General features: G+C 36.5%; 1 protein-coding gene across 1 annotated transcript; it reads left to right on the top strand.

Moving 5' to 3' along the window:
- The first annotated feature begins 37,854 nt into the window (after positions 1 to 37,854).
- LOC130876343 (actin, alpha skeletal muscle) lies at positions 37,855 to 67,975 on the top strand. The gene is made up of 2 exons (XM_057772867.1): positions 37,855 to 38,135; positions 67,441 to 67,975. Exons 1-2 carry the CDS (start codon positions 37,855 to 37,857, stop codon positions 67,898 to 67,900), a joined length of 741 nt encoding a protein of 246 aa, XP_057628850.1. The 3' UTR covers positions 67,901 to 67,975.
- Positions 67,976 to 72,089: the final 4,114 nt, after the last annotated feature.

The following is a 72,089-nucleotide window of genomic DNA, read 5'->3' as shown; positions in this document are numbered from 1 at the left end:
CCCAGTTGACATTTATGAACAAATAAATTGTTCATAGAGTGAATATAGTTTTTAAACACTTACAGGGAGTCTCCAACTCACATCTGCCAAGCATGAATGACAAGAACATTTTTTAGCATTGAAGAAAATCTATAGTTTCTTGCAATAAAACAAAAAAAGCAAACAAACTGGCATGTGGGATAATTTTAAAAGCAGCACTAAGTACAGCTTTGGCTTGAGTGTTTAATGAAAGAAGAGGAGCATATTGTAATTTTGTAAGATTAAAGAAGTGTTAAAATATACAAGTTGAGCCAAAGCTACCCCACTGAAAGTATTTTTCTTAACTTGACAGCACCCAGGGTAATCATTTTTATGCCAAATATCAAGGCAGACAACTCATTTCCCTCTGAATTTCATGAAGAAATGATCAACTGACTTTCTCCACAAGGGGCATCTGGCACAAAGGCAGAAAATCTTCCCAAATAGATATGCATGCCTGCAATCATATCATATGGGAAGCTTCTGTAGGAGGATCGTGAGCTCAAAGCTTGCCTGCAAAGTAGCATGATTTCTTGGTAGAGTGAAACCCTGTTCCCTATAACCTGAAACAATTAAATAAAGCCCCAATATTAGATCCAGTAACACCAGTTAAGATGCTTAACTTAGGTTCTGACTTCTACACACTGCTGTGTCTACTCTTTATATTGTCTATCACATCTAATAAATGCTGATAAGCCCCCAAACTATTAGGCTTGTATGGATTTGTTTGTTGTAAATTCTGAATCTTCTGCCATGCTCAAAATGTCAGGGGGCAGGTAGGCAAGGTTTACAAGCACACAGAGAATGAGAGAATTGTTTTGTTGAGGATTCTGGAATGTGGAGACAACTATGAATCATAGAGAACACAAGGACATGAGCACCTGAAATGGCACTCCAGTGGCAAGAGTTAGGGCTATGTATTGCACATCAGGGATTGAAGAGAGAAGAAGGAATGCAGCTTCAACAGAAATTAACATTCCAGAAGGAAACTACAGTTCCCCTTACATGACACATCATGTGCTCAACACGTACTGTTTCTCCAATAACAGTTGGTTGCACGACATACATTGTGGGGAAGGCAGGTGGTTTTCTGCCTAGGGTGCAGCAAGCCCAGGAGGTCATGCTTGGAATAACTAGTCTTAAACTCTAGTCCTGGGAATGCTATAACTTTTATATCCATGCCTTATTACTTGAAACTTTATATATGTACTCTTTACCCACAAAACAAACAAACAAACAAAAAAAAAACAAACAAGAAACAAAACACCTGCCAGAAAAGCAAAGGCTAGTAGCGTAAATGATTGAGGTAAGGTGTCTGTAAATGCACCTTCCCAGGGGACCAGTTGGCTACTGAAGTTCAGATCAGCAAATATCTTTTTTTTCACATGTTTTTTTTTTGAAAAAATTTCTGCCTCCTCCCCACCTCCCATTTCTCTCTCCCTCCCCCCATTCCTCTCCCCCTCCCCCCCACTTCTTTCCCCCTCTTTCTCCAGTCCAAAGAGCAGTAAGGGTTCCCTGCCCTGTGGGAAGTCCAAGGTCTTCCCCGCTCCATCCAGATCTAGGAAGGTGAGCATCCAAACAGGCTAGGCTCCCACAAAGCCAGTTCATGCAGTAGGATCAAAATGGATGGAAATAGAAAACACTATCCTGAGTGAGGTATCCCAGACCCAAAAAGAGGAACATGGGATGTACTCACTCATAATCGGTTTCTACATAAAATAAAAGACATTAAGCATATAATGTGTGATCCTATAGAAGCTAAATAAGAAAGTGAACCCAAAGAAAATCATATAGTCATCCGCATGGAGAGGGGGAAGTAGACAAGATTCCAGGGCAAAAACTGGGAACTTGCGGGTGAGGTGGCATGGGGCAAAGGGGAAATGGGACGAGAAATATGAGAAGGGGAGGATGGGAGGAGCTTGGGGGATTGGGATGGTAGGGATATAGGAAGGATGGATACGGGAGCAGCGAAGTATATATCCTATCTAAGGGAGCCATCTTAGGGTTGGCAAGAGACTTGACTCTTGAGGGGTTCGCAGGTGTCCAGGAATATGTCCCCAGCTGGTACCTTGGGCAACTAAGGAGAGGGAACCTGAAATGACCCTATCCTATACTGATGAATATCTTGCATATCACCTTAGAACCTTCATCTGGCGATGGATCGAGGTAGAGACAGAGTCTCAATTTGGAGCAACGGTCTGAGCTCTTAAGGTCCAAATGAGGAGCAGAAGGAGGGAGAACATGAGCAAGGAAACCAGGACCACGAGGGATGCACCCACCCACTGTGACAGTGGAACTGATTTATTGGGAGCCCACCAAGGCCAGCTGGTCTGGGACTGAATAAGCATGGGTTGATTCCGGACTCTCTGAGCATGGCGGTCAATGAAGACTGATGAGAAGCCAAGGACAATGGCACTAGGTTTCGATCCTAATACATGAACTGGCTTTGTGGGAGCTTAGCCTGTTTGGACGCTCACCTTTCTGGACGTAGATAGTAGGACCTTGGTCTTCCCGCAGGGCAGGGAATTTGGACTGCTCTTCAGTATCGAGAGGGAGGGGGATTGGAGTGGGGGGAGGAGAAGAGGAGTGGGGATAGGGGGAGGGAAGTGGGGGGAGGGCAATATTTGGGAGGAGGGGAGGGAAATGGGAAACGGGGAGCAGGTGTAATTTTAATTAAAAAAGAATAAAAATAAATAAAAAAAAAAGATTATTGAAAAAAAAAAAAAAACTCAGTGCCATTGTCCTTGGCTTCTCATCAGCCCTCATTGTCCACCATGTTCAGAGAGTCTGGTTTGATCACATGCTTTTTCAGTCCCAGTCCAGCTGGCCTTGGTGAGCTCCCAATAGATCAGCCCCATTGTCACAGTGGGTGGGTGCACCCCTCGCGGTCCTGACTTCCTTGCTCATGTTCTCCCTCTTTCTGCTCCTCATTTGGACCTTGGAAGCTCAGTCCGGTGCTCCAATGTGGGTCTCTGTCTCTATCTCCATCCATCGCCAGATGAAGGTTCTATGGTGATAGGCATATAATTACAATGACATTTTTGTTAAAATTATCTTGGTTAGATTATTTCTGGAGAAAATGAGAAACCAGGATATTAGGAATTAGGGAAGGGAATTTCTTACTTATATCAAACTATATTTTGCCTCATATAGTTCATTGCTTTCAAATATAGGTTGGTAATCTAAATTTGCTCAATGAAAACCATTCTTTAGTTAATGATATTTTAAAAGTGTGTTTATTAGCTCATTGGTTTTCCTTAGTTGTCTCTGTCAACACGGTGAGGATAACTGAAAGGATAAGACATATCTTCCTTTGTCTCCATTTTTAACAGGTAATTTTACCATATAATGTTTTTTTCCAATTTTGCATATTTGGATTGTTTTGACATGAGAGCTTTGTGGTATTATGCCCGCTCTCATTCTGCCTAAGGAAGTTGAAAACATTGATGTTAAAAATGTTCTTTAAAAGATGACTTTATGGGAAAGGGAACAGTAGAATATAGGTGATATCATAGTTAAAGGCAATATGCTGGGAATGTTAAGCAAAAGAAGAGGGCATTAAAACACCATTTTGAAACCTACTATCTTGTAATTAATTAAAAAAAATATAATTTAGAGAAAGTGTAGTTTGAAGAGAGACACTTTGCATGGCTAGAAAAGGCTACTTCCAGAGTTCTTTGGACAGACATTAAACCAGCACCACCACCACCACTTCTACTACCATCCAGTACCAGGGTCCACATATGTTCTCCTGAAGTTGTTTGTCAGGCTGGTCTTAGAGCGCCCTCCACCAACAGAGGGTATTTCCATTCTTTTGGTTCTCACCAGAACTATATGATATGACCCCATTGCTGAAGTCACCATACACCTTGATTGCATGATACAAGGAAATTGAGGAGGACATGAGATAGATTCTTTTTCCTTTTTGGCTATACCCATAGGGCCTTTGCATGCTGTTGTGGGAGAGAACATGTCAGTGGTCTTATCCAGTTGTGAAGGCCACAAACTCTGAGGCTAACCTGCCAGGCAAGATGTACCCTTATGGGAATAGTAACCCTGTGGTTCTGAGGGTACCACCACTCTGATTGGATTTGGAACCACTCAGAAGAGGGGATTCAAGTGTTTTTGTAAACCCGATCAAACCCACAGCAGGGAATGTCATAAGCCTATGGTGAAACTGTATGCAGTTGTTTAGCTAAACTGATTCAGTGTAACACTGCCTTCTAAACTAAATATTCTTGTTCATACACACAGACAAATGCTCCCTTAAATGTTAATCAGAGAAATCTTTTTCCAGTGATTAATGATGAATCCAGGGATTAATGACTCTACAATGTTCTAAGAATAAGTGAATTTTGAGTGCTTAGCCCTAAAAAAGACATTTATATAGCCACTCTTAAGTTCTTGGAACATAAAGGAAGAAGTGGTAGAAAAAATATAGGAGACAGAAGAAGACAGGGAGAAGGGCTATTCAGAGCAGTGTCAGAGATCTGCACATTTTTTGCACAGACTGCACTTATCAAGAGTTAAACATGCATGAAGGTGGGACTCAGGGGGCCCTACCAATGACTACTTAATTATTGTAAGGAGGCCACTTGTTGGTTCCTGGCCACTTTGCCCTGAAATAATCACACAGAAACTGTATTAATTAAATCACTACTTGGTTCATTATCTCTAGCATCTTATTGGCTAGCTCTTACATATTAATTTAAACCATTTCTCTTAATCTGCATATAACTACATGGCTGTGACTTACCGGCTAAAGTTCTGGCATCTGTCTCTGGTGGAGCTACATGGCTTCTCTCTGACTCTGCCTCCCCCCCCCACATTCTGTTTAGTGTTCCCCGTCTATCTAAATTCTGCCCTGCTGTGGTAGCTCTTTCTGCTCCTTCAGCCAGTAGCCTTTAAGATACCAGCCCACTTGGACGTGGTCCCTTTGGCTTGAAAAAGCAGTAGTAGCCGTGCACTCCCTCTCTTGCTTCCGACTCCACTTCTGGCTACCAGACTCTTTTCCTGGTTGTGCAGAGGGCTGTTGTCTAGGACAGTGATCTGTAAGTTTTTCCTTTAAGTAAATAACCCTTTTATTAATCATAATTCCAAACTGGTGTGGGATAGTTTTGTGACTTACTCCTTTACTGCCTTATCAAAAGGCTGAGGCAGTTTCTTTATTCTTCAATGGTATTCACAGCATTCAGAGGGGAATCCCACATCACTAAATTATTTGCTACTACTATGGATAGAAAGAAAATATAGAAAAGTGTTTCTAAAATTCAAAATATTTGACATATATAAAGAAGAGTGGAAGGTAAATTATTGAAGGATCATAGAAATATAATCATGGTAACTAACGTCAGTTCCTGTTTAGAATTCTATTACATTTTCTGTCTCATAATGATAGAAAGAATAATATATTAAAAGTAATGATAAAGATCTATGGGTACCTGAACAAAAATTGTGTGACCTGAAAAATAAACAAGACAATCAATGTTTTTGACCATTGTAGATAGGCCTGTTGATGCTACACTGAGAAAATCTCTCTCTCTCTCTCTCTCTCTCTCTCTCTCTCTCTCTCTCTCTCTCTCTCTCTTATTTCTGTCCTTATATATGTCTACCTGTCTGCCTGTCTCTCCATCTATGTATCATCTATTTGTATCTATCTATGCATCATCTATCTCTACTTGTAATCTATCTAATGATCTATCTATCTATCATCTATCGATCCATCTGTTTATCAATCATTTATGACTATCTATCTATCTATCTATCTATCTATCTATCTATCTATCTATCTATCTATCTATTGATTGTACTTGGAATTCCTAATTTTACAAGGGACAAAAAGATGTTTTATCTTTTCTAAATTTATTCAAGTTGTTCCTCAATATTTTTGTTGAAGTATACAGTATATTCTGATTACTTTCCAATTACCTTCCTCTCTTGTCTCATCAATTTTCTCTCTTCCCTATATATCACTTTTTATATCAATAAGAATTTGTTTGGTATTTAGACCAAATGAATTAAACTTGGGCTATCTATTTGACTATGGGTTTTGAAGTCACTAACAAAAAATGCTGGGCTTATAAATCTGATGGCATTGTCTCCCCATTTCCCAGAATGTATAAGTGTTGACTAGTTCTGGGCGGGGGGAAATAGGGTACCCAGGGCTCCTCTCTCATCCATGGTTGGCTCTTGACAGGCCTATTCTTGTGCAAGCAAGTCTAGTTACATTAACTTCATGATTGGAATGGCTATTTATAGCCAGAAAATGTTATTTCACCTTCAGTTATTCTCAGCACCTAGAGCTGTCATATGTCTCTGTATTCACTGCCTTTCCCTTCAAAGAAACTTCTCTGATTAAGGCTGAAAGTTGCACTTGTCGATGAGTATTTTAATATTACCCAAGCTAGCTTGATACTATAAAAAATTAGTTAAATATCAATAGGGTCCTGACATGGGCTTTAACTAGAGTTTGGGGGCCTAGAAATGGATTCCTTGTTATAGAAAAGGTGTCAAATCCTACCAGAGAGTGATAAGTTACGACTGTAACAATTTTGCCTCTATTATATATACAATTATATATACATCTCAAATAGAAGGTTGATATCGTAGCTAGTATAATTTGTAATGAATTTAGACCATTAGTCCCCTTTCTCACACAGTACCTTATGTGATTGTGAAGTGTAGTTGAGAGAATGAAACCTTCATCTCAGTTCTAGATTGAGTTCTATTTATCTTGTAGTCAAGTTGCATTGTGTCTTCAGCATTATGGTTTATCATATAGTTCATGGGTAACAGAAAAGAATATAATATACATTGTGCAGTTTTGGGAAGGGGATGGGCTTCCACGGACAATAAATAACTCCGAAAGTGCTATCTATACTGGCTCTGGAAATTTTTGCTTAATAACATGACTTCTAGTAGCTGTCTTGCCCACCCTTGCTGGGTATTGTTCTTTAAATGATTTTATTTAGGTAATTTTAAAATTTCTATTTTTAAAATTGAAATTCAAATATTAAGTTTTTTATGAGAGTTTTGAAAATCTTTGACTTTTAAAATCTCTTTCCATTTCATTCTTCTTCCTTATCTTCCTTATCTCCCCAACACAGTTCTCATCTTAAAATTTTCTATCCCTGTATCTTTACTATAGTTATATTTCTACGTTCTACCCCCAGCATCCTTTAATGAATCATTCAGTACCCTTTTTTGAGCCTCCTTGTTTTTGCAAGTACTCCAGGTTAAACACATCACACTAGAAACCTAATGTTAGGATCCACACATAAAGGATAACACGTGGTATTTGGTTTTGTGGGTTTGGATTACCTCGCTTTACATTTATTTATTTATTTAGTTAGTTTCATCCACTTACCTTTAAATTTCATTTTCTTACTGCTGTATAAAATTCCATCACATATGGGTACTAGATTCTAATCACTTACTGATGATTAGCTGATAGACATCCAAGCTGATTGATTCTGCTTTCTAACTATTGTAAATAGAGAGGAATAAATGTAGATGTGCAAGTGTCTCTAAAGCAGGTTATACAAAAAATTTCTCAATTGCAAAGGAAAATATTTATTTTTTTTCAAGGAGTTTTGCATATCACAAAAGACATGGGACTGAGAAACAGTATAGAACTATCTGCAGGGGGATAAAAACCCAAATATTTTGGTGAATAAGTTTGAACATTTGGTGGTAAGGATAGGAAAGTCATTAAGAGTAAGCACAAAGGATGCTTAGCACACAGTATTCTCCCCTATACACCTCTGTTTTTTTTCTCTGGTACTTCTCATTTTTCATTTTTACTTTGTTTGGCTTTTATTTGTCTTTCTGGCTAAACTGGAAGCTGCAACCGGACAGATTTGAGGTTCACAAGTACAAAAACAAATCAAGGACAGCAGCAATCTTCTGCAGAGAGGTCTCAAGAAAGAGCAATAGAGAGGACAAAGATTATAATAGTAAAATATGAGTGCAGAGATGAGAAAAACCATATACACTGAGGCAAACAGAAGCCACAGGGCTTCTTGCTAAGGGAATTGAAGATATCAGAACACTTGAGAGATGACATTATGATGTAGTTTAGTAGAGTTGTCTATATCGTCCATAATATGCTTTATACTGGAACTGTAGATCTAGGAATGATTAACATTTTTATAATAAACGCTGTTTATCATAGATACCATCTTCAAGTGGACACTTTTAGGGAAGGAGAATTCTAAGTACAGAAACCTGGAATGATTGAGGACAAGTAGGTAAATGAAAATTGGAGAAAGAAAAGGTAGAAGATTCACCAAGGAAAATGCAGATAGCTAAAAGGAAAGGATTACCAAAAAGAGTGAAATGGTCAACAAGTATGAAATGCTGCAAAAAGCTGCTCCTCCAGAAAATGTGCCCTTAAGGTTTATCAGTTCAGAGTAAGCAGTGAGCATTCTACAGTGGCAGGGACCCAAGATGAGTACAGGAAGCTAAGGGGTACCTGGTACCTGGGAGATAAGAATACAAGTGTGAATGCTCCTCTGAATTCATCTGAATGTAGAACATTTCCAGTTTTCTTATTTTCTGGTCACTGACAAATAAATTGTCAAAATATCAGTTCTCTCTGATGTACTTTGATTTTAATGAGAGTTTGATAAAGGACGAAATCTTGATTTAAAAAACTAAACATGTCATCACAGGACAATGACTGGAGAGAGACATCAACACACACTAGTTCAGACGCAGCAAAATCACACCAAGCAGAGTCCTCTGCCCTTTCTCGTTCATTTGCACAGCAATGCGTGGCTCTTCTATGCCCCATGACCTCTGCAGACCTACAAAGCAGCCTAATGCCCACACAACTTTGATTTAGCAGGAAGTCAACAGGTGCCAAGCAAAAGCTTTTGCAAAGCTTTTGCTTTTTTGGCTTTTAAGCCATGTCTCTGTAGCATGACCAAGTTGGTACTGGATTGCTTGATTTATTTTTCATTTTTTTTTCCTTGGATGTATTAATAGAACAATCAATCAGATCTTGGCAGGGATCAGAATTGTCCATTAAAGGAGACCAATACAATGAATCATGCATAGATTTGCTTTCTCCCTCTTTCTGATAAACAAATAGACCTGACCTTGGTCGTGCAAATGGTTCTTGCAAATGCATGGGTTTTCATAATACGTGAAATGTCTACATTTGAAAAAACATCCAGAGGTGGGTCATCCTGCTCTATAATCCTTCCGAAAAATGATACAAGATTTATTAAATATGTAGTGTAAATGTACTCATGCAGGTGGCTCTATGTACCAGGTGCTCCACAAATTTATTTAAGTTGACAATTATTTAGGCAGATGTTGGAATAAGAGATGACCAGGAATGTTAGGCTTGTTGAAGGTTTGCAAGAGCATGCCTCTTTTGAACATACCTTTTTAAGAACTTAGCACTGCTTTAGATTACAATTGGAGCAGAAGTTTCACATATTAAAATGGTCAAGGTAATATAATCGTGAACAAGAAAAGTAGATTATTTTTTGCCCCATTAGACTTACTTAATTTATTTGAGAACCTAGAAAATTGAGTTTTTGTTTGGGGTACAAATTTACCTGAGAATGTCCCAAATAAATCACCACAAAACAAAGACATCCTAAAGAGGTATCAAATACTCTTTCCAAGGCAGCCCAGTTTCCCAAGTATATTTGAATGAGAGTTTTATGAAAATCTATGCACAGCCTTCTGTGATCATTAGTGACGAAGACATTATGTGCTGCCTTATGCTTGTGACCATGCAATTATTCCTTACTCAAGTTTAAAACCTCTGATCAGAAAGCGAGGATGGGGGATTCTGCTCTCCTATTCACTTTAGTACAACTTTCTATTTGGGAGGCAGTTTTACTGTGCATTGGTGACTTGCTGAGCCCACTCTAGCTTGGGCTGCAATATATACTTAACAAGTGAGTCTCATGAGACAGAACATTCTCACAGCTAGTTGAAGGAAGAAACTTTATACTCACACATAGCCAGTAAAAGACTGAAGTTGCCAAGGACTCATGGCGAGGCAGTGCCCCAAGGCTGAGGCAAGTTGCCGAGTATGAATGGAACCTCATGTGTGCATGCTCCATTTGCACTGCTGCTCAGGGATTCCAGACAGCTGTCTACCTTGGGCTTTGTACCTAGGAGGAGGCCATGGGAGGTATCATGCCAGACTTAAGCGTTCCAGGACATTATGCTTTAGGACTGGCAGACGCAGAGCCTGCGGTGACCTCGCAGGCTCTGTTTATGTCAGAATGTTTCATTCTCAGCATGTTCTACAGTTATTCTTGAGGACTGCAGGAAAGAAATAGAGGATGTCAATGCAGAGCTCCATCTCTTACCACAAAGCAATAGAATTCTGGAGTCAGGTATGAGTGATCATGGCCTGGGGATACAGATGTGGGTTATCCCTAGTCCATGTTCTACTGTGGTGGCTGCTTACTGATGTTTTTCAGTAACAAAACAAAGACAGTCATAAATCAAGGTATTTAAAAATACATTGGTGAAAACATCAAGAAAGCAGGTTACAGGATAGGGTGGAAAACCATTCTTAGGCTTCAGGCTTTATTGGATGATATTCTTGCCTCCTACCATATGGACTCAGGTAAGGAACTCAGTTTGCTAGGCTTTGAAGATGGTGCACTTATACATTGAGCCAGCTCGCAGGCCCTTTATAGAAATTTTAATCAATGAATCAGTCTTGTAGAATGTTTAGTAATGAGATGGTTCCCGTCCTGACCCTGAAAACCTTTATTTTCCAGAAGTAGATCTACTCATGGTCACCCAGAGATTCTGTCCTATGTATAATGTACATATATATATGGTCTGGTCTTATGTATAGTATATATCCTACAATACTGTCCACTTGGTGTTACCTTTGAAAGGGATGGCATTTGGTCAGTGGGGAGTTGGTATCAGGAAGAAAAAATTCAGATAACTACAAAACATGCTTAGGAATGTTTAATCATTTCATTTCTTCTCCAGAGATAAGTTTCATAACCATATTTAATAAACACAAGTGTCATTGTGACTGGGGAGTGAGATGGGCCCTAGACACTACTCTATGCCTTGTATAGGACACATATGCTCACTAAGCTTTCCAGGAGTAGTGTAGCTGAAAAAAACATGCATACATGTTCTGCCATCTCTCTTATGGCTAGATATTTTGTTGAAAGTTATTAGGTCTTACCTTAATCTGTGGGGTGGGGATTAGACACACCTAAAAAGCACATAATATAGAAAGCATTTGATGTGAGGTTAAATGCTCATAGCATAATTCATCATTATATAATGTTTTGTACAATTACATATTAGAGATCCAGACAAGTGATTTATAAATTAAGGTACACTGATAAATGTAAGATTTTCTTTGAGTATGGAATAATTTTAACCATCATTCTATATGCACACATTCTTTGTTGCTCTCCTCCTTTTCTCTCCTTTTTGCCGCTTACTTCACATGCAAATCTACTAATGAATTTCTATTATAAATGTCAGAAAGGACTCTGAGGAGTTTGGTACTTGTGACCTCAGAGTGTTAAGAGCATTAAACTCTTAAGGCATGATCTATCTTAATATCAGAATCAGTAAATGGCCTGGTCTCTGGGCCCTTTTTTGTTTGTTTGCTCTCTTGATGCAGGTGAACTAATAACACACTCTTCAACATTACCCTGAGGTAAACGGCTTTCCATGCAGAAGATGCTTTACAAATGTTAATTAATGTTAATAATAGCCATATGGCTAAACTACATTATGTTTGGACTCAGCTTTGCAAAGGTTCCTAATATTTATTCTGAAAGCAAGGCCATATAATTTTTGAGTCTACTCTGAGACACATCACATTGCCAATCTCAGTAAGAGTGTGCAAAGGCCAACCTGGAGAGAATGTAGACACTTAGATACACTATTTGTTTCTTTGTGCCATACTTTCTTCGCTTGGTTGTTGTGTTTTCTTAGTGCTCTTGGTTGTTGCTACTAGGTTTTAAATAAACTTTTGTGTGCAAATTCCTTAGGACAGTGGTGATCACGTAGTAAGTGCTCACAAACCGTTTGCTAGTGTCTTGTCATTCGGTGAGTTTGGAACTACCCTGTGGATTTGTTCCACCTTGTGGAATTTTTCATAAATGTAAGGATCTGCAGCAACAACAGAGGAATCTTTCAATTAAGGATTTCTATTTAATAGCTGAAGATTACAATCTACCTATTGTTTAAAGCATATAATTGTAGCTTTGTCTTCTGGCAATAGCATTTTGTCTTCATTTGATTAAATCTAGAGTTCACATTTTCAATTGTTGGTTTGGCTGATTTCATCTTGAGATTTCATGCCAAAACAATTGCTCCTTTCAGAATTTATGATTAACTGTGGCTTGCATCAATTTATTTTGAAATGTAGTAATTATTATGGGGAAGAACAATGTGAAGTCTGATTCAAAATGGAATCAGAAAAGGAAGGTTTTGTTTGTAGCTGGTTTTGTGATTATCCATGACCACTTCTTTTTACAGGTCCATTGGTCCCAACCATTTCAAAAAGTATGTGTAGGAGATCAGGTCTTTACTCCATAGAAAAGTTATGATGTTTAGTATTGAATAGGGCTTAATCAGCAGCTAGTCAGGCAGACCTGACTCATGAGGAGAACTTTCTGGCTTTGCTAACATGGCAGTTAATAGAAGTAAATTCAGAAAGCAGCTCTACTCAGATGGAAGAAAGGTTGCTTCCTGTCATATATACTAAGAGAGAGGCATATAAAAAACCTCTAATAAGAAATTGCGAAAGAAATTAATAGTGACGGAACAAGGACTCTTTCTTCAATTTCCCATTTGTATATAATATTAGTCATATCCCAAACTCTAATACTGATATAAGTAAATGCCTGAAAAATAGAGCTGCCTTTTTCTGTGGCTTCTAAAGGAGAATCAGTGAGGGACTATTCCACCTTACATGGAGGTTAAATGTCCTTTTCATAATGTAGCTTTTGGTTCAGTGTCTTTGGGACTGTGACCCAGGGTGATATAGCTTAGTTGATTAGGTACTCAGTGTCCAGCTTTTCTCAAAGCTGGAATCCAGAGTCTGACCTTCTATTTTTGTTCTGTTCCTTGATGTAAAAGCACACATACACTCCTGCTTATGAAATTTTCTTTTTATCATTAATTGAGCAAATACATGGAAAAACTTTGGATATGTTCTAGAACATAATAAACATTCAATAAATATTAATTATTATAGACTTTAGAATTTGGGACAAACAAAATAACAATGTGGTCTTGCTCTAAAATGTCAGTGCTTTCCTACTGAATCAAATTGAATGTTGAATAAAGAATGTACATAAAATAATTGTTTTTGTATTACAGTTCTATTTCTATCCAGTAATCTGCTTTTGGCCCCATATATAGCATTAAGTGAGGCATAATGTGGGATCCAGAACGGCCTGTGGACAAAGGGCACTAATGGCAAGAGACAGGACTCCTCTAACGGTGAGATGTTTCTAGCAAGCTTGGTCCAAAAGTTTGTGATGAAGAAGGATAACTAGTAAAATCATAGCTGGAAGTCATGGGAGAAGCAACATCAGAACAGACTATATGTTATTGTCTGACGGTTTGCTTCTGTGTCAAGTTGACACAAAAAACCAGCCAGTATACCTATGAAGTCATTGTCTACAGAAGGGGTAGTAATAAAACGAGGGAGTCTCAATTGGAGGGAGAAAAGGTGATTATTAATTGTCCATCCTATAAATCAGCTCTAGAAGATGATTCAGTACAGCTAAACACTCATCACTCTCATTGACTAGGTTTTCTTGACAAGGAGACAAGGTTATCACCCATCAGAAGTCTTCTGTCTTAAATCCTCATAGCTAGATAAATAACTCTTCATATTCATATTTATCTAGTTAGAGAGATTTTCAGAGCATTTTTATATCTGTATAGTCATTCCAACAAGATCATAGATTAAGGAGTTGTAATTTTAAAATGTCAGAGAAGCAATATAACTAGATATTGATTGGATTTGTACATAAAAAAGAAGAAATGGAAGTGGGATTATATTTGAATGATAGTTATGTCAGCTTTGGCAGTAGCATGGTGGTCGGTATGCCTGGGAAATCATGCAACATTTATACAGCAGCATGAATTTACAAGGCAGGTGACAGCTAACAGAAAGCTCTCTTTATAACTGTTTTTATTGCTTTTGTATGAAGGAGAGACTTTCATTTTTTCTCCATCATATTCATTAATTCCCTCTATTACACTTATTTATTTATCATACTTCCATATCCATTCCCCTTTCTGTTCATACACCTGTAGTAGTACAGAGAAATTTTATTTTCAAACCCATTTTATTGGATAGAAACCTTCCTCACCCTAATGATTTTATTCACAAATATATTTAGCTCATAGTATACAAAATCTTATGTAGGTATTTTAACAGGTTATTTTTTAAAGTTTATGTATTTTTCCTTCACAATTTACACTATAAAAATTATAATATGCTTGTATGAAATACCTAATGTGGTATAAATAAACGAAAAGCGTTTGTCAATCTTGTTGATTTTCTCCAAGAACCAACTTTTTGTTTCATTGATTCTTCGGACTGTTTTCTGTGTTTCTATTTTGTTGATTTCTGCCCTCAGTTTGATTATTTCCAGTCTTCTACTCCTCCTGGGTGCGTCTGCTTCTTTTTTTTTTCTAGAGCTTTCAGGTGTGCTGTTAAGTTCCCAATGTATGCTTTCTCCGTTTTCTTTAAGTGGGCACTTAGCGCTATGAACTTTCCTCTTAGCACTGCTTTCATCGTGTCCCATAGGTTTGAATATGTTGTCTCTTTGTTTTCATTAAATTCAAGGAAGACTTTAATTTCTTTCTTAATTTCTTCCTTGACCCAGGTGTGGTTCAGTAGTTGAGAGGAACATGGGATGTACTCACTCATATTTGGTTTCTAGCCATAAATAAAGGACATTGAGACTATAATTCGTGATTCTAGAGAAGCTAAATAAGAAGGTGAACCCAAAGAAAAACATATAAGCATCCTCCTGAATATTAACCTTCATCAGGCGATGAAAGAAGACAGAGACAGAGACCAACATTGGAGCACTGGACTGAAGTCTCATGATCCAAAGGAGGAGCAGAAGGAGAGAGAGCACGAGCAAGGAACTCAGGACCGCGAGGGGTGCACCCACACACTGAGGCAATGGGGATGTTCCATCGGGAACTCACCAAGGCCAGCTGGCCGGGGTCTGAAAAAGCATGGGACAAAACCGGTCTCGCTGAACATAACGGACAATGAGGACTACTGAGAACTGAAGAACAATGGCAATGGGTTCTTGATCCTATTGCACGTAATGGCTTTGTGGGAGCCCAGGTAGTTTGGATGCTTACATTAATAGACCTGGATGGAGGTGGGTGGTCCTTGGACCTCCCACAGGGCAGGGAAACCTGCTTGCTCTTTGGGCTGAGGAGGGAGGAAGACTTGATTGGGGGAGGGGGGGAATGGGAGGTGGTGGCGGGGAAGAGGCAGAAATCTTCAATAATTAATAAAAAAAACCATAAAAAAATAAACGAAAAGAATTCTGTAGTGAATGACACTTGAAGGATATTTTAGTTAAAATTACTCATGGAGAGCTTGAACCACACATGGTGCATTCAAGAAAATTGGGTTTCAATACTTCCCGTGTAACTGTTGAACATTGTGATAAAGGTTTGACTCATATCTGAAAAATAGATGAAGTTAGGAAGTAAGGAAAGAAAGAAAAGATGAAGAAAAGATCGAGGATGAGAAAACAGAAGGAAGGAAGGAGGGGAAAAAAGAAGGAAGGAAGATGACATCATTAAATTTTTTGTATAGTAAAATGGTAGTAATTATTGAGCATCCATATCTACTACAGTAGGCATGAGGTGTGCAAAGAATATTGCTTCACTTATGTTTGCTTCTTTCTCTTCTTTTTTAAAAGTCAAGTTGTCATCTTTGTATCTCTGTCATAGCTCTGCCCAGCGCCTTGTTGTCCCTTCACTCTTCATTGTGGGACCTGAAGTTCTTACACAGGCTTATAGCATGCCTAATGTTGTGTGAGCTTCAGTTTCTGCCTCTTCTTTCCCTCAGGTATATTCCATTTTACAGCCACTGCTCTTGCACCTGCTATACTGCTTAACATGGATCTAGTGTAGAATTTTTTCATGTACCATTTTCTCTTCTGGAAAGACTTTTGATTTTGAGAAGATTTTTTCCTCTTTCTTTGTCAGCATTGACCTGAATTATCTTGATGGGAGTTGTCTGGTATATCATACACCCCTGTGATCTCTGTCTGCTCTCCTTCTTCTGCACAGGGCTTCCATCATACTCGGTGAATATGCTAACATACTCTATCTTTATTATGCTTCCTGTTTGGTATATATCACCCAGTGCTGACAGTGCAGGAACAAGTGTAAACGGACATTTCCTGTCCCAACTGCCTGATCCTAAATAACCAACTCAAAAGAGAGATATAAATTACAAATGCTTGACTGATAGCTCAGGCTTATTACTAACTCTTACATTTTAATTACCCATATTTATATTTATGCTTTGCTATGTGACTCATGGCTTGTTCCTGGATGTCATTTCTCTCCTTACTCCTCCTTCCTTCTTCCCTTCATTGTCAGTTTGGCTTTCCCACCTAACTTCCTACCCAGGTACAAGCCTGTTGACTTTTGATTAACCAATAAGAGGAATACATATTCATAGTGTAGAAAAGAATTGTTCCACAGCAAACAAGAGTTTTGACAGTTTATTCCTTTTCCCATCTACAGTGTCTAGAAATATACAATGCTTAGAAAATTTTCAATATCTATTTCTGAGTTGAGTTACTGGGTATGCCAATGTACCTGTCTAAATTTTTGGTTTATTCTAAAGATACAGATAGCCTTGTCAATGAGGCTTAAGCATTAGTTTTTACAGAGGCTTCACAAAAGAGTTTTGATTGTATAACGTATTTTGCCTTTAATTTCTGTATTTTCTGAAAAGTAGACATTTATCATTTTTAAGTTATTATGTTAATTTTCTCAAACTGGAAACATCTCAGTTATCAAGCAACATCAAATTTTCCTCATTTGTATATTATATTCAGAAGTTTACCCAATATTCTTACTGTTTTTCCAAGCAATTTCTTATATTTCTCCACTCTTTTAGACTCTGCTTTCTGAGTCACTCTCCCATTTCATTATAATTAATACTATTCACTGAAATCTAAACCACATCAGGTCACTCCACCTTTTGTATTGATTTACTCTTTATCTCTAGACTGAAGTACCCAGTACTTATCTAAGAACTCAATACTTTCTGAAATTGGTCTCCCCTCTATGCCTGAAGCATCTCTTTTTAGTTTGAAAAAATGTATATGCTGTGTAAACTCTAGCCACACAGGCATAATTTCTTTTGCTTAAATAAATGAATATTTTATTTCTATTTTGTCTTTGTAATTTCTGTCTTTTATCCAAAAAAGCGATTCTTATTTTTTTTCTAAAAATATTGCTTTAGGAATATACAGGTTGTGCTTTGCTACCATACTTCCCCTAACCTTGGGCTTCAACATGGGGAAATAATGATACTCAAACTCTATATATCGTAAACAGTCATCACGACCATTAAAGGATACAGGCATGGTCAATCACTTTAAAAATACTATAGTGTAGTTTATATTTTAAACTTTTCTGATATTTGAAATGATGGCCCAACACTGTGTGACAGTGGCATCTATTGTATTTGTCACTGCATTGTGCTAGTTAAGGAAAAATAAAAGTCCAGGGTTTCTGTAAAATGGAATTTCTAGATTTGTAAATCTCATCCGTTAAATTTTGACTCTTGAGTGACACATTGGGAGGAACACAGAAAGACTTCCTTTGCATACCAAGATGTGATCACTATCTTCAGAAAAAGCTGGCTGGAACATATTGGCTTGAGTTTTGAGCTGAATTAGCACATTAGTGATGCTAAAATCACTGTTATTATTTGAATGATGACTGACAGACACACTATTAAAAATTTGGAAATTTTCAATAATAATTTCATGATAATAATAAAATAGTTACAATTTATTAACAAAATAAATGTGGGAAGTGATTCTGTCATTTCATGGAAAGCTAGGGAGGCTTTTTACGATCAACATTTTAAATGAAGGAATTACTGAAACCATGTATCTGGAACAGTGAATTTGACAATACCTCAGTATCTAAATGTATTGGAGAATGGTGGTGATATGAATGATTATGATTTTTTTATTTAAGTAAATATATTTAATGTTTTATATTTTTAATGTTTTAATATTTTGTGTGTATTTAAGTACATAACTTATCAAATCCTAGAAGGTCTGGGGAATTCAATAAATCAGTGTAAAAGCTCCCCATTTTTGATCAGTTTCTGTTGATACAAAATTGAGTTATTGAGTGATCCTTTCAAAGTGGAACCAGTGTGCATTAAAAGTGCAAGTGCAGGAGCCATGACCTGGAGGAGGCGGTGAGATCATGGGTCCTCAGAAATGTCACCCACCCCTTTATAGGAGAGGACTAAGTGTTGGCAGAAGGGAGCCGCTTGTTGGTTCCTGGCTGCTCAGCCCCCAATAATCACACGGAAATTATATTCTTTAAATCACTGCTTCACCGATTAGCTCTAGCTTCTTATTGGCTAATTCTTACATCTTAATTTAACCCATCTCCATTAATCTTTGTATTGCCATGTGGCAATGTTGTACCAGGTAAAGATCTGATGTCTGTATGTGGTGGGGCTACATGGTTTCTCTCTGACTCCGCCTTCCTTCTCCCAGTATTCACTTTAGTTTTCCTACCTAGTTCTATTTTTTTGCCCTATCACAAGCCTAAGACAGTTTTTTTTTTTTTTTTTTAATTAACCAATGGCATTCACAGCATACATAGGGGAATACCACCACATCAACTAAGGTATCTTCCTTGGCATTTATTCTATGTAAGAAATGGAGCAGGTGCTCCTCACATACCAAATATACTGGCTGAGGCTTCTTTTTGTCTTGAACTTTCGAACCTCCCTAAATATGAGAAAGAAGTTACATTGTTTCTATATTTGTATAAACTAAGATATTTGCATAGTCTAAGATAGATTAGCAATTAAAATGCTGACAGTAAATTCAATTGTTTGCTTCTTACAATAAATATTTTATATCAAATATTTTATTTTAATTAAAATAGTAACTTAAAGTTTCATGCACTTCTCTTTTAATTGGGAATGTAATAAATACTATCAGGTTGAGTGCTTTTCCTGAGGTCCTTAACAGTGGTTTAGAGATGTAAGTCATTGCAGGATCAATGTGTTTGAGAACTGCTGAACCTAAGTAAACCTTTATCTATTCTGTATGCTCAACTCAGTTGGGTATGCTGTTCTAGGTGTTCATTCTATAACCTAAAATAATGGAGTCTCTGCTATTTTGCATTTACCTTATTTGCAAAGTGAATTCTTTCCATAGCAGCATAGAAACAGATGCAAATTACAAAGCCACATGTAAAATTCTGTTCACCAGTTCAAAAACATCAAGGAAGCACAGGTAAAGACAGTGTGAAAACGTGTCATAAAATGTTTGAGTAGGTTCCAGTTGGGAAGAAGAATATGGACAGGCAGATTGGTTGGTATGGGAGGATTGTTAATTGAGTTTTAGTCTCCCCGAAGAAAGTCCTAGAGTTGTCAAAATAACTTCTCTAGTTACAAGTAAGTGTTTCCAACCTTAATGAAGTGTTCACACTGGCAGATAACTTGAGAAGCATGCTTGGAGAGCCAAATGAGGTTAGAATGTGATGTACTGAAAAAGAGAGGTGTAATTTGAAACTGGTGTTGGAAGAGAGAGGGTGCGAAAGATGAGAGGATAAATATAGGAGAGTTTGGAGAGGAAAAGAAATAAATTGGTTTTATCCACTGCCTGGAAACGGGTAATAAGGCATTAGATATATCTGTGTAGTTACATATTCACCACTGAATTTTGAGTTTTTAATAAGTAAGGGTTCTGGTTTAGGGGCAAGGCATGAAGTTTACAGTGGTAGAAATATTTGCACTGTTGCTAATAGTTAGGATGATTAAATGACTGTGGCTGAGATAAAAATTAGCAAACGCTGCTAAGACTTTCTAAATTAACTACTTATTAGCAACATGCATTTGTAATTGATGAAAGAAGGGACAGGAAAGATGAGAGAATAAATATTGTTGGGAGTAGAAAGAAAAAGAGATAAACTGATTTTATCTATTGCATGGAAATTGGGAATAAGGCATTAGACATGTTTACCTTCCTGTAGAGATTTTCTCAATTCCTCTTCCTAACTAGTCCTGTTTGTACAAAGTTTGTTTTCGGATAATGTGTATCTATCTGCATGGCATTGCTAATGAATACTATTTTTTTTTAATCTTAGATGCATCTTCAGGCCATCATCCATTTTAGGTTACAAAATATATTTTTCCAATAATATATATTCACAATCTCTTACAAATGAATACTATTTTCTTTCTTAGATACACTTTCTGGTTGTCAATAATCCTAACACCGAGGCAGGAGGACTGAGGCTAGCTGGGTTTGCATATCTTACATGTGTCAAAAAAGAAATTGTGTATTTGGGTGAGATATGTTTCCAAAGCATTAGATAATTTCCTAGGTATCCCTAGCAGGTTATAATGCTTGGCACGTAATCAATGCTCAAACATTGCTAAATTTATGATTACACAGTATAATAAAAATTTCAATTTAAAAAGAATTATCCATTCATTCACCTAGTTTAGAAATGTAAACATGAGTGTCCCTGTCTATGTTTTTAAGAACCTGTTAACTAACTTGCTTTTTCCTTTTAGATTCAATAAATTTAAAAGGGGGTGGCATGATCTTTAGCATTCTATATATCATATATCAGTTTTTGCTCTCTTTTTTACATATCCCCATGTCATCAGTCTCTATCAAAGTCACAGTGTATGTCAGCCTGAGTAACATTGTTAGAAAAAAAAAGATGGTAGAAAACAATGTGATACAGTTTGAATTTGCATTTAATACACTGGAAGATAAAAAGAGTCAGTTCTTCCACAGCACCAGGCATTCGCCAGATTCTTTAAATTGCTCCTCACATATTGATCATGAAAACAACATGAAAGAGATATTATTTCTTTTGCTTTATGAAATAATGGAAACCCCAAAGCTTGATTTTTCAAGTCTTTCATGCATCACATGGGTGCTGGAGACTGACTGTGGCAGCAAGTCTGGGTTTCCCAACCTTTGTTTAAAGAGCTAAGCATTTTCTACAGGACATTCTAAAGTTTCAAGTCCGTTTAAATATGCCATTAAATTATACAGTATCAATTTTACATATAAAAGAGGTACTTTATTTTTCCTTTGAAAAAGGACACTGGCTTCTGTCAAATAAAAATTTTAGAAAAAAAATTCACATTTATTTAGAAAATCTAAAGTATATAGGTTCTAAGTGATAAAATCTTGTGTCTGACAATGAAATATTAGACAATAATGATATGAAAGAAGGAAACAATGATGAAGCAGTTTTCTATGTAGATTTAGAAATTGAAGTTCCTAAACAAATGCAGAATTATTTGTTGTGGTGATACCACCCTATGTAAATGTCATGCATGTAAATGTAAAAGGCTCTTATTAAAAGGCAAGCTGCACTTTTTACACTAAGAATGCCAAAAATATACACAAGAACTGCTCAAATCATAAACACACATATATTCACATATATATCATAAATTCTCATCATCATCATCTCCATTATCTGTTGCTATTTTTGAAATATATAGAGTTCATGGCCCTGATTTCAGTGGTGCAACACACACAAATGTATATTTAAAAATTTCAGAAAAGCTCAAATACAATAAAAATTCCCATTGTGTCATAAGTGACATTACAAGGTTATCTCAGGTGCTGCAAGAAAACATTTGCCAAGCACTAACCTGGTATTAGTTTTGTTTTGTAATTAGTTTGTACAAGAAAGGAACTCTACATGAGATAATACATAGAGACTTGAAGTACTATAAATTTAGATTCCCATGAATTTTGGATAATCTGATTTAACATTGTGAGCAATTAAATTTTCCCATATAGAGAGTTGGCACTTTTTTTTTCTTAAAAAGATAAAGTTGCCTCTTTCCCTCATTGTTTTTCTGAAGTAGACTCCTAGTTTTAAGCTGGAAGATTTTTATTCCACTAAAGATTTGAGAATTGAAATGAAAGCTTGAAGTAAAAAATGACTGTTTTTATGTACATAACTATACAATCAACTTTAGTGACATGGTTGTTTATTTTCTAATAGAATGGAAATGTGCTCTTTTAAAGCCAAATAATTTTGTTAGCATTTTTAAAAAAAACAAATTAAAAGTGAAAAAAGAAACAAAACACAGTTGTTCTAATCTTTAATTAGTGTGCAGAAGAATAGTTTGAAATTAATTATAACAGGCATTCTTATATTTTTACCTTTTAGATTTTGGAGAAAATGCTGTATAGAACTTGAATAAACTTTGAAATATATGAAGACTTTCATAAAAGCACAGAAGCCTAGAAGAAGCAGGGCCAGCTGAATTGCTTAGAAGAAATTAAGACAAACTGAGATGACTGGAAGAGGCTCACACAAACTAAGCCAAAAAGAAAGACACTGTTGACAGAGGATTTTGTCCTACCTGGTTCCACAGCCATTCACTTTCAAAGAAACACATAAATTGTTTGGCCTGTTAGTTCAGGCTTTCTCATTAACTACCTTTTACATCTTATGTCTGTGTTAGTTACGTGGCTTGGTACCTTTATCAGTGAGGCATTCTCATCTTGCTTCTTCTGTGTTTGGGTGATGACTGCAAACTGAACCTATTGTCTTCCCAGAATTCTTCTATTCTGGTTGCCCCACCTATATACTTCCTGCTTGATGCTGACCAATCAGCATTTTATTAAACCTATACAAGTGACAAGTCTTTACAGGGTCCAAGGCCATTGTTCCATAGCACTTCCTCTTCTTTTTCAAAACAAAAACTCTGAATCTAATTTCCTTTGTTTAACTTTTTTCCTAACCACTATCCATAACAACTTGTAACTACACTCTAAACAGAGAAAAATATCCATAATCCATTTCTTTGGGAATGTGGGCATAGTTTTCCAGAATGTTTCCTGATGACTGGGGGGGGGGGGGACTGATAAGCTTATGGGGACCTAAAGAAAATTTAGGATTATGGCTAATTCATGACTGGAAAATTCTGTGAGGCTTGATCATCTCAACCAACAGTCTTGAGGCTGTTCTAGATGTAGATCTCAGAGGAAATTCGAATAGAGGTCCTCTGAAATGTTGGATCATCTGGGCCATCTGCTCCTATATTTTCAGGGATCTTCTTTGATCAAGCCTCAGTTTTCTTAACCCAGAATGAATCCATAACTTCTCATTTCCTGTGGAAACAAAAGCAAAACCTCCTCTCCAAAGTAACATATTTTTGACTTAAATTTTGAAGTCAAGGCATTTTTAAAATATATATGTTGGATTAATTCAGTAGCATTTATAATCAAATGTTTTTAAGCAGCTGTTGCTTCTTCCTCAGCTGTCAAATATTTCAAACACAACACAATAACAAACAATATCCAGATTCTCTGTGTAGTTCATCATTATATGGCTTCATTTTAAAGTCTATTTCTTTTATTTTTATTTTTAATTTTTGGTTTTTTAAGACAAGGTTTCTCTGTGTATCTTTGACTGTCCTGGAACTCACTCTGTAGATTAGGCTGTCCTTGAATGCACAGAGATATGCCTGCCACTGCCTCCCAAGTTCTGGAATTAAAGGTGTGTGCCACCACACCCAATTTCTCTCTCTCTCTCTCTCTCTCTCTCTCTCTCTCTCTCTCTCTCTCTCTCTTTCGGACTTTATCCTTTTTTATTTTCTCTCCCAAGCTTACATATATTTTTAAACAAACTGTAAATCATTTAGAGGTTTGTTTTACATCTGAATCTTTCTTTACTATATATCTGTCTTTTTCTGATTCTATGAGTCTTTAATTTGCAAAGCAATATGGCTAGGATTAATGCCATGGCTTTGGCAGCTGGATCTACCCCCATTCCTTAGATTTCTGACTGTCTAACTTCATGACAGTCATGAAATGGGAGCCATGCTTATTGCCACAACTCTATGGAGTGTCAAGGTCCCTGCTACCACCAAGAAGCATGCTGTCGGCTATTCATAAAGACATTTTAAGTGTTTGCTGGTGGGGCCTATTAAAAGTGCTGAAAGATTTTTGCAGTTAAATCTGAGTCAGGAAGCCTCTCTTGACACATGCTTGCCTCTAGCAAACAAAGCCCACCTGAGAAAATGTTGCTTACAAGAAGTCATGCTTAACTCTGTTCTTTTGTGCCTAGTATTACTTACCAAACTCTCTCAGGTTTTATGTGGTAGTAATTGTCCATGTTGTCACCATTTGTTGTAAGAGGTTTCTGTCCTGCCAGATCCCACAGTTATTCAGTCCCAAGGAAACACACAGAGGCCTACATTATTTATAAACTGGTTGACCCATTAGCTCAGGCTTTATTATTAATTAACTCTTATATTTTACATTAACCCATAATTCTTGTCTGTGTTAGCCACATAGCTTAGTGCCTTTCTCAGTGAGGCAGTCCACTCTGTTGAGTTTTTTGAAGGTTGTGTGGCATTCTCCGTGTTTCCAGGCTTTTTAACTGTCACCTATTCTAGGGTGGACTTTAGTGATACAGCTTTGAGTTTTGTTCTTGTAAGAAACTGCTCACCCATTTTATTATAAGTAACCCTTATAAAAATCATTAATTGACCCAGTTGTACTTTGGTGGTATTTCTCCCTTGCTCTGTTGTTGATTTCTTTCTTTCTTTTTTTTTTAAATATTTATTTATTATTTATTATGTATACAATAGTCTATCTGTGTGTATACCGAAGGCCAGAAGAGGGCACCAGACCTCATTACAGATGGTTGCGAGCCACCATGTGGTTGCTGGGAATTGAACTCAGGACCTTTGGAAGAGCAGGCAATGTATGCTCTTAACCACTGAGCCATCTCTCCAGCCCCTGTTGTTGATTTCTTATCTGTGGTAAATAGGTGTTTGCTCATGTTTCCCCAAGGAAAATTTTTCATACAACTCCTAAGCCCAGGTAAAAGGTTCAGTGGATAAAAGAACTTGCTTTTAAACTTAAGAATTTGAATTCAAATCCTATGTATTTACATATAGAAGACAAGTATAAGAGTTATTATGAGACTATTAATGAAAAAACTAAGATTGTACACAGAATACAAACATGTGACTTCATTAATAATTTTTAGCAATGGTTTTTAAATTTTTTAATATTCTAGTTAAATTTTTCACCTCAATTTAAATTCCCTATGAATTTGCCAACCATCACTAATTTAGACTTATGATTGTTGTTGTTTGTCTATTTTCTTCAGAGTCCCTCACAGTCAAAGTCATCGTTGGGCAGTGATTATTTCAAGGTTCAAGTATAGAATTAAACTTCAACCCCATTCACATGCTAGAAAGTAAGACTGTTTCTTTTGAAGTGATTGCCCGAGTGTTTCAATTCTTTACAGGTTATTTAATTGAACTCCAATCTTAGGCCACTTCCCTTACTTGTCTTATTCAAATTTTATATGGAAGTAATTGGTCTGCACAATATTTGAAATTGAAGGGGAATCCTTTGCTTTTCCCAAAGTCCTCTTGAATCTAGATAAATATAGAGACTTTAGAGAAAGATGGTTTACAAACTATATGATATGCCATCTATTTTACTCCAGGCAGATTGTTTGCTAAAATAAAGAAATACTTGAAATACAAAAGAAAAAAAAATTAGTTATTAGCATAGTTTGCAGAGATCAACACACAGTAGCTTGCTTTATCAGAGCAAGAAAGTAAATAGAATATATGTCCATCTCTATCTATCTATCTATCTATCTATCTATCTATCTATCTATCTATCTATCTATCTATCTATCTATGTCTATCTCTATCTATCTATCTATCTATCTATCTATCTATCTATCTATCTATCTATCGAGAGAAAAAAGAAGGGAGGAAAGAAGAGAGAAGAGACAGTGAGTGAGAGAGAAAGAAATGGGGGTAAGGGAGGTGTCATTGTCTTCCAAAACCTAATTTCATAATTGGCATGTTTGTTAGTTTTTATCCACAAGAAACAAGACAGGACAAGGGGAATCATACCTTTGTATGAATCATGAAGCAGGTATCATTGACAATCATACGAAATACTGCTTAACCTGAGTTGACAATCTATTCCAAAACTCAAGCTGAAATGAAATTGCACTGGGTGGCAATTCTGAGCCTTAAGAAGTGTTAAATCAGGAAGATTCAAAATTTTGATGGATCAATGTCCTTTCTGGGTGTGGTTTCATTACCTTGACCATGAGTTGTTATGACATCAAGCTTCCTGTTTCTGTCTCACTTCCTTATCTGTGATTTTTTTTTGCATTATGCTACATGATACCTGTACATGTATCATGATACAGCAGGAAGACACACAGCAGATGCTGACATCTTTTCCTCGGATGTCCCAGACCCTAGATCTATGAGAGCTCAGATTATTTTCTTTGTAAATTACTCAGTTTGTGGTATTTGTCATTGCAACAGAAACTGAATACAGATCATGAGCTCTATGAATTTATTAGACAATGGGAAAATGTAAGTTAATTCATCATATAGTTAGAATTTTATAGTAAGTCATTTAAGAATACCAGAATATTGTGAAGGATTGTCTTTTCTGAGGATATTTTTCTTATCTGTAAACATTGCCAAAGTATATTTTAAAATATTTTATTTGCATATTGTGTCTTAAAAGTCATAATTAGTAAGCCTATTTAAGCCCAACTCTCATCTCACCATCATCACCTTGCTGTTCCTGCTTTATATTATAAAAATTTGAAAATGTGCTCAGTCCACACTGAAAAGCCTATAAAATATGAAGAAATTACAATTTAGACTATACATTTATATTTACTAAGATAAACAGTACAGACTACACCTAACCTAAATATAATTATTCAGAAGAAAGAAAAAGCCAACAGTGTAGAAGCTGTTGGAAATCTATAACTGAGCTGACGCTGAGACTGAACCCAAGTTTTTCATGTACCTTCATGTATCCAAGTCTTCTAATTTGTCAGGAATTTTCTAGGATTTATTTTCTGGCAAAAGAAACAAACATTACATAGTGCAGATTATCTCTATGCCGACTAGCATAAAGTGCATCGATAAATAAGATTGGCTATCAAATGTTTCTCTTTAGAATTTTCTTTTTGTAGGGAGATTAGTCAAGATAAAGTATATTTCTTTGTGTGTGTGTTTGATCCTATAAAGTTGCTTTGATTTTCCTTTTATTTTTTAACGTCTAGTTTTCCAGTAAACTTCCTCACAGATTCAGCTTGTGCTTAACACAGACAGCATCTGGTTAACGTGAATGCAGTACCTTGGCTGACATAGCCAAATGTCATGTAGGCAAAGAAGCATGCAAAGTTTGTTTCAGGTTAGAGAAACACTATAGACAAAGAGCAGTGGCCTGAAATGTGATTGATATTTAAAAATGATCTTGTCCTTCTCTGTGTAATTAATTATAAGGACAGATGTGTATGTCTGATCTAGTGAGCATGTCTGTGACAAGAACCATGACGCAAACAGATAATGCTAATCAGACAACACCTGTCTCTGATAAAGATGAATGTGAATCTATTCCACTGCAATTTTGGGGAAAAAAAGCCTTTTATTACTCCATGGAAGTAATGACTGAGAGAACATTGTACTGTCAGAGCTTGCAATGATAAGAGAAGAATTTTCACCTGCAGTCCCGTCTGTCATTTCTGAAACACAACTATTATTGGGAAATGGGACCTACAATAGAGGATCAGCAAGAGCCACCTGTTTTCCATGACTTGCAATATGAGATAAAGGAGAAGCATATTTGAGTGAAAGTTTAATCCATATCTCAGACTGCTTCTCTCATTGTCCTGCTTACCTAGCACAGAAGGGATTGGTCTGTACAATATCTTAAACTGAAGGGGGATCCCCTGACTTCTAAGTCTTCCTGAGTCCCGATCAATAAAAAACTTTGGAGGTAGAAGATTTCCAAACCATGTGAAATGCCACGTATTTCACTCCAGGAAGCAATAATAAAGTGGCAATAATAAATACTTGAAACGCCGGGCGACGGTGGCGCACGCCTTTAATCCCAGCACTCGGGAGGCAGAGGCAGGCGGATCTCTGTGAGTTCGAGACCAGCCTGGTCTACAGAGCTAGTTCCAGGACAGGCTCCAAAGCCACAGAGAAACCCTGTCTCGAAAAAAAAAAAAAAAAAAAAAAAAAAAAAAAAAAAAAAAAAAAAAAAAAAAAAAAAATAAATAAATAAATACTTGAAACACACAAAAAATATTTTCAATTGTTAATGTAGCCTTTAACAATGGCATTTATTTTTTGTTATAACCTGAAGGTAGAAGACGTTAGAAAGGGCCAAGATGCCAATAGTGCTTTAATGATTACATTTTATGAAAAACAAGGTAATGGTATTTTAATAAACATTTATGCCCATTTTTAATTATTTTTAGCTATATTTTCCAGGATTTGCTAACATAAACTGAGACTGTCTGTAGTAAGGTTGTTTTATAGGAATTACTGAAGGACAGGCGTCTGAAACACGGAGAATCTGTATCCAAAGCGAAGGCTGAACTCTTAATGTTTTTCTTATCATTCCATTTCCGCGAGACTCAGCGTAGTAGCAGCATAGAGTTAACAGTGCATTTCCCCCTGACTTCATCATTTACCACGCAACTTAAATAGCATTCCGAGAAGAGTACAGAATGAATGCATTCAGACATTGCAGCTGTTTTGGTCTGTTTTCCAAACACATAATGTGCTAATTTGGAAAAAAACCAACAACAGCTGCAAATACATGTCAACAGATAGGTCTTAAAGGGAAGGCCTTAATAGGTTTTGTTAATCAGTGGTGAACCAGGTGTGAATAAATAATTAGCACTCTTGATAACAGAGCCCTGTTGCCACTCCTGCTACAGCTAAAATTCCGATAGCCTTTCCTTTAAGTTCAAGATTTCCCTGCAGTCTTTGAAAATAAAAGCACTTAATCACCACCAATTCAAGGCAGTAAAACTGAGATTTAAAACAAAACATTGAGTGCCAATATTAGGAAAGAAACCTCATGTATTTTAGAATGCAATTTATTCACCCACATATGTAAAGATCTCACAACCTATTTTACTGGCAAGCTAAATTTAAAAGCAAAGACAACTGCCTGTCGTTCTGGAAGTGATTAAGTCAAATTAACTTTATTAAGAACATTCTAGTGTGTTCGTTAACACTGTGATAGTCACATCTTTTGAAGATGGAAAATGCTATCATTAAATTGATAGCTAAAATTTGTGGTTATTTTCTTTAACTCTTTTTTTTTTTGGATTTTTGAGACAGGGTTTCTCTGTAGTTTTTGGTTCCTGTCCTGGAACTAGCTCTTGTAGACCAGGCTGGCCTCGAACTCACAGAGATCCACCTGCCTCTGCCTCCCGAGTGCTGGGATTAAAGGCGTGCGCCACCACCACCCGGCTTTTCTTTAACTCTTATAGTGTATAAGTCAACAAATCTTAGTATATTCAAAATGCTTGTCATGCAAGGGGGCAGGAAATAAGCACGTGACAGATTGTTATTGATTATAAAATACAGTTTACAATGTGCTATTTTGTAATATTTATGAATAATAATAGAATGCAAGACAGAAGAGGTGTCCCTCTATAGCAGAGCGGGTTTTAAAATACATGCTTGTTTCTCAGGTAGTGTTCCCTGAATAGGAATCATGAGGATTGTCTGGGAGCTTGTTCAAAAGTCACATTGTCAGGCCTTACCTTAACTCTAATAATCCAGAGTTTGAGGAGAGGTGCATAGAGATCAGGGCAACTTAGGCCCCACTAGGTGATTTGAATGCCTGCCCAAATTTGAGAACTATTTGTCCATGCTAGCCACATCTTTGTATAACAGAACTGTGATAATTGCCAAGAACATGATTTGGTGACTAAGTCTCACATCCAGAGACCAAAGCTGTTTGGTATCCCACACAGTCTTCTGGGAAAACTGACAGATGTTAGTGTTACAACAGAGTTAGTCTTGCTAAGAGGCACCCGATAGCATAGAAGTAAGTTACTGCCAATTCTTCCTCTCTTAAGGAAAAAGGGAACACTTTATGAAATGCTTAAGTTGTAGACATCTAGTCCATTTCTCTTAAAGACTAGTGGTATTCTACTTAATCTTTCTTTAGAAGAGGACCATAATTATGGATAGGTGCCTATGGAACAGAAAGTCAGCAGAGAAGGAGAAGGGCCCTCAAAAGAGACCAAAGCAGGTTGACCTGGTGAAGGAAAGCCTCCGATTTTTTAAAACGGAAATGAACTAAATGTTCATACAATAAAGACTTAATTTCAGTGTGTTGATGTCTGAAGATGAGGCAGATCCATGCTAACACACTCAGAATTAAATTTATGTTTCCCTTTCTATAGGGCAAGAAAAGGTTTAGGTAATGGTTTGGAACTAAAGTACTTCTCAAGACCAACTTCTGGAAGCTGGGTTGCCAGTTTGTGACTGTATCAGGGAAATGATGCAACTTTCAAAAAGTGGGGCCTTGTGAAAGAAAGGTAAGCCATTGAGGATGCAGCCTTGGAATGTAGATTATGATCAGCACATTTTCCCTTTCAGTGTTGCTTACATATGTTTATGATGGTATGCTACCTTGCAGAGGCCCCCAGATTGTATGCGAGGTCAGCCTGTCCATGTGCTGCTTTTATTGGTTAATGAATAAAGAAACTGCCTTGGCCTTTTGATAGGGCAGAACTTAGACAGGGGAAACTGGACTGAATGCTGGGAGAAGGAAAGCTGAGAGAGAGAAGCCATGGAGTTGCCTGAGATAGAGGTGTTGAAACTTTGCTAGTAGGCCACGACCTCAAGATGATGCACAGAATACTAGAAATTAAGATGTAAGAGTTAGCCAATAAGAAGTTAAAGCTAACGGGTCAAGCAGTGATTGAAATAGTACAGTGTCTGTGTGATTATTTCAAGTCTACTAGCCAGATGGCCAGAACCAACAAGCATGCCTCTCCTTCAACACCCAGAAAACAGAACCTCACTAATTATCAATGGGAACCTCTAAAGCTATGAGGCAAAAAAAAAAAAATGCCTTTTTTCTTTCTATGGTGTTTTTGCTCATGTATTTTTATCACAGCAACAGATAAAGTTTGTATCCATCATAGCATAAAAAGAAGAATTTAAAAAACTGCTTTTATAACCTCCTATCTGCTATTTTCTTTATTTACTTCTTTTCCTTTTCAATAGGACAATATGATTAATTCATCCTAGGGCAAAAGCTCATATAAATCAAGGGCAAGGGTGTTAGTATCTTTGAATGCTTTGAACTGCTGGCTAAGCTTCTAGTACCTCTGTTAGATACAAGGTGAAAGATGTTTCAGAGTACCAACCTACAGTTGTGAGAAGCAGAACACTGTGAAGTTATATACATGTGGTCATATTCTAGTCTAACAAAATGCAGTTCTCACAATGAAGTTTCTGAATGGTGAACGGCAAAGGACTCTTTCTGGTTATTTTTACAGTGCTCACAATTGCTCAATCCTTTATCAAGGGGCAAAGTGTCCCATTTCTTCCTTCATTACCTTTACACGTAGATTCAATGTATGTACTGGAAATTGAAAGCAAGCAATTTGCTTGCAAAAAATTGGGACATGATTTGTTATATTAGTTAAAAGTCATATAAAGAAACTTCTAATACACATGCGCTGCAGGTGATAACATGTTCTTTATTCTCTCTATATACCTCACAGTATCTTATACATTATTTCTGAAAATTTCTGATTTACAGGACTCATATGCCAGCATAGCCTCAGCTGCATGCATATTGACAAGCACTAGCTTGTACAATTAGTCCAGAGTTTTATAATTTCCACAGTGATCTTCACATCATTTTAACCATATAGGAAAGGTGTAATCAAATTGGCAATAGTGGAAATGGGTATTTTCATGACTGATGTCTAAAATTTAGGGCAACAATGTATGAGGTATGGCCGGAGTTGTCTGTTGGTCCTTACAAGACCTGAGCTTGGCATTGACTGAGAAAATGTTTAAAGACTGATACAATAAAAGTGAAAAAAAAAAGACATCTGGATATCTGCAGAGTAGGGACTTATGGTTCCGTTGGGAATCAGGTAGAAGCTACAGAAGTAATTTATGAAGACTAAAAAGATGTCCTTCATTACACTGAAGACTGACGGTGATTAGTGAGTAGAGAGTGTCATCCGGAGCATCACTCTCTTGTCCTCATTCTTTCCCACTGCTGTGAACTTAATCTCAAGACTACACACCTGTAAACAGAGGACAATGGTAGTAATCAACTCTTACAACATTCTAGATTAAGGCAATGGGAAAAGAAATCACTAAATTGTGCATTTAGAATAATATTGCCTTATCAATAGAACATTTTTAAATAATTTATTTAACTTTATTTTATGTGCATTGGTGTGAAGGTGTCAGATCTTGTGGAACTGCATTTTCAGACAGTTGTGAGCTGCCATGTGGGTGCTGGAATTGAGCCCAGGTCCTCTGGAAGAGTAATCAGTGCCCTTAACCGCTGAGCCATCTCTCCAGCCCCTCAATAGAACATTTAAAAGTACTTTATTGAATTACATATTGCACAAGTAGAGAAAAACCAAATATTATACTTGGAATTTTATTTTTTTAATCTCCGAAGAGTTTTGTATTTTCCTTTGACTATCGGTAGATTTTTGGGTTTTCTCATATATAGGAAGGAACTGCCACCTTCTTGCAATGTTCAGGTGTGCTTGATTTTAAATGCTCAGCAAGGATTGTAAGAGGAGGTACAAGTTTTTGTATACATTTTTTTTTGTCCAGGGAAGAGATACATTTTCTCCATTTTGTAAATGGACTATGAATGCTTTATTGGTTCCATCAACTTGAGTCAGATTTCTAATTTCTATTTATGTCTAGCAGCCTATATATTTTCCTGTATTTTTATACACTTCAAACATCTAGATTCTCAAAAAAGTTCACATGTACATAGCATTGAGTGAGAACCATCTATCACATAAATGATACTTAGCGAATACGCAAAACACATTAACACTTAAGCAAAAATGAGTTTTTCCCCCATCATGTTACCTACTTCTGATATAAGAGCAGCAAGAAAGAGACACTGAACAAAAATACCTATTGGGAAACATGATTGAATGTGCAGTAAAGCTGAATTCCCGTGATAGGGAAATGTCTTATTATGAGGTGTGATTGCATGCAACACCTGGTGGTTGCAGTACACAATTAAATCACTCCCTTTGAACTCGGTTTCACTTATGAGGTACCTGTTTCTTTCTTTCTTTTTTTTTTTTTGACGCATGTGCAAATAAACTTCTCAACCACAATGCTAGTTAAGTCTCGCTTTGACAAGAGAAACCTTGTTTTACAAACATTTTCCTAGTTAAGAAGGTCACATTTCAGCACCTCAAAATAATTTTGGTATTATGGGATATCTGTATTTATTCACTTATTTCCAAGGAGTGAGTTACCAATTTATATGGTGTTGCTTCCTAGCCTCAGTTTTCTTACCATGACTCAGTAATAAAAATATATATAATCATAGAAAAGCAATGAACAAATTTAAGTATAAAAGTTTTAACTAGCAACGTGTTTTCTTTGAAACAGGCATTACCCTAGAGTAACATGTAATCATTCCACCAGGAAGACCCTCAGGATGCCAGCTGCTCCAAGATCAATAATAGTTTCCATTCCCGTAATCCGCCCTGGATTCTGCAACATTATCTCAGGCTTAACATCACATAAGATGACTGGGCTCTTTTTCAGCTTGGAGGGCATGTCTGATAGTTTGCTCGTTGCTTACATTTTTTTCCCTCCCTTAGCAATCCCAACCCTCTTTTCCTATTGATTTTAGAACTCCACCATTTTATTATTATCATTTATGTATATATGTATTTATATATATGTATGTATGTATGTATGCATGTATGTATGTGTAGGCATTTATTCTAGGTCCAACCGCAGATTCCTCTCCCCCACCCAAACCACTCCTCTATTTCTGTTCAGAAAGGGGCAGGCCTTCCAAGGGTATCAACAAAGCATGGCATATCAAGTTGCAGTGAGAATAAGCACCTCCCCTTGTGTTAAGGCTGGGCAAACAACTTACTATGAGGAATAGGTCCCTAAGAGCCAGTCAAAGCATTAAGGATAGCTCATGTTCTCATTGTTAAGAGTCCCATAAGTAGACCAAGATATACAAATGTCACACACATGTATATGGACCAGGTCAGGCCCTTGGAGGATCCCTGGTTTTTGGTTCTGACTCTGTGAGTTCCTATGAGTCAGGTTATTTGTTTCTGTGGGTTCTCTTATGATGTGCTCGATCCCTCTGGCTCTTACAATTCTTTCTCCCTTTTTTCAGTAGTCTTCCTGAGTTCAGTTTTCAGTTTGACTGTGGGTCTTTGCCTCTGTTTCCATCAGGTCCTGGATAAATAAATGTCCTCTGATGACAGTCTGATCATAGAAGATGGCCAGTTCAGGCTACATACCCCTTATTGCTAGGATTCTTAGATGGGGTCATCCTTGTAGATTCCAGGGAGATTCCCTTGCATCAGGTTTCTACTGGATTCCCAAATGTTCCGTTTCCAGTCATCAATTTCAGTGCTCCCCCCTTCCACTCATCCCCCAACTGGATCCCTCAAGTCTGTACTATGCTAGTTTACCCAGGAGATCTTTCTATTTCTCTTTCCCAGCGAGATTAGTGTGTTCTGCTTCAGGCCCTTCTTGTTACCTAGACTCCCTAAGTCTGTGGATTGTAGCATAGTTATCCTTTACTTGAGAGCAAATAGTCACTTTTGACTACATACCATGTCTGTCTTTCTGGGTCTGGGTTAACTCACTCAGTATGATTTTTTTTTCTAGTTCCATCCATTTGCCTTAAAATTTCCTGATGTTGTTGTTTTTACAGATGAGAAAAATCCATTATATAAATGTGTCATACTTCCTTTATCCATTCTTTGACTGAGGTGCATCTAAGGGGCCACTTCATTAGCCCATCCGAAGGTGGACCTGCTGCTGACCTATTGCACCTTCATTACCAAACTGATGCTGTTAGTAGATGGGGGCTTTGGAGAAGTGACTATGAAATGGGGATGGAGACCATGAATGTTATATATTACTAAAGAGAGATGCTTATTTGCTTCCTGGTGTCAGAAAATACCTACAATGACACTTCTATCAAACACAGACCAAATCTGGTAGTGACTTGAAGTTAGGTGTCTCAGCTTCCAGAACTGTGAGAAATACATTCACTTTCTTAAAAGTCATCTAATTTGTGGTGTTTTGTTTTAATAGAGGGTACGGGCTATTATGAAGGCCCTTGTTCGCACTGGGAAAAATGAATTCCTCATCTCATATTCATAGTTAATTTGAATTCTTATATTTGTTATTTACTCTGAGCATACCACACATACACACACACACACACTCATACTCACACTGACACACACTCTCTCTCACACACATGTATCTAGGCACTAGGGAACGGGGGATAGATAATTTTGTGCTTACAGAAAAGTTATTAAATTAGTTTTTTCATATTTTTGTAACCACAGAGTTTAGTTTCCAAATAATTACTGGCCTACAAAACAACAGAGCAAACCTGTCAAATATAGCAGAATATAAATATTCAAGACCTTTATTGATGAAGAACTTGCCTTTGCTCTTTAACAACGTAAAGGGTTGAGGAAAAGATAATAGAGCATCAAACAGTTAATTATAAGGATACTGACTTGGAAGAGTACAATTCAAGCTTTTTCTTCTTTAGTTATTGAGGGATTTTTAAGCCAGTGTAAAGAGATTTGCCAAAGGTAAGTGAGTGATTTAAAGATAATAGTAAGGAAATTGGATAAGTGAAATGATAAAAATAAAGAAAATCTCCAAAGTAAAAGTAAAATGCAAAGTGGAAAACTTATGCTCAATGGGGTTATAGAATGGTCAAACTGCTACATTTCGAAGATAAACTTATCTGGTTAACAAGAGAGAAGGGAGTCAAAACTAACTTCTATTAAACTTTTTGACTTTAATTGATTTTTTTTGTTGTTGTTGAATGATGATGCCCCTAGTTTGAGTGCTTTGAGTATATTTAAATAGAAATCAAGTAGTCATTGAATATCAAAAACTTCCGTGAATATTTTGTCTACTTTCAGAAATCAGATACAGAAATAAAAGTCATATATATTTTAAAATAAGTATTGAAAACAAATCAAAATGATGTGTGCTGTAAATGGCATGCATTATTTATAGAATCGATTCTAATCAGGGGTATTACATATGCATATATATCAATTATGTTAAACAGAATTCAGATATTTAATGACTAGCTTCTATAGCAGGCTCAGAACTAATTATGGAATGAGTAAACTATTATTCATCTTTCTAGATGTTTTTGAAATATCCTTGAGTATTTAGCATTGTTTTGAACAAGATTTTTGTATGTTAGTTCGTACTGTTGACAGCAAATTAATTTTATTAATCAAATAACTTTGCATTCATATTTTTACCAACATAAAACTAGAATGACTCAATGATAGAAAAGCTGTTAAAAGACATTTTGGGGTGTTACCGAGCATTCAGAATTCTGCTTCTGTTACAATGTTAATATACTGAGGATGTTCATAGCCTTTCTTCTATATCAATTCTTTGTTATTATTTCAGATGCGATAAATGTGAATTACAAGTGGTTATTAAAATCAAGTGGAAGATTTTCCAAATATCAGAAAAAGTGTGATTTTTAAAATACAAAACTAATTTAAAAATATTCTTTTATTAAATTGTTATTTTCCTTAAAAATTAGTGTTTCTATACCACTATTCTTTATGTCCTGTCTGGGAAACATAGTAGCAGTTCATGTTGTGTGTGACTTAGGCATGAAAATGTCTTTAATGCTGTCTGACGGATTGTTTGATCTCAAGAAAGTACATTGAATTCATGCATTCCAATGCTTTTCCTACCTCTCATTACCTGCTAAAATATGACAGCAATAATTGTCACGGTTAAGTGACACTTAGGATCTGGGAAATAGGTAAACTGCCGTCAAGTTCCTCTTCATTTCTTGTGGCCCTAAATCTTGTTCTTACTACCAACCCTGGAAGTAGGGTTTGGGGTGAGCCTGGGACCTTCTCTCGAGAGAAGAAATTTTGGCTACATTTTTCATTTCAGGAATAACTGACAGCAGTTCGTTCTCATAAGGATGTGACTCTCTGAACGCCTACTCCTCTCCATACAGACACTGAAGCTGCTTTGTGGAATGGCGGAAGATCTAGGGAGTTGGTCTGTTTGAAGACAAGGAGATTACACGAAGTTCATGTCAACAACCTAGCAATCATCTGGGAAGATTTTAAAATGCCATGCTAGGGAGGCTGACTAATATATGCAATGACAAGTCATGTTTCATTGTTTTCTCAGAGGTTTTTCCTTCTTATTGTTGAACATCAGCTATTTCCTCTCGTGTGTTGCCATGACAACAGTAGAGTAGGTTCAGCTTCGGAAAGTTTTGGTAGTTTTCTTTTCTTTCCTTTCTTTCTTTTTTACTTTTTATTTATTCTTTGTGTCTTTCACATTATGCCTCCTGATCCCAGCCCACTCCCCGATAAAATAAAGTAAAATAAAATTTAAGAAAAATAAAGAAGAAAAAAGGGGGAGAATGGGAAAAGTTCACCACGGAAGATGCACCGTAACACAGAGTCACGCAGTAAACCCCTTTATCCATACATCTTTACATGCAGACACTCACTGCAGTGACATTGGTGTGGTTTGAAGCCTCTGGTCTCTGCTACACCAGCAACGCTGGGGCAGTCCTCACTGGGACTCTTCCTGGACATTCTACTGCTGCCCTGTGTTATCCTCTGCCGTTCTGCATCCTCAGGATACCCACCTCCGTGCTGCGGAAGATCACAGACGGGATGGATATTGGTGTGGACCAATACATAAGCCTGATTCTGGGCCTGATTAGTTGCAGGGTTTGTCAGCCAGTCAGCTTTCCGCTGTATTCAAGGCCAGGGTGAGCTCTCCAGCATTGGCCTAGCTAGTTAACCCCTTGAAGTGATGAGCAAGAATGGGGGCCAGTTCTCTGTCCTTCACATCCTCAGAGGTGGTTTTCCCACAGTTACACCTTCAGGGCCAGTTATACTGTGCTGCCTAGACAAGGTGTAGGGGCCACTTTTCTGAGTGCTGCAGCTAATGAGGGGCAGAGACAACACTCCCATTCTTATGACCTCAGGGCCAGTTTAGGTAGTCCCCCCCCCCCGAATATCATCATTATTGATTTATTTCATGTAACCAAGAAGTCAATTATCAAGGTAATTAAAATATTTCAACCCACACATTTATGTAGCTCAATCTGAAAACAATTATAAACTGCTTTGTTAATTTGTTTTTTCCAGACAATGCCAATATTTAAGTTTTAATAAGGTTGATCCTTATAAATTGCTTCTAACTAAAGCTGGTTCTGGTTTGCTTTATTTACTGTGCATTATTTACTTGTTTTGGTAACAAATGCAATTTTCCAACATTAACGGATTACTATGCTTTTCCAATAAATTTACTATTAATTGACTTTTTGTACATTAAGTGTTTTTCCAGTCACATAATAGATGTTCAAGAAGTGATGTTTCAGTAATTATGTATTATTGAATAAGTCACTGGCCAGGTTTGAGTATAATTGGATCATGTAAACAGAACTTGTTTTCTAGTTAACTGGTTAATGTGGAGATAGATACTAAAATATGTCAGTGAGAAGAATCCATTTGGTTCCCTGGGCATTGCAAGGATTCTATATGGTTTGGCTGGGGGAAGGGGTCACTCCACATTTCCTGATGTAATCTTATTTTTTAAAGCAATGGTGAAACATTCTGAAGTGAATGTGTTGCTCAGAAAAGGTGGCTCTCCTTTCAGTGAGGGAGCTTCTTTCTTGAGATGAACTCAGTAGGTGTAGTGGATAGAAAGAATCAAACCACCTCTTCTTGTGACACTCACCTTAGGGCCTTGATTTTAATCAGTTTACTTTGAAATTCATATCTACATCTGATGTGATGATCACACATGTGCTCCAAGGCACACAGCCAATCAGAGGGAGAATGGGGTCTATGCTGCCAAAGGTAGGCTCATTTCCATTGCACAGTGCTTTCTGTCTCACTTCGAGATGGTCTCCAGGGTACCTAGTCAGACCTTGTTGATGAATTGCAGAATGCCTTTCATAGAGAAACTCTCCAAAGAGTTGTAATGAGTGATTCTTCTCAGTTCCAAGTAACCTTTATGTAAAGAGGACTTCTTTCCCCACCCCCAGTGTTTAAATAGCATTACCAAAGACAAAGATAATGTCTTAGATCTAAACTTCTACTTTTAATAGAAACTTAATATCTTGAAAAACTGGGTAATTTCTATCAATTTGTACATCAAAATTTTAGCCTTATTTATTTTAACTTCCTAAACTGCCTCTGTGTGTGTAGGTTGGACAGGTCAAGGAATAGCACCAAGGACATTTTACAAGAGCACATTAGGAATCCAGCTATGCAGCCCTACTAGGTTCACTCAATCAACACCTGGCTTTTTATCAATATCCTCAAGTGATATAGCCATTTTAAAGTTGGGGGTCACTATCCTGGGTCACCATCAAAATGCTCTTAAATAACCCCGGAAGCATTAGAGTCAACAAAAACATTACAATCTCTCAAGGATCAACAACTGTGTTTGGATACACAGATATTCCTCTATTTCTAATGGAAATACATGTAACTCTTAGTAAACATTTATAAAGTACAGTTTAGTTCCCAGTTTCAGTGACTCTGCTTTTCCTGCCACTGAGGTCACTTGATTTCCATGTATATGACTTTCTTATGTTGCTGCATTTCTTGGAGAAAGCTTCATCTAAGCAAGAAAATTGCTCAAGAGTTGCTACACTCACTACTCTGTGGCTCAGTCTCAGGACATCACTAGTGAGTCCTGAAGTCATGTGGTCCTTCTGCTACACCATCAGAAAAGCAACACTTTGTTTCTTTGGCTGGACTGACATTTCCTTCTCCTCTTTCTGTCCTCCTTCTGGGAGCTGGTTGACTTATATAGTTGTCCCCAGTCTTCTGAGTTTTCTGCTGTTATTTTATAGATAGACTGATAACCTTGGTTCTGCTTAGGTAGTGTGGTACTTGAATTTGATATCCAATTATGAATGTGTAATGTCTGATTATTTTTGTAAATTATGGAATTAATTTAGTTTTGACTTTGCCACTCTCAACACATCCTTTCTAAGACCTAAAAAGGTGGAGTAATTTCTGTCTGAGGGGGTGATCTGAAATTGCATTTCTATGGGTTTCTTGTTTCGGTGTTAGTCACCTACTTCTGAACCCAAAGAAATAGCAATTATGGATTAATTTGTAATATACTAGTTATAATGAATTTGATTAAAATGTGCAGATTACCTATAAATTAGAAAACTTACATGTTTAATATTCTTATAATTTTTATAGTCATCTTTTTATGGAGAAGTTTGATTTTCCAAAGTGATTGAAATTAGAAAAATGTGATAGATATGAGTATTTTGACAGTTTATTCAAAATCAACAAAGAACACATTATTAATATATCATTTAATATGGAAATTCTTGGATAAAAATATGTAAAGCTTTAGAAAACCAACAGTGGAGATAATTTAAAACATATTATCCATAAAAGTAAAAGCTTGACATGAGGATTATTACTTGACTGTAAAAAAAAAAAAATAAAACCACCTTTAAATCTGTGTTTCATGGTCCTTCTCCGGGTCCCGAATTATTACTCTTTCCAGGAGATCTTGTTTTTGATGTATTGTTTCTATCCCAAACTATCTAGTAAAGACAGAGCCCCAGGTTTTTCTAGAGACTTGTTTCTGCACTGGACTCTCTTTTACTCCGTGCTTTTAGCGCCAGGCTGCCCGAGGTCTAACATGCTGGAACAAAGTTCGTTCATTTCTTCCTGTCGTGTTATAGTCAATCATTTTTATTGCAGTATTGCCTCCCAGACTTTAGAAAAACTTCTCTTTCTCTACCAAAAATAGTCTCATGCTTATTTTGGTTAGCACAAAACAATTTTGCTGCAATTCCCTTCTCTTTGGTTTCCAAGTACCTACTTTTCGGTTTCCACAAGATTCTGTTTATGAGTTTGAGACCGTTGGAATACCTCTGTTCCCTTCTTGAGATTTTCTTTTAAAAATGTACCCAATTTACTTTCTAGCTCCCTTCATTCCCCTCTCCTTCTGTCCCTCCTATCTCTTTTTAACACAAAAACATGGACACACAATAATTAGGGTAAACGTCTTCACCTTATCACTTTAAAATAAACTTGTAGATAGTGTACGTATCATTTCATGGCATAGTCCTTGTAATCATGATCTCAAGCAGTTATAACTTCTTGCACAAGATTGACCCTGTCATCAGCAAGCATAAACCAGGGATGGACTCACAGAACCATAGCCTGCCTTGATGATCTATTGGCTACTTACTGATGGATTCTGGACACAGTTACTTTCAACCCTACCCACATATGAGTTTACCAGTCTCCAGAGCATTGTGCAAAACTCATAAACACACAAACATAAATATATGATTAAATATAAAGATATGAATGTAGAAAAGGGACTTATAAAAGAAGAGGGAAGATTGTGAGGGAAAGAAGGGATATATATATATGCACACATATGAACATATACATGTATGCATATATATAAAACCTTATATTTAAACATATACATACATATGTGTTTATATATGAAAGCTAGGTGCATTTTATGTAGGATAATTGTATATCACCTTTTCCATTCCATCCAGATGGGTTCATACAAATTCTTTTTGTTCGGCACATGCACAAAATACATGAAAGCCACTTGTTAATCAAATAGCTATTTTGGTAACCAGTTTGACTACTTTTATATGACAGTGCTTGTGCTCAATGGTTTTTTTTTTTGTTTTGTTTTGTTTAATAGTGTTACCAAAGGGCAAGAGTCAAGTTGTTCTCAATTCAGAAAAGACATCAGATAGTTCCTTTAAATGAAATTTTGACAGTGTAACAAGGTAAGATGGAAGAGGAACAGAGGCTGCTTTGGTGTGATTTTATATAGTGTACTTTTGTATTTTTCTGTTATTCTATGCATGTTTGTCATTAATCTCTTACTGTTCTTAAATACTGTAGGCAGAGACTACTCGTTCATTTCCAAGCCTCCCAGGAAATAATCACACAGAAGCTATGTTAATTACAACACTGCTTAGCCAATAGCTTAGGCTTCTTATCAACTAACTCTTACATCTTAAATTAATCTATTTCTATTAAACTAGGTATTGCCTCAAAACTTGTGGTTTACTGGTAAGAGTCTGTCTCTTTTGGCAGCTACATGGCATCTCTCTGACTCCGTCTACTTTCTCTCTATATTTCAGTTTGAATTTCCCTCCTGGCTTTACTGTACTAATCCATTGTCCAAAACAGCTTCTTTAATAACCAGTGGTAATAAAACATATTCATAGCATACAGATGGAAGTCCCATGTCAATATGCAAATTAAAATGTATCATAGTCACACACACATATAGGAAAAGAAATCACAGTCACTAGTTTGAATTAGTCATGGTTTTACTCAGGATCTCAAAGCATAACTGTTATAAATAAGAATGGATTATATGTTTGTGTTTATATATTTTGTTTGTAATTATGTATGGATTCATATATATACCCACATACATATATGCATATCATACATGTATATGTATATCATATAAACACACATATATACCTACATATGAAAGTAGTACTAAGTATACCAATGAGTATAGTTTATAAATTAATTAATGTTGTACAACAAAGTAGCAGAATAAAGAGAAATGTCTTCTACTATCTAATTCTTGCAAACCGATTTATATGGAAGTTTTAATCAGAGCTCATTTTTAAAATATTAAGATATTAATTTATGTGTATATTATATATGTATATATAAGTTCATGAGTTTGGGTATGTCCACATAGAGGTCCTTTTCTTGTACCTTACTATATTATTCTCCAAGGTATGTTTTGAAACAGGATCTCTCACTGGCCCTGAAAATCATTCATTCATCATGACTAGCTGTACAGCATGCTCCTTATTGTCTTCCTTTTCACATCTCTGTGGGGTTAGGATTACAAGCCTATACCATGATGATCTCTTCTTTTTTAAATGGGTGGTAGGGAATAGATCTCAGGTCTTCCTGTTTGTGCAGCATGCACTTTTAACAACTGTGCTATCTCTCCAGTCTCAGCATTTCTGTTACACCATGTTCTTCCTGGCCACCAATTAGGTGAACTAAACCACAGTGCAATAATAAACAGGGCCACATGACTGTAGTAAAAAAAAAAATTAAAGACTTTTGTACTTTAATCTTAAATGCAGTTATAGTTCTGTTATATATGGAATTCATTAATTGATATGTCTTTTTTGATCCTAAAAGAAATTGACATTGAAAATTATATGCAATTACTTAAAGACCTTTGCACAATGAATATGTTTTTTGTAACTATATTATTTTGCATGCTGCACCATCCATATAGTTTCCTAAAGAGTTGCCCAATTTTATAATTTATGGCTATAGCTCTCATCAACATTTCCAGAAACCTACTTATAACAAGCCTGGTATAAATTAAGAGCTATGTTTAACACTGCAAGTTAAACAGTCTAGATTAGAAATGTAAATTTGGCTCCAATGGTCTTATATATCCTTGGAGGACGTTTTAAGATTTTTGTTGAAGGGGATTTTTTTTTTGTGTGTGTATGTATCTGAAGTTCCAATAAAATTTGGAACAAACTCCTGTAGTGAAATTTTTCTTACTTGACCCATCACCTTGAAACATCTCCTTTTTCTTAATAAGAATGTAGGATAGTTGAAACTTATTTCCTGTTTGTCTTCACATTTCTCTTTCCTTCCTTCCTTCCGTCCTTCCTTCCTTCCTTCCTTCCTTCCTTCCTTCCTTCCTTCCTTCCTTCCTTCCCTTCCCTTCCCTTCTTCCCTTCCCTTCCCTTCCCTTCCCTTCCCTTCTTCCCTTCCCTTCCCTTCTTCCTTTCCCTTCTTCCCTTCCCTTCTTCCCTTCTTCTTCCCTTCTTCTTCCCTTCTTCCCTTCTTCCCTTCTTCTTCCCTTCTTCCCTTCTTCCCTTCTTCTTCCCTTCTTCTTCCCTTCTTCCCTTCTTCCCTTCTTCTTCCCTTCTTCCCTTCTTCTTCCCTTCTTCCCTTCTTCCCTTCTTCCCTTCTTCCCTTCTTCCCTTCTTCCCTTCTTCCCTTCTTCCCTTCTTCCCTTCCCTTCCCTTCCCTTCCCTTCTTCCCTTCCCTTCCCTTCTTCCCTTCTTCCCTTCTTCCCTTCCCTTCCCTTCCCTTCCCTCTCTTTCTCTCTCTCTCTCTATCTCTATCTCTCTTTTGCATTTGGACTGCATGTGTCTTCCTTCCTCTCCTCCATTCCCTCCTCCCAATTCCCCTCTGCCTGCTGCCTGCTGCCTTCAATCTACTCCTCCTCTGTTTCTGTTCAGAAAGGTGACACCTCCTATGGGTATCAGTAATACATGGAATATCAAGTTGCAGTAAGACTGAGAACCTCCTCTTGTATTTAGGCTTGGCAAATGCTTTCATTTTTTTAAAATCAATTAATTGATTAATTTTATGTGCATAAAAATTACTTAGGACATTGTACAGAACACTATCTTCATGAATGATTTTTTTCTATGCCTTTTCAGTATTATGTAGTTTTATATACTTATGTTTATATCTGTAAGTTGTCTTTTATTTATGCTTTAACATGTGATTCAAAGTTCTTTAACTTCATTTCTATTTGACGTATAATTATTCTATCATTCCAATATAGTTTTAAGAAAGCATTAATTTTCATATTGAGTTGCTGTATTAGTCACTTTTCTGTGGCTGTGATAAAACACTGTGACCAAGGTAGCTTATAGAAGAAAGAGCTTCTTTGCGTTTTTGTTTCTAGAAGATTAGAGTTTGTAATGGTGATTACTTTATGGCAAGAAGATGTAAACACAGTTCCACCAACTTGTGACCAAGTGTTCAAATACATGAACTTATGGGGGACCTTCCCATTCAAATCACTGCATCCCACTTCCTGATCTCCATAGGGTCATGACCAATAAATGCAAAATGCATTTTATCCACCTTCAAAAGGCCTCTCAGGCTTTCTCACAGCTTTAAACTATTTAAACATCCAAAGTCTGTTCTGAGACTCATGGCAGTGTCTTAATTAGAACCCACGGTAAAACGAAAAGGGAAATTACATATTTCCAGTGTATAATAACACAGAATACACATTGCCATCCCAAAAGGAGGGGTGGGGCATAAATGCCAGATCAAAACTAGACTAAAACCCAGCAGGCCAATCACCATATCTTGTAGGTCCATGTCCAGTGCCAAATGGCTTAGATGACTCTGCCCTTTCATGTTTGTTACCAACAATACAACTATTTTCTTTGGGCTGATTCTTCTCCAAGCACCTAGCTCTCTTTGGCAGATATACTAAAGATCTGACTTCTTACCATAAGGGTTCTCCCCTGGAAGCCAAGCTTTACTTCCGCCTCTTCATGAAATGGCTTCTCAGAGCCCCTTGCTCTCTCAGAGCCTCCCCTTGCCTGGCCTTAGTAGAGCTCTGAAAGCATGGACAGATATATCATGGCTGCTTTACTCTTGTATCCTTCATGACTCTAAAACCAGCACCACTCAGCCAGTTTGGGATAGACCCTAAGTTCCTAGAATGCTGTTGTAACAGCCTTTTTCTTTGGTTGCTTTGTAGAAGATGGCCTCAGGATCTCTTTCACAGGTTGGAAGCTTAGTTGGGTGGGTCTTGACCTGCGAGGACTCTTTTCTTTATTCCAATATAGAACATATGTCTCCTTAATGGCACTAACCCCCTTATGTCTTTAAGCACAAGCCTTGGCTGTGATCTTACATTAGCGGTGTTCTTTGTTTCCTTAAACTGCACATTCTGTGTTCTCTGTTCCACTTGCTCTATTTCATTGCATACCTAGGTAACAGTCACTACTAATAACCATGCCACACATTCAATATTATGGTTCCCCGAAATTAACCCTGTCAAATAAATGAGTCAATTATTTTGAAATTTAACCTCAGGAAAGTTCTTATCACCTTTTCAGAGAGTAACCACATTTTTTGCCGAAACACTATCAGAGAAGTCCCTTGCTCAGTTGGTGTTACTGTTCCTGATTCTTTCTGAAACCTCGCGAGGTGGGTCTTGATAGTTTTGCTCTCAGTACCAGCTTTCAGACTCTTGAAAGCACAGCCTGCTAGTAGAATTCAAACACTTTTTTTTTAAATCCATAGTTTCAAAATTTCTCGGGTTTATTTAAAAAAAAGTCAACATTGTCATATCTGTCAGAGAACTTCCCTTCCTGGAACCAAGGACTGTTCTAGTTAGATTTCCCTTGATGTGATAAAGATCATAGTCAATTTGGAGAGGGAGGGGTTTATTTATTTTCACTTCCACATCACAGTTCCTTGTTGAGAGAAGTTAGTGTGTGAAGTCAGGTGGGAAGTGGGAGGTAGCAAACAAGCACATCAGAGACCATGAGAGAACGTTGCTTGCTTTCTTGCTCTCCCTTGTGTGCTCCATATTCTCTTTCCTACAGCTCAGGACCACTTGCCCAAAGATGGCATCCCGCAGAGTGGACTAAGTCCCCTCTGTCAACAGTTAATCATGAAAATGCCCAACAGATTGCCAAAGTACAAGCCTCTCAATTGAAGTTTACTATTCCCACATGATCTCCCTTGCTTCTGCATATTCAACTGAAACAAAACAGAGTAAAACCAAGAATCAAACAACAATAAAAAACCCTCCAACCAACTATCATACCTCTATACCATTGGGTCAACTTCTAAACTGTTCATTTTCTTAAAAAAAATTAGAGCCCAAATTATAACATTTTAACTATAATTATAACATTTTAATTAATGTAGTTTTGTGACATTGATATCAGGTGTGTTAGCCCTCCAAAATTTTCTGCTTGTCAAAACTTTTGCATTATTTAGGTTGGTTGTTTCCATGTAAATATTTGATTTGCCTTGTAAATTTATATAAAAATATTTACAGACTTTTATCTGGGGTTACATGGGGAAACTGGTGCTACACACCACATACACACACACACACACACACACACACAAACTCATACACACATTCTTAATTATGCTTCTGTTTGTTAGTTTTCTTTATTTGCACTTTTAGCCATATTTTATTTACTGAGTTTGCGTATCTTTTTCGTGTTTATGCCCTATGTCAGGTTTATGTCAAATTTATTGATTTTGTTCATAATACAAACGGAATATTCAAAAAAACAGATAATTAAGGTATGTCTTTCAATTCCTCACTCATATGGTTCGTTTCTCACAGTGTCAAGTGATATTGTGCCAATACACAAATGGCAAAAAATTTACAGCCTTTTATTCCTTCCTACTACCTGCCTCCTCCCCAAACAAGCAAAGAAACAAAGTTTTTTGCTTAGTTTTCATGACTTGATAATTGAAGTCTGGTATGTTAGATCCTTGAAGCTCATTTTAGACTTGTTATCTCTTGAAATACAGAGCAGAAGTGAGTGTTCTGAGTCACTGAGCTTTTGACATTTTATTAAGGTAGAAGTTCGTGTTTCAGGAATGGCTGTTCCTGTACTAGCTGAAGTCTAATGCTTAAAAAAAAGAAAACCCAGGATTTTGTTTCTGTTAGTTTCTCAAAATTGGAGGGTAGCCCTGATATTCCATATTTCATCTGTTTGAAAAGTAAAAAAAAAAATATTATTATTATTATTGCTATTAATACAAAAAAATGACTCCTCATTTTCTTAAAGATCCATGCATGGAGTAACTTGTTTTAGGGACAAAATAATTATTTTACACTTCATAAATTTCAAAACTGATGATTTATTGGTAGTGAAAGTGAGGGAGCATAAAGGATAGTGTATTGTAATAACAGAAAGAAGGCCATTAGGAGAAACAGTATAGTCTGATACAAAGAAGATTTAGAGTCATCTCTTAATTCATTTTATGGCTCTATTTCTTCTTTCCTTGTAATTGAGACAGACTTTAACTTCTCTGAGACTTCATTCTCTTGTTTAAAGGACAGTATTATCATAATTGTTGCATACATATGGAAGTTTTCTAATTCATAATGTCTTCTGTGAAACTGAAGCTTTAGACAACAGAGAGATTCTGGTAAAGCTCTCTTTTCTTCTTAGAAAGCAGTATTTGTAATTGATTCTTTAGATACCATGGGTAGTAGTTCTGGGTCTTTGTGTAAAATCTGGTGTATGAAGGAAATAATTGCACAATTCTGAATGGCAACGGTGTTAAAGCTGGGACTTGAACTCTCCGCAAGAGGTTTTCATGTTGGTAATAATTTTATAATGAAGGGTGACTAAGAATTGAGCACCAATGAGAGGATAACATCGTTTGTTCAAAGGAAAACATCTAGAAAGTTTCATTTAATTAGCTCAATGTAAATACCAAGTTATTTGAGCTCAGGCAGCCTACGGATATTGCCGCTTGCATTGCTGCTACTTCTGAAGCTCTTATTAAAGAAACTTCATTCTTTGCTATCTTAGCTCTTGTCCTGCATCCTTTCACAAATGTTGCATCTTCCTTCATGCATCTTCTTCTGAGATCTCCAACTAAGCTCCACCCACTTGCCTTGAGCAACATTTCCTTTTGCTCTCCTCAAATTCTAAAGCTGCTGGGACTACAGGCCTGTATGACTGTTCCTGGTTTATTTGCCTAGCTCATAGGCACAAGTTGTTCTTATTCATAACTTCCTATGGGTGTCTGGTGCAGGGTTTTCTGTATTACATATGTAATGAAATCAATCAAAGCACTGACATACCAGTTCAATGTTAAAATAAGACAAAATTGGATGAATAAATCAAATAGTTTTGGGGAATTATACAAGAATGTTTGTAGTATAACTCATATTATGTTGAATTTGTAGCATTTAAATTCATATACACTATTTCCTTGCTATGTTACTTTGAACAAGATATTTTATTTTCTTTTGCTTTTGCTGTTTATTTCTTTAATATAAATCAAAGACCATTCATCCTGTGACCATAAAAAATACAATTATGATAGCTAATGCCTTTTCTGTATTCACAAGTTATGGTTTTCAGGTCTTCACAAGAAAGAAAATCTTTATACAATTAAACTCTTTATATAAAATGTACAGCATTTACACATAGCCTATGAATTCATCAATATATCTTGCATCATTTCTAAATTAAAATCTAAAATAGAAGTGTCATCAAAAACCTGCTATAACTGTGTTTTTAAAGAAATAATGACAACTAAAAAGGTTCGGTCATGGTTAGAACAGAAGACAGCATCTGCAACAAGGCTCAGTGGGAGAGACACTTGACATACAAGTGTGAGGGCATGAGTTAGAGTTCCATGACCCAGATAAAGGCTAAATAACAAGCATCTTCAATCCCAGTGTCTCTCTGACGAGATGGGTGAAAGAGATAGGAGTCTTTTCAGATGCTCACGAGCCAGCTACTTGAATGGATACAGTAGAAAAGCATAAGAAACCCAGTATCAAATAAGGTATCATTGACCAAAAAGCAAGCGTGTTCTCTGACACCGACGTGTGTTTCATGCATTCATGCACCTGCACTTATACTTGCAAACACACAAAGATTACAGAGAAAAATTTATACATATGCAGCCAAGATGCCAACATTTCAAGACTAATAATGCAATACACACCAATAATAATGCAAATTTTTTTCTTTGAGGATTTTTCAATCCACAGTAGGCTGAATCCCGGGGTGCATTATCCATGGATATAGAGGGTTGATAGTATATATCAATGTTCCCTAACACTTTAAAATGTCTGGTGTGTATATTGAGTGTTAGATAAGTTTGTACTGTCGATTCAAAATTCATGCTAATGTAGTTAATGATGGTATTTCTTTGATGTAATGCAAGTTAGAATTTAAAGTAGTTACTTAAAGCATGCAAAACTCTAAGATGAAAATATTTTCTTAATTTTGACTCATTTATTTGGAAAATCTTAGTGCTTTATTCTTATAATATTAGCTTTAGATGCATCATCAAGAAGTATCAGACTTATAAACCTCATGGACTTTTAAGAAACACTTATCCTATGATATAGGAGTAGTTTAGTGGTAGAGGACTTGTTTAGCCCTAAAATTAATATATAGGAAAGCAAACAAAATTGAACAGCTTTTGCAAAACCACTGTCCTCTATTTCAGACTGGTAAGGATATCTTTTAGATATTGATTTTTCATTATTTAATCCACTAAGAAAGTAGTAGGGAAGATGAAATGAGAAAATTATATTTGACTAGTATAAAGCTTTGATTATATATAAAAACAATTAGAAATTCATATATACACAAAACACCACACACACTAAATCTATTTTAAGCAGAAAGAACACAGTTGAGATACCACATTATCTGATCTCTAATTATACTACAGACTGACAAAGATAAAAACAGTTTTGGCATAAGAACAGGCATGGAAGCCAGTGTAATAGCATAGAGGACCCAGCTACAAAGTCATATGACACTGAATATAATTTTACAAATTATCTTTTATTTTTGAGATTATAATTATATCATTGCTTTTTCTCCCCTTTTTTTTCTAAACTGTCCCCTACACCCCTTGTTGCTTAACTTCAGATTTAGATCTTCTTTTTCATCAATTGTTATAATGTGCATGTGTGCAAATGCATATCATGTGTATTCCTCAGTATAACCTTTTCAGCTTGTAAAATGCTACATATATACACACATATGTATATATATGTTTCCAGGGCTTGCCTACATGGTATTGTCATGGCCATACATTTTCTCAAAGACATCAAGAATATACATTGGAAAAATGACAGGCTATGTCACAAATGATGAAAAAACTAGATATATTCTTGCAGAAGAATAAACTTATATTCACATCTCTCAATCATTATAAAATTACAAAATTACTTTAAAATGGATCAAAAATTAATAGAACCTGAAATGTTAAAACTGATACTGGAAAATATAGACAATCTACTGGAAGTTACATGTGTAAGTAAGAGCTTTTTAAATGGCACTTCAACAATACAGAAAATAGTCCCCCAAACCAAAAAGGGTCGACATGAAATCAGGCTTTCTGGATTTCAAGATAAATTGCCAACAGAACAAACAGACAGTCTATAGAATGGAAGAAAATCTTGTCCAGCTACACCTCAGACAGGTCTTGATATTTAGAACATATAAAGAACAACATAAATTAAATACCCAAACTACCAAAACAATGTCAATAAGACAACTAACTAAAGAAATGAACAGACATTTCTAAAAATAGGAAATGTGAAAAAGGACAATAAATATTTTAAATAATATTTAGAAACCGTCATCATCAGGGGAATGCAAATCAATCTCTTTGAGGCCTAGGAACATGACTCAAGTGGGCAGAGGCATTTGCTTCTAACTCTCAGGACATGTGTTCCATTCTTGTTAACTACACAGAGGGAAGAAGAAACTGAGTTCCACAAGCAATCCTTTGATCTCCATACACATGCTGTGATACCCTTCCTCACACAAAAATACGTAAATGAAAGGAAACCACTGCGAGATTCCAGTTCACTAGAGATGCCTATGATAAGGAAAACTAATTACAAATGCTAACAAAGCTGTAGGGACACAAAAGAAACTTCAAATCCACAGCTGGTGAAAGTCTAATGTAGCTTCAGAATTTGTCTATTTAGTTTTTGTGTGAATGACCTATTTATTGGTAAGAATGGGATATTGATGTCTTCCATTATCAATGTTCAAGAGGCAATATGTGATTTAAGCTGTAGAAGTGTTTCTTGGATGAACTTGGATGCCCTTGTGCTTGGGAAATAGATACAATCTGTGACCATGCTATATGTGATGGGTGTGTTTGCTCAGTTTACATTGGAGATGATAATTCCTGTCGACAAAGTACTTTCATTGTGAATGTACACTAAATATTTGAAAACTCACAACCATCGAGGGCAATTGCAAACAGGAAGGATGAACTGCAGGGTGAGCAGGGAGAAGTGGTAAAAGGGCTGTTTTATCATCAGTTGCTTCTAGGAAATGTGCTTGACCGAAAAGAAACATTTTCTTTGTCATAAGTGTAATATAAATGTAAAACAGAAAGGATGTTCAAGGTATAAACACTTTGAAAGGACTTTTCTCAAAATATTAAAAATAGAAATACCCAATGATTCAGCTATTTCACTCTGTAAGGAATTTGTATCTTACATCAGAGAAAATTGTGCATCTGGGTTTATTGTTGTTCTACTCACAAGAGTAGTGAATGGAACTAGCCTAAAAAAATCTATCAAAAGACAAATGGATAATGAAAATATGGCACATAAGTACAATAAATTTTCATGCTGCTAAAATAAAATGGACTTATAAACTTTGCAAGCTAATGAGTAGAACTGGAAAGTGTTATATTAAGTGAGTGAGCTAGTGTTAGGAAGACAAACTGTTTTCTAACTTTTTCTATTTTGTCTTAAAATTAGTTCATTTTTAGCTTTGTAAGTATTGTTTTATTTTTTCTTAATTAAAAAAGAAAATTTTTGTAATATATATTCTGATCACAGTTTCCCTTACAGTATCTCCTTCCAGATCTTCCCACCACTTCATCCATCAACTACATTCCCATTTTTATTAAAAAAAGAATTGTTTTGAGTGTTTTGTAAAATATATTTTGAACATATTCACTGATCAACTCTCGGTTTCCTACCAGATCAACCCTTCTTCACCGCCTAAACAACTTTGTGTCATTTTATAGCTATATAAGAAGGATACATTTTAGAGCACTGTTATATGATGTGGTACTTATGTTCATAAACTACAGTATATATTTAAAGTTTGTTAAAATAGTTTTCTTTAAATATTCTAATCAAAATAAAAAGAATAGAGTCAAAGGTACTCATTGGGACAGACTATACAGAAAACACCAAATTTGAAATCTTCAATATGTGGAAATATAACAGTTAGAAAGTACATCTTTTTTCCCACAAAAATAATTGTGTTTATGAAATCCCAAAAGTTTATGTCTTATTACATACTCAAGTAATTGCAATCAGCATATTCAATTATTTGGAGACTATGTTTCATACACATATTTCCCAAGCAAAGCAAAACAAACCTAACCAAAACAATAAAAACTGCTTCAAGAAACATCAAAACCCCAGAAATATCTCTAAAATCTTAAATTCAGTGGCAACAATTTAAAAAAAGTTAACTACTAAGACTAAAAGTCTTACATTCTAAGACAATTACCAAGAGCCTTTAAGAAACCAGCACACTTGGGCATGGTTTCTTATACTATAAAGGCAGCCATAAAATTTGTGTGCTCTCTCTCCCAGCTGATGGACTCAGTTCCTGTTCCCCATTGATGCAGAGGATTATGATCTGTGAGTCGACCCCTAAATAAATAACCCTTTATTATACTCAATTCTAAGCTACTGTGGGATTAATTTTTAGTGTTCATCTTCATTTGTCACCCAACTGTGATGCTGTGAATACCAATAAAGAAGCTGCTTTGGGCCTATTGTAGCACAGAGTAGGGCAATGTGAAGATTCTAAGCAGACAGATGAAGACAGTAGGTAGAATCAATAAGACATGTAGCTGTGTCAGGAGATAGATGCCAGATACCAGACAGAACTTTAACAGTAGGCCACAACCATGTGATAAAATATAGAATGACATAAATGGCTTAATTTAAGATGTAAGATTTGCTAAAAATACGCATAGGCTAATAGGCCAAGCAGTACTTAAATTAATAGTTTCTGTGCGATTATTTTGTGTCTAAGCATGGCACTCAGAGGCAGTAAACAGATCTGAAACATGCTGGACTGGGCAGAGCCAAAAGGCAAAGCAGCCTTAGTCCTAGCCATGCCCCTTAACATTTTAAAAAACACTTCTCTGCCATGGGACAATGGCTTGTACCTCGTAACTTGTATTTTAAACAAATGCTGATTGGCCAATAGTCAGGCAGGAAGTATAGGCAGGGAAAACAGGCAGGAAGTAGAGGCAGGGCAAGGAGAATTCTGGGAAGATGAAAGATGCAGTCTAAAATTATCACTCAGACATAGAGGAAGCCAGACACAGAGAAAGCAAGATGTGACTGCCTTGCTAAAAAGGTACCAAGCCATGTGGATAACACAGACAAAAATTATGGGACGATATAAGTTATAAGAATTAATTAACAAGAAGCACAAAACTCAAGTTCAAATTGATCAATGACCTTAACATAAAGTCAGCCATATTGAACCTCATAGAAGAGAAAGTGGAAAGTACGCTTGAATGCATTGGCACAGGAGATCACTTCCTACATACAACCACAGTAGTATAGACACTGAGATAAACAATTAATAAATGGGGTCTTCTGAAACTGAAAAGCTTCTGTAAAGCAAAAGACATGATCAAGGAGACAAAACAACAGCCTACAGAATGGGAAAAAGATCTTTATCAACCCCACATCAGACAGAGGTTTGGTCTCCAAAATATGCAAAGAACTCAAGAAACTGGACATCAAAAGAACAAATAAGCCAATAAAAAATGGAGTACAGACATAAACAGAGAACTCTCAATGGAGGAATCTAAAATGGCTGAAATACACTTAAGGAAATGCTCAACAACCTTAGCCATCAGAAAAATGCAAGTCAAAACAACTCTGAGATTTTATCTTACACCTATTAGAATAGCCAAGATCAAAAACACTAATGACAACTTATGCTGGAGAGGTTGTGGGGTAAAGGGAACACTCCTGCATTTCTGGTGGGAGTGCAAGTTGGAACAACCCTTTTGGATATCAGTATGACATTTCTTAGAAAATTAGGAAACAACCTTTCTCAAGACCCAGCATACCAATTTTGGGTATATATCCAAAGGATCCTCAATCATACCACAAGGACATGTGCTGAAATCTGTTCACAGCAGCATCATTTATCATAGCCACAACCTAAATACTCCTTGACCAAAGAACAGATAAGGAAAATGTGGTACATTTACACAATGGAGTACTACACAGCAGAAAAAATAATGACACCTTGAAATTTGTAGGCAAATGGATGAAGCTAGAAAACATCATATTGAGTGAGATAACCCAGACCTAGAAAGACAATTATCATATTTACTCACTCCTAAGTGGTTTTAAAACATATAGCAAAGAAAACCAGCCTAAAAATTACAATCCCAGAGAATGTAGTCAGAAATGAGGACTCTAAGAGAAACATACATGGATCTAATCTATATAGGAAGTAGAAAAAGACAAGATCTTCTGAGTAAATTGGGAGCATGGGGATTTGGGGAGAGTGTTGAAGGAAGGGGAGAAGCAGGGAGGAAGCAGAGGAAAATGTATTGCTCAATAAAAATCAATTAAAAACATTTATAAGCAAATGGAATTTTGGCATAGTTCTCTCCAAACTGCTTCCTGCTTTTTGTTGGGCAAAGTAATTTTGGGGTTCATGGAAACTTCTTGTTTATTTAGGTAACATTATATTATTCTGCAGTCTTTGATGGAGTTGAAGAACAGATATAGCTTTCCTTAGTTATGAGAAAAGATAGAATAGATATAAATATTGTAACTATAATTCTTGCTTGATAACTGTTTTTTTTAATGTAATCTTGCTATGTTAAAGTTAAACCTTTCCTTTTTATTTAGACAGAAAATAGGAAGTTATGTGGGATTCTTGTCTGTATGCTGTGAATACCATTGGCTAAGAAAGAATCTGCTTTGGGTCTATTGTAGCACAGAGTAAGGCAAGGCATGAGTTACAAGCAGATAGAGGAGGAGAGAGTAGGTGGAATCAATGAGAAGTCATTTAGCTGTCACAGGAGACAGATGCCAGATACAAGATGGTACCTTACTGGTAGACCACACCCATGTGGTAAAATAGAGAATTATAGAAATGGGTTAATTTAGAAATATGTATAAGCTAATAGGTCAAGCAGTAATTTAATTAATACAGTTTCTGTGTGATTATTTCAGGTCTGAGCATCTGGGAAACGAATGAACAGTGTCTGTCAACAGACAACCAAATTTTGTAAAAAGTTGAAAAATTCCCAATGAAGCCTTTTTAAAAATTAAAACTAGTAAAGCATAAAGATATTGTGGAGAAAAGTGTCACATAGACATATCTTAAAGGTCTTATTCCAAGAATAACTATTTTGAGATTACATCCCACCATCTCTAATTTATTTGCCTCATGGAAACAGGCATTAACTTTGCAAGAGATCTTGTTTGTGTCTAACTCATATTGATCTTAGATTTGCTATGTATTTCTCTTTTCTAACTTCTTTGCCTGAAAGTTAAGGTATTCCATCCTGATGAAGTGTTGTCTAAGTTTTGTAAGGGCACCCATAGATAGAATTTTACTTTCAATAGATTGTTTCAATAGGAAATGATATTTTACCAGTTTTTCTCCTTATTCAAAAAACCCTAAAACTAAAATTGTTGAATCTAATTAACAGAGAAATTTATATTTGGGTCCAACTACCTTATGATGCTGTTATCTTTTGAAGTGTTTATGACAAGAGTGGATGTTTCCATGGAAATCGTCTGCTACCATGAACCTTACATTCTAATTTTGATGTAATATTAAGATGATCATAAATTTTCACTGTTTAGAAAGTTAAAGATTTAATAATAGTATCATAAGTGATAAAATTTTAAGCACTTAAAGGTTAACAGATTTATACTCCAATGTGAACATTTCCGGTATCTTTATTCTATTAAGGATATAATCATTAGAGTGAATAATATAGTTTAATAACCTTTAAATATATGAAGTTATCATTTTATTAGCAATTAAGTAAGAAATGATTTCTTCATTTGAAAGAAAATTTGTTTTACTATCATTATAAATGGAATCAATTAGGCCCAGCAGATATAAAGTCACTTACCATCTTATAAAACCCATATTTTTGATGGTATCAAATCAGTGTCTTTCCAGACACCTCTAATTCATTCAATATGAATCTATTCAGCTTCTAACAAGTGCCTGAACACTACTGCAAATGACTACATGAAATTCCTATATTTTAATTAATTGGAAGATAGAAATCTGGTTACAGTGGTTCAGAATGCTTGTTGATAGCTGCTCTACTGTAGTTCAGGATTTCATTAACATGATGTGTTTTAGATTAAGAATGACTATCATTATTGGAACCACAGAAACTCAAAGGAGTTAGCCAAATTCTAGGGCTTGAAGGTTATGTGTTTTTTTATTCAGGTTATTTTGGAAGTAGTAATGAAATCTTTAAATAACTTTATAGAAATTGCATTTTCCCTGACCTTATAATTTCATTCCTGCCTCTGCTAAAACACATCTGATTGGGCTAACTTAATAGGCTAAGAAGATATCCTATAAATGTATGTGTGTATGTGCGTGCGTGCAACTCTGTGCATGTGGAGGCTAGAGGACACTTTCCTAGAGTGGTTTCTTTCCTCCTACTATGTTCTAGGGATATATATATGGAGTTCTCAGGTTATTAGGCCTGAGAGCAAGTGCTTTAACCTAATCTGTTCATCCATCTTCCCCTTTCCATTTATTTTTCCTTCATAATAATAATTCTGAAATCATACAATTTCCTTCGTTTTATTTTTATTTTTTTTTAATTTTAAAATTATAATTAAATTAAATAGCTTCTTCCCTCTACTCTTCCTCTGAATACCCTCACCCACCTTCTTTGGGTCTCCTTCAAATCCATGTCTTCTTTTTAAAAATTTATTGTTGTTGCACACATATGCACATATATTTTAAATATATAAAGCACTTAGTCTGTTTGATGTTACTTGTTTGTATGTTTTAGGCATGACCATTTTTAAGTGTGGTCCTCATCCTACATCAAGGATATATCTTGGCACAGTTGGAGCCAGTTTCAGAAAACCAAAATCAACCAAAATACAGAGATTCCTAATACTTCTACAACACAAATCTAGCATCTAAGATTAGAAGATTATTGCACAAACCACAATCCCAGAGAACTTAGACAACAATGAGGACACTAAGAGAGACTTACATAGATCTAATATACATGGGAAGTAGAAAAAGACAACATCTCCTGAGTAAATTGGGAGCAAGGTGACCTTTGGGGAGGATTGAAGGTGGGAGGGGAGAGTCAGGGAGGAGAACAGAGAAAAATGTAGAGCTCATTAAAAATCAATAAAAAAAAGAGAAAAGAAGAAGATTATTGCAGAAGAGGAGGCAGAAGGATTGTAAGAGTCAGAGGATCAGAGGGTTTGCTATGTAGTTGTGTCTCCTAAGAATGTGAATAGCTATACCCATAAAATCTCACGAATATGGCTGCCTAAACATGAGCTGAACAAGTTCAACAATAGACATGGTAGCATGAAAAGGACTTTGGTTAGCTTGATGTTGAGCTTAAAATCTGAACTCTACACAAAGAACTACAGGCAACTAAAGAATGCTGAAAGCAGAAGACATTGTCTTCTCCAGGGAAGAGCACACTGCACTATTTGGTTATTAAATACAACTTTCTTTTCAACTATTATGTACCTGTTACAACCTTCTCTATCCATTGCAATGTAGTCAATAGGGAGATAGATGTATTGGCTATGTTTGTAAGTAGCTTAAATGTATTGGGGACTCAGAGAAGATCTATTTTACTTCTCCTCAAAGGCATTCTTCCTCTTGGTCATGAATATGAAACTTGAGAATAGTTTCTTAATAAATTTCAAAACCCAGCAATACCACTATTGCATATATACCCAAAGTATGCGCACCATACCACAAGGATATTTGCTCAACTATGTACATAGCAGAGTTATTCATAATAGCCTGCATCTGGAAGGAAACCTAGATGGTCCTCAACTGAAAAACAGATAAAGAAAAGGTGGTTACATTTACACAATGGAATATTACTGTGTGGTAGAACAATGACATCTAGAAATTTGCAGACAAATGGATGGAACTAGAAAAATAAACATCCTGAGTGAGGTTACCCAGATACATAAAGACAAACATGCTGTGTACTCACTCATAAGTGGATATTAGTTGTAAAACAAAATTAAACCTGGCTACAGTCCACAACCCTGTAGAAACTAAGCAGAAAGGAAGACTCTAGGAGGAACCTACAGGAAGGGGAAATAGTTAAGATCTTCAGAGTAAACTGGGAGGGGGAGAAAGGAGGATATGGGGAATGGGAACATGAAGGTTCAAGATGGCCTAGTTGGGGGAAGGACAGAGAGGGAGAGAAATGAAAGTGATATCTTGAGATATATTATGGAGTTAGGGAGAAACCTGGCCCTAGGGAATTTCCCAGGAATCCAAAAGCATAACCCCTGCTAAGACTCCTATAAATAGTGTAGATGGTACCTGAACTGGCCTTCCCTATAATCAGAGTAGTGTGTACTCTCATCATAGAACATACATCCAATAACTGATGGAAACCGATTCAGCGATCTACAGCCAAGCACTCACTGGGCTGAGTTCCTGGGGTGCAGTTGAAGAGAGGGAGGAGGGATCACATGGGCAAGGGGATTAGGGTCATGACCATGATTGGGAAAAATCACAGAGACAGCTGACCCAACCTAGTGAGAACTCAGAGACTTCCACAGCTGTGGAACCTACTTGGGACAGAACTAGGTCTTCTGAATGTGGGTCGTAGTTGTGTGGCTTGACCTGTTGGGAGGGCCCCTGGCTGTGGGACCAGGACTTACACCAGATGTATGAACTGGCTTTTTGAAGCCCATTCCCTATGGTGGGATAGTATCAGCCTTGATACTAGGGGTAAGACAGACTTTTTTGACTCTTCAGGGGAGGCCTTAACACCCTGAGGAGTGGATAGGGAATGAGATGTGGGTAGGGGAAATGGGGAGAGAAAGGAGGAGGGATGGGGAGATAGGGTTGGTATCTAAAATGAAAAAATATTTTAAATAAAAAAATTGAATATAAACAGATTGAAATTGTTAGGTATGGGAGGGACTGAGGGGAAGTGGTTTTTCAGCTAGAATTTTATCTCTTCCTAAAGTCTGGCGACTGAAGGTTTGCTTTCTTTTTCCTCCTTCACCATAGTTGTCAATGACTGCTGATGAAAGACAGAAGTGACACGAGAATTTCCATTCTTGTTGAAAATCTGTCCCCTGCTTTTAAAATGTTTCGCCGATAAATGCAGTGGCATTCCTTTCTGCCATGCTTTCTTCTTCAGATATGACTCTGCCTAACTGTCATCAAAACTATGTATTATAAATGCATGTGTAGAAGTTTTCCCAATACAAAATGCCTTTTTCATATAAATATGCATTGCTTTTCCTAATATGTTCCCATCCTTTCTTTGAGGGCATTATATAAAATTTTTGTGGAAATTCTGTTCACCTACATGCAGGTAATAAAAATCCATCTTTTACCTTTTTGTTTGCTGGCTGTGATACTTCACTCTGTACATGATGTTATGAACCTATTGTTGTGTTTCATTATGCTTTTATTCATTGCTCCTTACAATATATACAATGGTATCTGGAAAACAGAAAGTGCTCAATAAACTATATTTTGAGCAAATGAATGAATCCACTGAAGACACTGCCAACTATGGTATTTCCATAGCTGAGGCATATAGCTTGTGTACGTGGCAATACATATAGATCTATGTCCAACAGCTAGGGGTTTATTAAAAGAATCATCATAAGAAAGGTAAAAGTCAAATGAATGAAGAAAAGCAGAGATCCTCTTGACTCTCCAAAGTGTATCTTTATATTCTTTATGAGTATTAATGTTTTATTTCTTCATATTTTTTTCTTTAGAACCTACTATTCTGTGGCAACTCAAAATGGAAGAATGCATTATGGAATGGATGACTAACCAAAGAGAGAGAGACAGAAAGAGAGAGAGATAAATGAGCATAAGCAGGTCTCTTCAAAGGGAAGCATTAATTTTTGTTTTCATATACAACATGTAGCATTCAGGAAACAGAAAATGGAAATTCTCTTGTTTCTTTTATTAGAACCATTATTGCCACAAACAGATAAACTCTTCAGAGTTTTGTATTTTGTTTATTTAGAAAAAAATGGTTTAAAATATCATTTTTACATGTCCTAAAAGAGAGTTCTTTAATGCAATGTCATTGCTGTGCAAATAAAAATGCATCACAATTCCATTAGGACAAAAGTTAAATTCTAAATCCAAATCAAATTTAGGGAGCAAACAATCTTCTTGGATTTGTTTTACTTTATTTATGTTTCTGCTCTTGCACGGTGTCATTGCTCATATGCCTCTGAGCGTGGTTAGAAATGATCAAGGCAATATTAACAATTGATCTTCCTCATCTAATTCAGGATAAAAGCCAACCTAAATCAATAATTTTACCATTGTACAACACTTTGCTATCATTTGCTTCCAGGGTAATTTATTGTGTATGTTCAAAGATAGCTGAGGATTTTATTCCCAAAGGTATCTTCAATAGGTCCTTCAGGCACTGTTGTGAAAATGTCATTTGACTTATTTTTTCTTTATTTTGTTTGTCCCAGACATCTATGGGTTTTGATCAACTAACTATGATTAATTTCTACACACTACACAGAAGGGGATGTAGACCCTAAGGTGTTATTTGTATTCTTACACTGCCTCATAAACTCAGTGTTTTGTATTAGGTTTACAGAAAACACAGCATGAGAAAATAACTTTACAATCAGTCAGAGATTCCCAGGGGGTAAATTATTTCCTAGGTATGAATGTGTGACTGTGTTAGAGAGGAGAGTTCACTTGTTCATTTCACCATAGCTTACTAAGTGACTAAACAGTGTGGGCAGAATATGGAAGGTAGGTTCCATTAAGAAAGCCTCCAGGGGGATAGAAAAAGAATCTTTGGCTTTAATGATGGGTACATCTGTGTCTTTAGTTCTGAGGCAAAGTCTTAGTTTTTCTTGGCCATTAGGCTAATAGTAAAGGACACTGGTCCATTGACCAAATAAACTAATTCACAAAATCAAGCAAATAAGAAGAAAAAAGTGTCAATAAAATTATTCCTAATTATATTCTGCTATAATCACAGATCAGTGGCTTATCTAGTCATCATTACAGGCTTCCTTGGTCAAGAGATAAGCATAGGTACAGCAATTCACAGCCAGACATTACGTGGAAAGTAATCCCTCCATCAGATCTCAGGGAATCCAAAGGAAAAGGAGAGGGCAGTAAGACCCAGAAAACATGGAGGATACCAGGAAAATAAGACCTTCTGGATCAACTAAGCAAGGCATATAGGAGTTTTCAGATCCTGAAGAAGCAAATGTAGGGCCTACATGGGTCTGTATCTGGTGTGTGTATATGTATGTACGTATAATATATATAGTATTATAGCTCTTAGCATATATATTATAGCCTTTAGCTTAGTGTGTTTTTCTGGACTCCTGAATGTGAGAACAAATGGGTCTCTGACTTTTGTTTTGTTGCTGAGGGAGTTCCTTCTGCTCCTTCAGCCAATAGCTTTTAAGATACCAGGCCACTTGGGCATGGTCTCTGTAGCTTGAAAAAGCAGCAGTAGCCTTGCTCTCCCTCTCTTGCTTCGGATGCCACTTCTGGCTACCAGACACTTTTCCTGGTCTTACAGGAGGCTGTTGTCTAGGATGTTGATCTGTAATTTTTTCCCTTTAAATAAATAATCCTTTTATTAATCATAATTCCAAACTGGTGTGGGATTGTTTTGTGACTTACTCCTTTATTCTGTTCCTGCTCTTAGGACTCTTTCCCTCCTGTTGGGTTTCCATGTCCAACTTCAATATATAGATTTTTTTTGCTTTCTTTCATTATATTTTGTTTTGTCATGTTTGATTGTCATCTCTTATAATCCCATTTTTTTTTCTAATGAGAGACAGAGAGGGAGTGGATCTGAAGAGGAGCAGAAGTGGAAAAGAACTGAGAGAAGTAGAAGAATGGAAAATAATATTCAAGATACATTATATGAGAAAAGCATCCATTTTTTTTTCTATACAGGGTTTCTCTGTAATATAGCTCTAGCTATCTTGGAACTCTCTTTGCAGCCCAGTCTGACCTCAAACTTACAGAGATCTGTCTTTCAAGTACTAGGATTAAAAGCATAAGCCATCACTGCCTAAAAGAATCCATTTCAATAGAGGAAAAAGGAAGAAAAAAATTAAGAATTGAACTTTCTTAAGTACTAAGTCTAGAAGTTTTTTGTTGACAGGCTCAACTGGAATTTTAAGTCTACATAAGAAACATCAGTATTTTGTCATTGTTGAATATAGTTTTTATGTTATAAGGAATTATTAACCTTAAACATCCTGATTCTGCCTCTCTTTAATTAGATGCTATTAACAAAATTATATGAGCTTCCAGTGACTCTATAATTTACTCATGTATTGAATGCAGAATACTCACCCTGTCTATATGCATTTTAAAATACTTTATGCAATTATAGACACTGTACATACATTAGGTTTTGGAAATATCATTGTGATGTTTTTTCCAATAAAATTAAGGTAGCTGTCTATTAAAATATGTGTGTAATATACATATTTCTATTTACTTTAACAAACAATTTATGGAAAATTGAAGGTTTGGGTAACTATATGTGAAAAGAATACAAAAGAAATGAGTATAGAAATACAGGTTGGCTATTAGAATTACTCTAAACATAACCAAGTCAATCAGGTTGTTTATAACTATTTAGTGATTTTTAAATATATTTACATTTGTAAATTGATATTGTAAAAGTAGAATTTTATTTTCTTCACAAATTCTCTCCTTAATGCAGTGGTGACAAATCTTAAGATCCTTTAGTCCTATACAACAAATCGTTACCTAAAACATACATTTTTAGTCAGCTGCAACTTTCTCATCTCAGGGATCTCTTGATAGTATCTTCCTCAAGTTTCATCAGAGACAATGCAACAGGATTCTAGAACAATTTTATTTGTTGTTCAGTTATAAATCCCATCTGTAACTTGCCTAAACAAGGACTGTATCAAACTTCTAAATTGTAAAACTTCTGTTGACTTCTATGCTATTTCACAAGTTTGAGTCTACCACCTTCTTTATAAAAGCAAGACTTCTTCCCACTTGCAAGGTCTTAATTTCACTTCAAGGTCTACAAATGAATGTATTCTATGATAGTCACTGAAACTGATGAAGTGTCTGTTGGGATCCTGACCTGACATAAAAGTGTTGAAGCCATAGTCATATGTAAGTACAGGTCTAAACAGTAAGAATTTCAAGCCAACCAACCCCAAAGGTTTATTCTTTATTGACATTGGTCAGATTGGTAAATGATATGTGATTCCCCTCTATATGCTGTGAACCATTGGTAATGAATAAAGCTGCTTTGGCATACTATTTAGTCCTAATTAGGGTATGATTCAGAAAATTCTAGCATGACCAATTCTTCTGTGGTACTTATTTTAAAGATACAAATACAGTCCAGAGTGTTTTATTGTTCAGGAGATACTTTCAGTGTAGCAATATTTTCACAGTTATCTACGGGCAATTTAACTCATACATATTATACTTCTTTTTGATGAATTAAATCTTTTTTTTCTCCATTTTATTCTTTTTTAATTAAAATTTCTTCCTCCTCCCCGTTTCCCATTTCCCTCCCCCTCTTCCCACACCTCTCCCTCTCCCCCCCCCACTCCATATCCCCTCCCTCTAGGTACTGAAGAGCAGTCCAAATTCCCTGCCCTGCAGGAAGTCCAAGGTCCTCCCACTTCTATCTAGGTCCAGGAAGGTGAGCATCCAAACAGGCTAGGCTCCCACAAAGCCAGTTCATGTATTAGGATCGAAACCTAGTGCCATTTTCCTTGACTTCTCATCAGCCTTCATTGTCTGCCATGTACCACACACATGCAGCATATCCCTCAGTTCACAGGTCTGTGACAATCCATACCCACTTACAAGTTGTCCTCTAATATTAGGTAGACTGTTTTCTATAATATCACCATAAGAAAACATTTTCCCCAAATGAAATGCCATATTCATGTACTTTTTAATAACATAATATATAAAGTTGTGTTACTATTTGAGAGCTTTTATGTAATGTATTAGTATTTAAGCTTTTGAATATTGTATTACAATGAGATTTCTTTGTGTGATTGTTTTCAGTGTCTCAATTTGGATTGAATACTGATTTCTAAGAACCCAGATGAGGTATTATTACAGATCATTTTTTACATTGATAATCTATATGTAGCATATCTAGATGTGTGTAGACTTCGACTGAAGCATGAAGAATCTCCTGTGCAGATCTTATGAACGCTGTATAATTCCAGAGACAAACAGTGATTTGGGTGCCTCTGATTAAAACTGTTTGAAGCAGATAAAGAAACTGATTGTGCTTCTAAAAAAAAAAAAAAACTGTTGGAAGGGGAAAAAATAACCTTAGGTGCATATACTTTCTGCCTATCACTTTTTGAATTTGCTTTGATTCATGAGTTCATCTTCACTTAGTTTTTATACCACAGAAACATATACACAATAAACTTTTGATTAGTTAGGTAAATATATGATATATATGACATATGTTACATCTATTGATGTAGATATATATTGGTAAATATCTACAAAGGACCATGAGAAATTCCTCTCAACTAGACCAGGGGCATAGCTAACAATGTGGTGGATGATGGATTCTTCCAGATAGGAGCTGATGAGAGCCAACAGCACTCAAGACACCTTTTGTTCATTCCCTAGAGACAATGACTACTTTCTCTAGATGACAGAAAACAGGGTTGGCATATTTTATCTCACTAAAAGAGCAGTGAGTTCATGGATATAGTAAAAAAAATTGTTATTTTTCATCAGGTTATTTTAAGTTGAAGAGACTTATTTTGATTTTTTTATTCATAATTACAAAATTTCAAAATCAGAAGAATTAACAGTATTGAAATTTAATATGCACTTGGGTTAAAAATAGATCATCTGAATCATTCATAAAAACTTTTCAATTGTAAAAAAATTATCCATAAGTAAATGTGACTTCTCTCTTCAAGTCTTTCATACCAGAAAAAAGATACTCACAATGATTTCCCATTCTCATAATAATTAAACAAGATCAAGAATAACAGGGAATTTAAAAATATTTAAATTGTTTTGAAGATATTTCTTCTTTGATATAAAACCATTTTCTCAAAACCCAGTACCAATAAAGAAAGAGAATTCTTAATACTCAAAATAAAGCTTACAGTGAAATTTATGTCTAGATCTATACAGTTGGAAAGCTTTGTGAGAATTTCCTTACACTTATACATACACCCTAATTATTTCTGCTTAAAAAGATGAATCTGAGGCTCTGTAAAACCCAAAATTGCCTATTAAATTATCAATAATGAATTTGAAGTAATCAGTACATTCATATAAAACTAAATGCAAATAATTTTAAAATGTGTGCTCCATGGATTATTTATGTCAGGGCTGAAAGAAATTCTTCCATGAAGAAGAGGTCTTAGGATAGGAAGTTTTAACAGCTTTGAGTAATTTATCCCTCAGCTACAACGTCATATAAAAGCTACAAGTCACAGTATATTTATATATAAAATGAATACCATGAAATCTATTTTACTTGGAGGTCATAAAATTATATATATATATCTATAATATATGTCACAAAATATTATGCTTTAATTTTTAATGTGTCAGATGCATATTTTTAGTTATAAAGAGTAGTTTTTAGCAGTGGCTTTCTTGTATCTACTCACAAATAGAAGAAACAGAGATATTAATTCACAGAACACCTGATTTTTGACAAAGCAGCAAAAAATATAAAACCGAAAATAAGCCATGGTTCTGGCATAACTGGATATTAACATGTAGTAGAAGAATGAAAATAGATCCATATCTATTTCCATGCACAAAATACAAGTTCAATTGGATCAAAGACCTCAACATAAAGCCAACAACACTGAAACTCATAGAAGAGAAAGTGGGAAGCATACTTGAACGCATTGGCACAGGAGACCATTTCCTAAATATAACCCCAGTAGCACAGACATAGAGAAACAATAAATGGGACCTCCTGAATTTGAGAAGCTTCTGTAAAGAAAGGGCTTGGTCAAGAAGACAAAAGGCAGCCTATAGAATGGGAAAAGATCTTCACCAATCCCACATAAGAGAGAGAGCTGATCTTCAAAATATACAAAGACATCAAGAAGTTGGTCATCAAAGAAAATAGAAAAAGACAAGATCTCCTAAGTAAATTGGAAGTGTGGGGACCATGTGAAATGGTAGAAGAGGAAGGGAGAGAAAGTGGGGCGAGGAGAGAAAAACTTATAGCTCAATAAAAACAATTAAAAGATCACCTTCCCATCAGGCAGCTCATAGCTCTTCTCCAAGGAAGAGGACGACGCGACAGTGGCCATTTCCTGCTCAAAATCCAGGGCAACGTCCCCATCAGCAATGAGCGGTTCCGGTGTCCAGAGGCTCTCTTCCAGCATTCCTTCCTGGGCATGGAGTCCTGTGGCATCCACGAGACCACCTTCAACTCCATCATGAAGTGTGGCGTGGACATCCACAAGGATCTGTATGCCAACACAGTGTTGTCCGGTGGTACCACCATGTACCCAGGCATTGCCGACAGGATGCAGAAGGAGATCACAGCCCTAGCGCCCAGCACGATGAAGATCAAGATCATCGCTCCCCCTGAGCGCAAGTACTCGGTCTGGATCGGCGGCTCCATCCTGGCCTCACTGTCCACCTTCCAGCAGATGTGGATCAGCAAGCAGGAGTCCGACGAGTCGGGCCCCTCCATCGTCCACCGCAAATGCTTCTAGATGGACTGAGCAGGTGCCAGGCATCTGCTGCATGAGCTGATTCTGAAGTATCAATTTGCCCTGGCAAATGTACACACCTCTCGCTAGCCTCATGAAACTGGAATAAGCCTTTGAAAAGAAATTTGTCCTTGAAGCTTGTATCCAATATCAGCACTGGATTGTAGAACTTGTGGCTGATTTTTGACCTTGTATTCAAGTTAACTGTTCCCTTGGTACATGTTTAATGCCCTGTGCATATCTTGATTTAGTCCTTAGTCATGTGGCTCGGTCCCTAGGTGGCTGGGGAGAGCGAGAGCATGCTGTGGACGAGAACCCCCAGCCTGGTGGGTGTGTGAGCACCGTGCAGTGATCTGTGCAGGGTATTACTGACTGCTGACTTCCAGGATTTCTCGAGGCTGGCAAGGGTTCCTGAACCAGTTACCACTTCCGTCTTGCCGGTCTAACAGGGTGGGAAAGTCGGAGCCTTAGGACCCAGTTCTGGTGTTTTCCCTCCTGACCGCGTGGGTTGTTACTTGCTTTGAGTTGGGAACATTTGCATTGACACCTGTAAATGTATTCATTCTTTTAATTTATGTAAGGTTTTTTGTACTCAATTTAAGAAAAGACAAATTTTGGTTTTCTACTGTTCAGTGAGAACATTAGGCCCCAGCAACATGTCATTGTGTAAAGAAAAATAAAAGTGCTGCAGAAAAAAAAACCAATTAAAAGAGTAATTTAAATGAAAGACTTATAAAAATTATCCAGAATTATTAGAAATGATTGAGGTATCACTTAAAAATCTTAAGAGAAGTATTTTTTACACTTTATGCAGAGGAAAGATGGCAGTACAGAATTATTTATCTACCTTCTATGAAACTTCTTTAATATTTTTCCTTACATCTCTGATTGAGTCCACCCTTTTCATTTATTTTTTTTAAATAATCTTTTGTAATTTTACATACCAACCGCAGTTCCCTCTCCCTCTCTTCCTCCCACTTCTCCCATGTTTCACCCAACTCCTCTCCCAACCACTCCTAGAAAGGATAAGGCTTCCATGAGGAGCAAACAAAGTCTGGCACAACACCGTGCTGCCGGAACAAGGCCCTCCCCACTATATGTAGGCTGAGCAAGGTATCCCTCCAAAGAGAATGGGATCCAAAAAGTCAGTTCAAGCAATAAGGACAAATCCTAGTCTCACTGCCAAGTGCCCCAGAGGCTGCCCCCGTCTCACGACTGTCATCCATATTCAAGGGTCTAATTTGGTCCTATGCAGTTTTTCTTTTTCTCAATCCAGAGTCAGTGAGCTCCCTCTGGCTCAGGTCAGCTATTTCTGATGATATCCCCATCTTGGTCTTGATCCATTTGCTCATATGAGTCATGACATCTACTAGTTCTCTTATTGCTCTGTGAAGTTTCTGTCCGGCAGACATGGCTGTTGGTGAGAGTGGGGTGGTAAAGTCTTCTACTATTAATATTTGGAATTTGATGTGCAATATAAGCTTCAGTAATGTTTCTTTTACATATGTGTGTGCTCTTGTGTTTGGGGAATAGATATTCAGAATTGAGATTTCATCTTGATGTATTTTTCCTGCAATGAGTATGAAGTGTCCTTCTCCATCTCTTTTGATTGACTTTAGTTTGAAGTCTATTTTTGCTAGATATTAGAATAGTTACACTTGCTTGTTTCTTGGGTCCATTTGATTGGAAATTTTTTTCCCAACACTTTACTCTGAGGTAATGTCTTATTTGAGGTGGAAGTGTGTTTCTTGTATTTAGTGAAAGAATGGATCCTGTCTTTGCATTCATTCTGTTAGCCTGTGTCTTTTTATAGGTGAATTGAATCTATTGATATTAAAAGATATTAATGACCAGTGATGGTTAATTACTGTTATTTTTCAGTGGTAGCGTTTGTATGTTTCCCTTCTTTGGGGTATGTTGGTGTGAGATTATCTGTTGCCTAAGTTTTTGTCTGTGCAGCTAACTTCCTTGGATTAGAGTTTTCCTTCTAGTACTTTCCATAAGGCTGGATTTGTGGATAAGTATTGTTCAAATCTGGTTTGATTATGGAATATCTTGCTTTCTCCATCTATGGTGATTGAAAGCTTTGCTGTCTAAAGTAGTCTGGGCTTGCATCTATGTGCTCTTATTGTCTGCAGCACATCTGTCCAGAAACTTCTGGCTTTCAGAGTTTCCATTGAGAAGTCACATGTAATTCTGATAGGTCTGCTTTCACATGTTACTTGGCCTTTTTCCTTTACAGCTCTTAATATTCTTCCTTTTTTTCCATATGTTTAATGAAAGTTTTCTTCAGTGAGTTTGTTGAATATATTTTCTGTGCCTTTGAGCTGGAGTTTTTATATTTTAATTATCTTAGATTTTGTCTTCCCATGGTGTCCCAGATTTCCTGGAATTTTTGTGTTAAGAATTTGTTGGATTTAACATTTTATTTGACCGATGAATATTTTCTCTATCTTCAATGCTTGAGATTCTCTCTTCCACTTTTTTTTTTGTGTTTTGTTGATTATGTTTACATCTGTAATTCATGTTTGTTTAATCAGCTTTTTCACTTTCAAAATCCCTCAGACTGTGTTTTTTTTTTTGTTGCCACTATTTCAATTTTTAAACCTTGAACTATATGAATTATTTCCTTCACCTGTTTAATTGTTTCTTCTTGGCTTTTTTTGACTTTAAGAGATATCATGATTTCTCTCAAAATTTTGTTTGGTTTTTCCTTCAGTTCTTTAAGGGAATTTTTCATTAACTTTTTAAGGGATTCTATTACCTTTATTAAGTTATAGTTAAGGTTATTTTTTTTGTTGTTGTTTCTTCTGGGTTAGGTGTTCAAGTCTTCCTGTTGTAGGATCACTAGGTTTTAGTGTTGCCATATTTTCTTTAGGCTGTTGGATATATTCTTGCATTGGTACCTATCCATCTCCTCCTCCAATTGGTGTAGACAATGTCTTTGTCTCCTGATGCAGACCTTTCACTCAAAGTGTCCTGAGGTCTCTGGGAATAGGTGGGTGTGTGGGCAGAGGCAGACTGGTAGATTTCTGTGTCCAGTGTGGGCATGTTGGAGCAGTCTGCCTGCAGGAGGCTTGCCCACTGGCCAGCTAGTTCAGCTGAGGTAGATTGGGGAGGGGCCCAAGATTTCTTCCCAGGGCACTGGGCCTAGAGACTGGCTTGTACAACTGAGGGGCTGGTCACTGACATCTTGGCCTGGTCTGTGCAGTCACAGTCTCTTTCTAAGAAAACCACTAAGGTACTGGAAGAAGGGTAGGTTTCAGGGTGGAGTAGTGTTAGGGCCCGTGGGTTCCAACATAGGAAACTATCTTCCCTATTTGGACTGGTACAGAGGCGCAAGGAATAACCAGACACAGTTTACACCATCATTATGGAAGGGCATCTCAGGCTTCTCTCTCTTGATCTACCCACCTTTGTTATAAAACATCTCTTAATCCCCCTCTCAACTGAGGTGGATACCTCATTAATATTCTCTTTCTGCGGAACGAGCTGCTAGGGACAGCACCTGCCATTTAAGTCATCAGCTTCAGCCAACATCTCTCCCCAGGCGATCTACATTTATCACAAAAGAGAAGGAGTAGCACATCCTGGCTATTGTTGAGGCTTTCTGCAGATCTGTGACCACCTCAGATGGGTCTACAGCTTCAGACCCTGGCTGCCACACTGTAAAGAAATATGGGCCTACTGAGATATCAGGGGATTGGTGGGCTTGGAGGCAGGGTAGAGCTTGTAGATTACATGGTCCTATGGGGGAGTGTTGGAGCAGCCTGCCTGCAGGTGGTTTACCCACTGGCTGGCTAGTGCAGCTGAGACTGGTTGGGGAGGGGCCTGGAATTATGCCCTGGTTTCTTAGAGCCTAGAGAATGGGCAGTCAAGATGGGGAACGATGGTCACTTACCTCTTAGTCTACTCTGCGCAGTGTAGTTTGCATCTCCTGAGTCGCGTTTTTTAATCTTATATTTTCTGGAAATTATAGCTTTTAATTCTATTTTGTGGGACAAAATATATGTCTTTGTAGACATACTTTTTAACATTACATATAAAAATATATCTTTGTAAACATCACTTTTCAGCATTACAATTTGATTTATAGACTATTTTGAAATCTTGGAAAATATTTTAAGTGACAGAAGCAATGTTATATTCTAAGTTAATGTAAAAAATGAACTTTCTTTGCTCTAATTTTACA

Source organism: Chionomys nivalis, chromosome 6, assembly GCF_950005125.1.
Source record: "Chionomys nivalis chromosome 6, mChiNiv1.1, whole genome shotgun sequence".
In the NCBI taxonomy this organism is placed as follows: domain Eukaryota; kingdom Metazoa; phylum Chordata; class Mammalia; order Rodentia; family Cricetidae; genus Chionomys; species Chionomys nivalis.
Note: the sequence above shows the minus strand (reverse complement) of the source record. Positions and strands in the feature narration are given on the sequence as shown.

Excerpts from the sequence above, each read along its gene's own strand:
- LOC130876343 (XM_057772867.1), top strand. The coding sequence starts at position 37,855 with ATGCAGACACTCACTGCAGTGACATTGGTGTGGTTTGAAGCCTCTGGT. Across the intron at positions 38,136-67,440 it reads CCGCTGTATTCAAGGCCAGG|GCAGCTCATAGCTCTTCTCC; the intron begins GTGAGCTCTCCA and ends CCTTCCCATCAG.